Genomic DNA, 72,089 nt, shown 5'->3' with positions numbered 1-72,089 from the left:
TATGCAGAGAGATTTATTTTAACAGTGTTGAAGAAGTCCCTTTGTGGTCACAGTGGGTCTAAAGTTGACTTACCTAGCACTTGATTTGGGCTAGCTTCATGGATTTAAGTCTGTCTGACCTTAAGCACCTACATAAGCTTCCCAAATTAGGAGTCCACGTACTCTGTGAAGGCAGTGGAAAGAAGTAATGTTGGTCAGTAGCTGCCCTGGGTTGAACTGTCTCTTAGGGATGTTAGTTTCTCTAAGTTAGCTCTGTAGGGAGCCCTGGGTGATAGGCTTCTAACTTAGGCTCCAGACACTTCAGAAATTATGAATGTGACTCTGTAAGTTGTGGCACGACTGCAGGGCAAAACCCGATGTGAAGTGTAGTCAGAGAGCAGGATGTGCTGGCCACAGGAGAAAGTGGTAAATTCAGCCTCTGTGTATTTTCATGCTGGATTTTCTAGCTGAAAAATAAGCATCTTTTATTTTACAGCAAATATTTCAAGCAAATGACATCAGTCCCCATCTGAGACTGCCCTGGGGCATAAAAATAACATAAGGGAAATGTTTGGCCAGCATCTTTCATACTGAAATAAACAGTATCTAAACAAGAATTTCTGTATTGTTTCTAAAGGCAGACTCTGCTAGACAAATACTGTTATTAGAATGTTAGAATAGGAGTCAGGCATTCTGCTGCCCTTGTTCTAGGCAGCAGATGAATTCAGTGTAGGAGCTGTTCCTCTTTTCTCCCAGGAGTGTTTACAGTCCAGACAGGCAGGGCTTGTTCACCCTGGCATAAACCTTTTTGGCAATGGGATCATTGAAAATACCTGGCTGACCTGCTGGTCTGGTTCTGAGTAGTTCAACCTTGTGTCCAAAAAAAATCACAACTTTTGTATTTTACTGCAGGCATTTTTAGGAAGGTTGGCCATGAAAATATATTCTGTATTTTCACAATGAATAGGATGTTTACCTTTTAAAAATGTTTTCTGTGAACAGCTTAAATAACTTTTGCAATTTAGAGGAAAAGTGAACTATTTATTTAAGTACTTAATCCGTTGTGCATCAAGGCACTTTAATGATTCAGACAAGAAACAGACCTGAAACGTGACAAATGTGGTGAGAATAATACGTGAGGAAAAACTTGATCTCATTTACTTTTATTTGTGAGGTGGAAGGAAAAAGTGGTTGAAATCTTCTAGGTTAATGGAATTCTGAATGTTATCTTATGTGACCATGGTATCTTGAAGAACAGATTAGCAGTTGGCTGGATCAGTTTGCTGGCAAAGCAGCAGAATTCTTGAACTTTGGATATCTTTGGTTGCATACCCGAAGGAGACATGTTCCAACTGCAAATTGGAAGTCAACTGCCCCGAGCGGCTGTCCTTTCACCACTCGGACAGGCCAACTTCATTAGCAAAAACTGATGATTGAAAAAAAATGTTTTAAGGAGCAATATCAATCATCAGCTTCAGTAAACATTGTTTGGTTTAGCGGAGAGAAATGCTTTTGTCTGCACTTTTGCAATTTTATCCACTTTTGCTCCTCAGAGCTTATTCTGAAGCCATGCAATTTCTAGCATTTTTTCTGAAGAGAGTTTGCACTAGAGGCCTTGTCTGCTTGGTCACCCCTCAAGGAGAAAGAATGCTTCTCCATATGTCTTAAGCAGAAGGCAGCCCAGGCTGACAGATAGGAATGAGATGATGTATTCCAAGAAATGCTCAATCCATGGCAATATAATGAGTTTTGGGGGGAGGGAAGAGGGGGAGCTAAACAAAACTTGAGGCAAATATGAGTGCCAATGAAAGACACAACCTTTGCCTGTCCCCAGAGATGGGCATCTAAAGGTCAGGCTGTGTACACATCAAGAGGATTTAAAAAAAAAAATAAATCGAGGAACAAGAAATTAAACAACTTAAAGAAGGAAGTCGTAGATAGTTCAGAAGTGGGAGAACTGACAGTGGTTTTAATGTCTCCTTGTAAAACAGCTCAGAAACATTCAGGAACTGGTAGCTACAGTGGAAGAAGAAATAAATGGAATTTAATGAGTTGGAGGGGGTTAAACAGGATTTGAGATCTAGATCTAATGAAATATCTGGTTTTGATATACATGTGCAAAGTCAAGTGTCTGTGTGAATGTTAATGTATTGGCCTGTTTTGTACATAGTAAAAATACTTTGGTTAATGAAACTGTCTCTATGGTACCAGACTGTTACAGAGTAGGGATTTGCAAATAACTGATCAGGTATCAGCCTATGTGGAAAATAAACTTTGTCATTACAACTGTACATCGACCCATAGCTGCTGCACCTTCAACATGATAGCTGCCATGCTGTGATTAGCACTTCTGACAAGAACATCGGGTGAGAACCCAGGTCTTTTGGCAGTGAACAAGAGAGAAGACCTCCTCAGTTCTCAGTCTCCAGCACATTGTAGAATATGTTTTAGCCGTAAGGCTGCAATCTGTCCCACACACGTGCAGCTGATGCTGTGTTTCTGGCCCTCTCTGTCAGCACCATATCAACATGGAAAAACAAATAGGAACTCTGATCTTTATGTAACTTAAAGGGGTTAGACTAAAGGTAGTCTGCTTCAGGCATCCTCATTCTTGAGTTGGTCAGATTTTGTTTTCTTCTCTTCCCTACTTTGCACTGATAAAACAGTATTTCCCATTCTTCTGTTTTCTTTCGTTGTTTTCAGCCTCATCCATGCTTACATCCCACTTTGTACATTGTCAAAAGACTAGTCAGCTAGTTTCTGGAAAATTAAAATTAGTTGAAAATGATGTGTAATTCATTTGCAAGAATGAACACCAGTGTTTGGGTTCAGTCTGGCTGAGAGATGCTTTAGTAGTGCATTTTCACCACCCTGTCTATAGGCATTTCTCCCGTAGTGTCCTCGGGTGAACCAGTTCACCTCAAATGCTTCCTCTCCCACACCGGGACAGTTTCCGAAGAAATAGTCTTTTGCTGGGTTAATGAATGCAAGTAGGTCAATGAAGAGTGCTGTGAGCAAGAGTGCTGATGTGGGGCAAAGGGCTTAACTGAGATGTTGGGAAGGCCGCGATGCCATGAGGGATGGAGGAGACAGACCTTCCCTTTTGGTGCCATGGACTGTTACAGCCATCTAGCTGAATGGCTGATCTTTGCCCTTATCAGCAGTGTATTAATTTTGCATGTAGTTGAAGTGGAGAAATTCATTACTCAATTACTTTGCAACAGCAAATGGCATTTACCAGGTATTTTTAAATATCAGGATTCACTGTGACTTGGTACGTGCCTGTAATTTCTTGGTTTTAGATCTCTCTAATCTAGTTAATATAAGGAGACAGTTCGTACTACAAATACACTGTGGGCTACAAAATAAATGTTTTACTTCATTTGGAAGGTTAAAAAAAAACCAGGACATGAGAATAATGTTAAGATCCCACAAAAACTTAGGTCCTCAGGCATTGGACCGGGAAGTGATGTGCTGCTTTGGACCAATCTATAGTCTGTCAACCAGGAGTTTTTCTGTTCTTCACTTTTTTTCCTGGTTTGGTCAGTTGTGAGGGAATGTAACTTGCAGAAGGGAAGAGACAGAGTCTAGCTTCACAGAAGCAGTAGCCTCTTTGATTATCCATGCGTCTCTATCTCTCCATTGTTGTTTCTAGGTTTTTTGAGGGCTATTCTTACTGAAAGAATAAGAAAAAGGTACTTTTGCAGTTTCAAACCACTTGATCATCCTTCAGTCTCCCTAATTAACTATATTAAATTCTACTAGACTTTGCAAAAAGCAAGTGTTGGGGAATAAAAACTTTCTGTAGGCTAAACCAGATGTCTTCCTGAAATCAGTGGGAGTATCACTGTGAAAAAGGTATTGAATGTGGCAAGGTCTTGACTTCCTGAGAAGTATTTTCCCAAAAAGTCTTTTCCCATGAGTTCCACCATTATTAGGAGTTCCTCGTATGTTTCTCTGTAGCAGCACTAGCACTAGCTAGTTGTGTTTTTATTCTGTCCCATCTCTGATTACATTCAGCCCTCAGGCAAATCTTTATACACAGTAAGTCTTCTGTCATATTGTAGAAATCTTTGTAGTAATAGATTGTAATGAAGATTAAATTGATGGGTTCATGAGTGATTTCTTATAAATTACTGTACAGTATATTATTTTTTTTTTTTCCTCAAGAATACTCCCTGTATAGTGGAAGAACTATGCAAGTATGGTCTCAGAGCAAACCTTTGGGGGAAGCAAGGAGGATAGAATAAGTCAACAATGCCCTCTGCTCCTTGATACCTTTTAAGCAGGCTTGCTTGGAGATGGTGGGGTTATCTGCTTTGAATTCTGGAGAAGTACATTACAGTAGGACTCCCGCACGGGATGATACAGACCTATATAGAAACTGTACTTAAGTGGAAGAATACAAATCAGCTTCAAGATGAAGGCTCTTAAATCTGTTCTGTGCTTCTCATGCTGATTATCATGGCCCCAAGGCATAGTTATAGAAGAAAGATGCACTCCAGAGGGTTACTTCAGAATTTCCACAAATCATTACTGATTATGTATGTGTATTTTTAAGTGTTTATAGATGGATGATTGATACACTAATGATGTACCTTTCAGAATTGCATAAAGAGGAACAAGACTTGACTTGCACATGGATTTTTATTATTTTACCTTTTACAGTCCATGTGGCTCCTGTTTTATAAACGCTTGCCTTGGTAATGCATTTAGGAAGATTTTAATATCCATATATACATATATATGCATATTTTTGTCAGATAGGCACCTTAAAACTTTCCAGTCATTATTATGAAATGCAATATACCCTCTAAAGCTCATTCTGAAAGGATATATATAATCAGTTATCCGATTCTCTAGAGCAGCCTTAATATGTTGTTTTAATTAATGCCACGTTCGAAAGCAGAGCAAGCTGCTGCAGAACTGCTGCAGCAGTTACTGGGTGTTTTGCACTGCTGTTTTGCAGACAGTGTCTACCAGTGTACTACGGTTTTCACTCTCATGATATAATTTATTTTCATGTAATGAAAGATTTACCTTTTTGGAAGTTAAGAATCCATTTTTCTGAGTTACTTATTTTTACTGTTTCTGACTATATAGAAACATTTCATTTAGAAACACTGAAACTCTTCTGATCATTTGGAGACATCAGAGTGTTAGGGAAGATGAAAATGAGTCGTACTTGCATATGGTTTAACTCAGAAGGCATTCACTGGTTTTTAAGGGCAGTGATCTATTCTCCATAACAATGTATTTGAATTTTCTAAATCTCTCCTTGCCTTTGGAGAATGATATCCATCAGTTTCAGCAGCAAATCTTGGCAATAAATCTATTCTGAAAATGAGATCAGAAAACTAGCTATTTAGGATGTGTATTTTCATTAGTAATGTGGCGTTTTAATTGCACTTACAGGTGAATGTTTACTGAATCGATTTTTCTTTCTTTTCCTGTAGTGTAACTTGATTTGGGGGAGGAGGAGGGTATGTTTGATTGGTGTTGGTTTGGGGGTTTTTGTTCCGGGTGATGGTGGTTTTGCGTTGGTTGGGGGTTTTTTTTATTATTTTTAAAATATCTTTCTGCTGTTTGGTGTAGAGAACACAGAAGAAAAGCCTGGGAAAATGACTGTGTGAACTGAATGGCACTGTTCTTATTCTTTGTGTGCTAGTAGAGCAAAATTTGCCACACTAACTGCAGGGGTGCATCTGTCCACACCAAACTTTAATTTTACTGGGCTTTGTAAAATGATCAGAATTCTTCTGTGGTTGCAACTTGGTTGCATCGTCAAAGAAATTTTTTTGGGGAAAATTGAATGTTGAAATACTAAACTGCAAAGCAATTCAAATGAATTAATTTACTTTACAAGCAGATTGAAAGCCCATAAGAGGTGATGGTAAGACTATTCCTGGTTTTAATCAGCTTGGATCAGGCTTTTACATTCTTCTGTAGTTTAAAAACAGACTTGCCTGAAAACATTGCAGTATAGTCGTCTGTGACTGGAAGTGCATGGTATGGCTGCAGGCCATGGTGGTGCTGGGCACGGCATGTGTCTTCCCCTTGGCACGTGTGCCGTGTTGGTACGGATCAGGATCCTGGCTGCGGATGAAGACCTGTGCTGTGCTTCAGCCAGCCCAGGGCAACTGGCCAGTCTGCGCCCCACCGAGCTGCGATACGTGACAGCTGTACTTCTCCCTGTCAGTCATCTGAAACCATTCCCTGCTGTCACCCCCGTGCCTTTTGAGAAATAACTTGCAGCAAGGCTTTTAGCGGTAACTGGTTGTCCCTCCTGCTGCTGCTAATTCAGATGAGTTTGCCAGGCGTGTTGGTTTTGGGGCTGCTGGTGTCTGTACGCTGGGTGGGCGCAGTCGCTGGTTTAGACCAACTGACCGGCCTGTGGAAGGCAGCGACTGGACCTCTTGTCGGTGTGGGGCTGACATGGAAGTTGACCCAACAAGCGGTCTGAACAGCCTGAGTATATCATGAGAGTGATTAAATTCCTGCTGTGTATAATAATTGCTATATATCACAGAATGATGCAGTAAGTGGATTTGTGCTTAATCTGCTGTATGAACCTGGGGGGAAAAAAAAGAAAGTACTTTGGGAATGAGAGTATTTTTGTATTTATATTTAATTTGATATCACTCTTAGTAAATGGGTCAGTGATCTGAGGTATTGTATTTTTACTATTAAAAGAAGTGCTGTATGCTCCAAAATGCATTAGCTTTTCTTCCTGTGAAAATCATTCCACTTTGTTTTCCCTGGCCTCAAGATGATGAAATTAGTTTGTGGCTTGCTTTTTTTTTTTTTTTTTTTGAGATGGGCAAAATTTTGGTTTGGCACAGGGAGGAAAGTAAGTGAAGTAACATCCAAGCTGCCCTTTGAAAATACACAAATAAATTGGAGAATAATAATATGCTATTCAAATGGTTTGATCTCAGTGGGGCTATTATACATCCAGCAGAGCCTGGGCTGTGCTAACATGAATTTTCCAGCATCCTGTTCTGCTTCAGTTGAAGACATTGGTCACTTTAAAATGTATTCTGTGGGAGCTGAATTGGAGAACACCACTGATAGATTTTGGTGGGATGAGAGAAAGTTTGTTTAATGCTTCATGCACAATTATGTAGACCAAGGAGTTCAGGCATCTCAAAAATAATTTCAAGATCAGTACCAACAAATACCAGCTTTGCTGAAATATCTAAATGCCTTGGAGATTTATTCTACCCTGAAATGAAACAGAGCCAGATAATTTTGAGCTAGACGCAATGAAAATTCCTTGCAGGCTATTAAAATTAACATGTTTTGTCAAAACAAAGATGCTGAGATTAAATGATGTGGTTTCGTCCTCATTTGGGACTTCAAAATTCTTTGGAATAAATGATATTTCAAAATAAGAAATAGCATTTAAATTAGTATAGGGCAGGCATGAAGATCCAAAGCTAAAGAAAACAAGCTTAAGCCAAAAACTGGTACGCTTCAGGCGAACAGTTACATGGGCAGCAGGAGGACAAAGCCCGGGGAACTCCGTGGGGCCGGGCCGCGTGGTGGAGCGGGGAGCGCTGAGCGCAGAGCGGGCGGCAGCGCGGGGGAGCACACCCGACAGCTTTGGCTGCGCGGCCTTCAGAGCCGCTGCTCCTTCACTGCCCTCCAGCCCACCCTGTCTGTTCGTTTCACCAGGAAGATACATAAATGTATGCCAGCTGAGAAGTGCTGCCTTGGTTTTTAGAGGCTACTTTAACTGCCTGACGCCAGCATTTGCACGGACAAAAGATTCATGCCTTAAGTAGGGGCTGCTAGTGTACTAATTACATAGTGATGGCAGTCTTGGTATAATAGCAATTTTCACTCAATTACTCAGTGCACAGTGTCAGTATTATAACCCAATTAATTTTAAATAACATTCTAATTTAAAAGAAGGCAATATGTTGCATTTCCGGAAGTTATCCATGGTGTTACAATTGTTAATTTAGCTAACTCTCTTTAGAGCTACATTATACAGTGAGGCAAACAAACCAGTGAAAAATAGCATGACAAAAAAAAAGACTGTGTCTTTCTGGTGCCGAAAGCTTCTGAGGTTGTGCGTTGTACGGCTTTTTCAGGATTTGCCTTGATAAGATGCGAGACTGTAGAGAATGTTTTAAACCACTCCTTAATTGGAGGGTGGTATTCTACTATACCTATAGTTTAAGGTATACATAAAAGAAAACTGCCAGCTAAGGTTAGTAGACCGTTAAATGAAAATTCAATGTTCAATTTCCATTGGTGATTTAGGATTACGTTTCACTCATAATGAACAGGGTTTTAACTAAAGGTCTTTCCTGGAGAGAAGAACACGGTCATGGTGAGCATTAACAGTAGGCTGCCGATTTACAGCTTCGTTTCGTCTATGGGAATTTTAAGTTTATGGTGTAACATGTAAGTAAACAAAAAATATAGGTTAAAACAGTGGACTAGATGCTTCTAAATGGAGGACAAAAGAAGGGTTGTATCACTGATACAAGCTTACCTATTTTATTTATCAAACAGAATGTGATTTTGGCCTGAGTGTGGGGCACTTGTTAAGACAGCAGTGGCTGAGCAGGCTCCCTGCTGTTGCCTGGCACTTAGTCCAGCTGGTGACGTGCGCACCTGGTAAGCCCAGATACAACCGTGAGCATGTGTCTGTAACAGCTGGAGAAAAAGGGAGAATAAGTATTGGTCTGGGAGGAAAGCTGTTCCTTCAGCCTTTGGTGAAAGCAGAGGATTGCCAGCCCTGGCAGCTCAGGTGTGTCTGACTCTGACGGGTGGCTTTGGGGTGAACGCAGAGTTATTGCCATGAGAGCAAGTGTCTTCCCTTAGGAGGGAGCAAAGACCACCCGACAGCCTGTGGCTATGAAGAAATTAATTGGGAAGTGAGCAAACTGCTAACCTCATGTCTGGCCTTGATGTAAGCAGCAATGACAAGCTCTTTATTCCCAGATTTTCCTGTTGCTTGGTGATGAGGCTTCCATCTGGGCTCCATGAGACTTTTTTTAGATTTAAACTGACTGGCTGGAAGAATTTGGTGGAATAACTCCATTTGCAGCATTCCAAATTGCACAGGGCTGTTACCTGGTAAACTATTTAAGAAATGCTTATACATGTGGGTTATTTGTCATTGTTTGACTAGAAAAAAACACCTTGCCTGTTTTCCACCCACAGGATTTGCTTTCCGTTATTACTTTTGAAGTTATTTCCATCCCAAGGTTGCACGATTTTTTTGTTAGGATATGTTGGTGCTGTTACCAAACTTCCCTTCCGTTGGGAAGTACAAACCCAAGGAATTTTATAGCTGCTATATGAAGATCCGTGTCTGAACTCCCTGATCTCTCCTATAAGGTTCTTCTGTAGCACCCATCACTGCAGTATGTCAGTGTTTAACTGGCACTGTGCTGATTTAGTCATTTTAAGAAAGAGGTAGAAGTAAACATGTTTAAAGTATACCCAATGGACAGGGAGTCAGATACTCATTAACAATATCTTCAAACCATAATCAGTTAGCCTCAGAGAACATGTTTTATCTTGCTCTCAGCCAACCTTTCTGCCCGCAAGTGATTTGCACTCTTATTGAACAAAGCTGCTAGCAGAATGGATAATAACAAGTCTGAAAATGCTTTGTGGTCTTGAAAGTAAAAAAATCTCTGGACTCCGGGACAGCAAACCTGGAGTTCAGAGCCGAAAGTGAAGAGCATTAAATGGTCACGGCTACTGAAAGTTACAGCATTAAGATTATGTCATTGGATAATAAATCTTTATTGTAAGAGAAAAGGTAGGAAAATATACCTGAGGCCCTTCCATTTGCTTTTGCTAATGCAGAAATCTCTTTCCACTGCTTACCATTTCTTAATGGTAAAAGATAGCACACCTCAGTTATTACTGTGGGGAGACACTGATTAGAGGAAAATATAATAGACAATGTGAATGTCTGTAGCTGTTATAATCATAGCATCACTACTACCTGACTGTAGTACTTCTGACTTTGATAATGCTGTAAGATATTTGCAGAAAGAAGGTATAGGAATAAGCCGAGATTGACAGTGTGAGCAGTTACTGACCTTGTGAAGTAGACGTATGGCTAGTGGCTGCTTCTGCTCTGTAAACCCCCTCTTGGCTTGCCCTCCTGCACTCTTGTGCTTCTCAGGACAGAATTCAATTTTGATGTGTTTCAAGATTATTTATTTTTATAATTATCGTTTATAGGTCCAGCATCAAAATGGCTCATTAAAGTGGAGAGTTCTCTCTAAATTGTGTGCTCTGAGTGCACTGATACACGGGACTGTTGTGTGGATATGCAGCTAGTGGGCTGGGTGCCGGGGCTGTATCTTTGCAGCTTGCTAGGCAAAAGAGAGGCTGGCACGTTGTGCGCAGTAGATGACCACTTGTTACATTTTCCAGACGGTATATATCAGGCAGAATTGTTCTTCAGTCTCATTACAAAGTTGCAGACCTAATAAAAAAAGAACCACCTTGATCTCCTTTTCTCCTTTGTTCTGCTCAGTGTACAGTTGGTGTTTGTTTAGTTGTATTTACTCATTTATAGGTTTTAATAACATGCTAACCATCTAATTTGTATCTGAATTTATTAGATGTGATAGGATTTACATGGAAGATTTTGTACAGCCACCACTAGATATTTCTCTTTCTTTAGCTTTATATTGTTACATTTCCATGAGAAGCCTAATGATAGCACAACACGCTTTTAACAAAAAATTCATTGGTTTTGCTATTTAAAATTTATATTTTCAGGGTTCTATTTTCCTGCTTTAAATAGTGAACAGTAAATGAGTGCATATACATCTTTCTCCTGTGATGCTTAATTGGCATGGTTATCAAGTGATCTTTAAAGATTGTTTGTGACAGAGCGTGAATTAGTCAGGCTTAGTAAGCAAGTAAACTTAGTATGTGTTGGGATTAAAAGGAGGGCAGGGACAGGTGACATTATAGTGGGGGTCTGCTACAGCCCACCTGACCTGGAAGACTGAGTGAGGCTCAGTCTCAGTCACACGCCCTGGTCCTCATGGGTTACTTCAGCCACCCCAATATCTGTTGGAAGAACAACACAGCAGGGCATAAGCAATCCAGGAGGGTCCTGGAATGTGTGGATGACAACTTGCTCCTCCAAGTGATAGAGGAGCCAATGAGGAGGGATGCTATGCTGGACCTTGTTCTCACCAACAAGGAGGGGTTGGTGGGGAATGTGAAGCTCAAGGGCAGCCTTGGTTGCAGTGCCCATGAGATGGTGGAGTTCAAGATCCTTAGGGCAGTGAGGAGGGCGCACAGCAAGCTCACTACCCTGGACTTCAGGAGAGCAAAGTTTGGTCTCCTGGTTACCTGGGGTGTGGAGAAGGCTGAGGTACTCAATGACTTTTTTGCCTCAGTCTTCACCAGCAAGTGCTCTAGCCACGCTGCCCAAGTCATAGAAGGCAAAAGCAGGGACAGAGACAGAGAATGAAGAACTGTCCACTGTAGAAGATGATCAGGTTCAAGACCACCTAAGGAACCTGAAGGTGCACAAGTCCATGGGACCTGATGAGATGCCTCCAGAGGTCCTGCAGGAACTGGTGGATGAAGTTTGTAAGCCACTGTCCATTGTATTTGAGAAGTTGTGGCAGTTTGGTGAAGTTCCTGCTGACTGGAAAAAGGGAAACAACTCCCATTTTAAAAAAAGGAAACAAGGAAGACCTGGGGAACTACAAGCCAGTCAGTCTCACTTCTGTGCCTGCGAGATCATAGAGCAGATCCTCCAAAAAGGAAAGCCAGCCACATCCTGGGCTGCATCAAAAGAACCTGACCAGCAGGTCGAGGGAGGGGATTCTGCCCCTCCACTCTGCTCTGGTGAGACCTTACCTGGCGTACTGCATCCAGCTCTGGAGCCCCCAGCATAAGAAGGATGTGGACCAGTTAGAGTGGGGCCAGAGGAGGGCCATGAAGATGATTAAGAGGGCTGGAGCACCTTTCCCATGAGGACAGGCTGAGAGAGCTGGGGCTGTTCAGCCTGGAGAAGAGCAGGCTCTGGGGACACCTTATAACGGCCTTTCAGTACCTAAAGGGATCCACAAGAAAGCTGGAGAGAGAGTCTTTTAACAAGGGCATGTAGTGATAGGACAAGGGGTAATGGCTTTAAACTGGGAGGCTCCGGGGAGACCTGATAGCGGTCTTCCAGTACCTCAAGGGGGCCTACAAGAAAGATGGGGAAAGGCTGTTTAGTAGGGCCTGTTGCGATAGGACGAGGGGTAATGGTTTTAAAATAAGGGGGGTAGATTTAGATTAGAAATTAGGAAAAAATTTTTTACGATGCGAGTTATAGAACACTGGAACAGGTTGCCCAGAAAGGTGGTGGAGGCCCCATCCCTGGAAACGTTCAAGGCCAGGCTGGATGAGGCTCTGAGCAACCTGACCTAGTCAGGGATGTCCCTGCTCCTTGCAGGGGGGTTGGACTAGATGACCTTTGAAGGTCCCTTCCAACCCTAACCATTCCATGACTCTATGATTCTATGACATTCTTTATTGTGTAGGTGGTAGGCACAGGTTGCCCAGAGAGGTGGTAGATGCCCCCTCCCTGGAAATATTCAAGGCCAGGTTTGGGGCCCCCGAGCAACCTGATCTAGTGAAAGGTATCTCTGCTCATGGCAGGGGGCTTGAAACTAGATAATCTTAAAGGTCCCTTTCAACCCAAACAATTCTATGAAGTAGGAGGTGGATTTGTTCTGATAAACTGTTATTGAGGGAGAAAAACTGTCCAGAGTGGAATTGCACTATCCATGAGTGAAATCTACAGGGGTTTTGAAGGATATACCTGGATTTCACCAAAGGAAGATTGTCTCGATGCAACTTAAAGATGTAAACATACTGTGCCTCTAAAGCATGTACTCAGGATTCCTTCCTGCATTGCTTCAGGAGACATAGGGCGGCGTGCTCGTGTGTGGTGGGTTTTGTTTTGTTTTGGGGTTTTTTTTACCTTTAGTCTAAATCTGGCAGCTCAGAGCTAACCCTACTGCTGCAGAAGAGGAGAACTTGTGTGGAAAGGGCTACATAGGGCCAAGCTATAACCCATGGTTGACTTCAGCAGTGGTTAACTGGAAATTGGAGGCAGTTTTGCTTACTTCTTGGCTATATTGTTTAAGTGGAGTTTAACAGTACTTGGTTAACCTGTAGCAGTACTATACTTGACCTAAGATTTTTTTTTTTTTAAGATTATTGAAACCTACTTTAGAATTTGATGCAAGCATCTTTAAAAATACTGAGTTGATACTACCCTTTTTCACTTGTTTTGTTGAAATGTCAGCTTTGATTGACATGTCTAGTTTTGTCCTGTGTCTGAATTTGAACTGAAACATGACTGTTACTGACTTTAATATGCCTTAGCTCTCTCTTCAATCCCAAGCTTTAGGTATTCATGTTAATGAAAATGCATAGTAATGTCAAACTGGTGAATAGTTACAATGTAAAATGTCAATTATGCTATTTTTGAATGCATTTGAAATAATAAATGAATTAATCAAGCCACGAGTCTCCAATTAAACAGATGTCTGTGATGTAAAAGGATAGGAAGCATTAGTGCTATAATTCCTACAAACATTTGTTGGGTCTCTGAAGATCTTTATACCTTAGCTGTTAAGTCTGTTATGGCTTAAGACTTGTCCACAGGAACAGCAGGTTTGGCTGTTTCTCTGCATGCCAGCGTTGCTCTGCGAGATGTCAGCAGGCTGTTGGTCTTCGGTGCAGTGCTAAAGGAGAAGCTGCTTTAGTACTTCAAGCTGCTCCTAGGGTACAGAAAGGCACAGAAACCAGCTGGTAGTTGTAAGTTCAGGCCCCCATGTAGTAATGAGATATTTGAGGTTTATGGGGTTTTTTTCTTGTTTTTTTTTTTTTTCTTTAAACTATTGTTCTATCTAAAGTACTAGGTAGTGCTAATGATGGTTTCATTTTTCACAGTTAAAAGAACTGAAGTGTTTTTAATATGGCAAAGATAAAAATGAGTAACTGCAGGAGTGACTTCTGAAGTGAGGAAGTTCTCTCTTTTGGTTAGTCCCTGCCAGCAGTGGGTAGGAAACGCTCACCCTTTGAGCAAATTGGGATGCACTTACAGGCATTTGATCTCTGCTGAACTGGTGTAACCATATGAAACCTCTTCCATTATTAACTCTGTCTGCTTCAAATAATTCAAGACCAGCGATGTCAAGCCACTTTGTGATACAGCTTGCCTGCAATATTAAATTTTCAGCAGCTGCATTTTAATCGGATGACAGTTCAAAAGCATGGTGTTGGCTTGTGTTTAAGGAACCCAGATTTGACTGCTTTAGAACAACCTTGTGTTTGGAAGCACACCAACACATCCAGTCTGTGATCAGATAGTCTAGGTGTGTTGTCTTGCCCAGCTAATAACACTCTGTAGTTTCGGCAGCTAAGGGTGGGCTGCTTGTCTAATGTACAAGAAACAAGGCAAGCATATGCTTGTATATACATGATTAATATATTAAAATGCTGTGGTATTAATACAAGAATTTTGTGAGATTTAGGGATGTGTGAATTGATGTCAGAAGCAACTTTCAGCTAGAAATAATAGTGAGTGGAAATGGGTATTTCCACATTGATTTCTTTTTAGCAGGTTTCTATTTCCAAATTGATGAATGTTTTCAGATGTTTAAATGGTTGGCTTTCTTTTTCTTCAGACTTGGAGACATACTTATATCCATTAAGGGTTTGGAAAATGTTTAGGAATACAAGGCATAACAAAAGACTATGTCTTTATGAAAACAGGCAGGCAGAATTTTGCTTAATGTCTTTATGTACAGACCATGTTGTAATCATGTGTAGAACTCGTTAAAAGCACTCTGCTAGGTTTGTAAAGCTCTGTCTGGTACAGTGAAGGGAAAGCACTGCAGGTGAAGTAAAGAGAATACAGTGCATCTCATACTGAAGAGCAATGGGACAGTACAGAAGGAAGTAGCATTTTTTTTTATGTTCTCTTCTGACCCCACATCTGATATATGCAGACCTGGTATCAAATCATAAGTTAGAGGGAAATGCGTAGGTGTGCGCACACGCATAGTAACTCCTCAGGCTAAAGTTAGGACTCATTAACATATGCACTCTTTTGTCCTAAAAGATCGGAAAACATTGTGTGAACAGTGTACCCACGTACAACATTCCTGTGTATCAGTGCACTCAGAGTACAAAATTCAGAGAGAACTCTCCACTTTAATGAGCCATTTTGATGCTGGACCTACAAACTAAGTATTTTTTAATCTCTTCCCAGAATATACCACAAGGAGTATCCCAGTTTAGTAGTTGCACTGGCATAAAATTAATATACTGTTTTATTTTAATCTCTGTTGCACTTCCAATTTAAATTGGGAAGAAGACTATTCAGAACTTGAGGTAACAACTCTATCACACTCTACCCTTTGGACAAACTGGACTAGTCATTCAACATCCAGTTGAATGTCCAGCAAAAATTATTTAAAGACAGCATGTTTTGGTCAGCATGTTTTGACAGCAGTTCATACTTTAGTTACCTCTTCTTAGAGTCTAAAGGAAGAAACTTAATTTTCCTTGAAATATGGTTAACTACTTCGTTGTAATAAATCAACTCATCTCTTCTATGTGTCAAGAAATACAAATGTTAAATTTGAGTAGCGTTGTTTATTTTTACATAAGAAATATAGATAAGAATGTAAGTAAGAAAATGTTTGGGTTTTTTTTGTGCTTGGGGCAATCCCAAGCACAAATACAGGCTGGGCAGAGAATCGATTGAGACCAGCCGTGAGGAGAAGGACTTGGGAGTGCGTGGTTTGTAATGGACATCCTCTGCAAAGTGTCATTGATGTGCTTTAAAACATCTAAAGCAAATTATCAGCTCTGCCATTCATTACAGGTTACTGCCTCTGTGCAGGGTGGTATTTAGGGACCTTCCCTTGTGCCTCAGCTTCCTCTGTTTTCATGGTATTTTATTAAGTTGGGCTCCAGATGACAAGAAAGATACAGGGGTGCCTACAATTAGTAATGTCTTCAGCCTCTTCAGCTTGAGAATGCCTGTCAAAGCTGTCAGATATTTTGCTCCTAGCTGAATTTTGCCAGTATGTTTGTGCCACCCAGAATCTGTCTTAAACAACTATGTTTTAATTTTGCATCTGGTGATGTAGACCTGTATTTGTTTACTCTTCATTTATAATGCTTCCAGTCAGTAATCTTCGCTTCTGTTCTTTTATTCAATGCGGGATGTTTTCTCCCAGTCTCTAATCACTTTCTTTCTTAATTTGGAAGTTGAATTCCAGATGTCAGCATGCAAAGGGAGGAAAGGCATCGTTATACTTAGTGATTATAAAGATAATGTATATGGGAGAAATTTTAGTAGAAAGGTGAAAACAAGTAAGCTAGTATCTAGTGAAGTTTCTGTGGTTTATTTCAGGATTATCAAGTTCTGTCCTCACTGATGCCTATAATATAACCTGCATTGACTTCATTGTAGCTATAATTTCACTGTGGCTTGGGCAGGAAGTCTCTAAGGCAGATATAAAGCTGTATGGTCAGCTTAGAATTTTCAAATTGCAGTATTTGAGAGGGTAGGCACAAGCACACAAGGGCTGTGCTTTATGAAGAGCATCTTGAGTCGTGATGGCTACAGCTAATTCCCTTGTGGAATTTTGCTCAAATTGTGAAGCAGCTGTGAAATTTGGGCCTTAATGTGTGCTACCTGAAAAATGTCTGTCTGAAAATACGGTACATGGTTATCCAAAACTGGTTCTAGGAATCATAAAATCCTTTTGCTATGTCCTGACAAAAATAGTAACATTTTCAGATGCATTAGTGATGTCTAAATTGAGATCTTAATCTAGGAACATTATGAAGATTATTTTTAAAAAAGAAAAGATTTAGGAACAGATAAATTTCCTTGGATTTATCTCTTATTTAATATTGTAGCAGCCAAGACTTTTATGTCAGAGGATACTAAAACTAAGTTATTGTCAGAATTAATCACAAAAGAAGTTGTCATGCCTACCAAGCACCCAGAACCAATCAGTAGCATTTCAATCTTTTTCAGGTTTAAATCTCATAATGTTCTCAGCCATCCGTGATGAATATCATACAGCCTGTTAGCACTGCTGAGATGCCAACAGCGCCAGGTAGCACTGCTATAGCTGCATGTTACCTGCCTGCCAGGGAAACCGTGTCCTGGACGTGGGAACCCATCACTTGTTTAATGTTGTGTTTTTTTCAGAAATATGTGCCAGATGCTCATCAGCTCTTCTGTCAAACTCTTTAGAAGCTTGTCTATAAATTAAGTGGGTTTGGTTTTCCCTTTGCCTTTTGAGAGCTTGGTTTCTAAGTGGGTCAGTTGTCCCTGGGGAAATTGCAATGCAAGCAAGAAACTGCAGAAGGGGCAGGGGTTGAGCATGGGACGGACCTGGGAGGTCAGCGGCCCGCAGGAGGCGGCAGAGAGAAAGCCGAGGAGGCTGAGGTGGTGCTGGGAGCTGGGGAAATGAAAGGGCAGCAAAAGAAATGAGGTCCAAGGAAACCTGCCAGGGGAGCAGCGGAGAGGGAGGAGGTAGTGCAGTAGCCTCTAACTTTGTGTGTGTGGCTGTTTACCCAGCTGCGAGATGCATGGCAAAAGGAGAAATTAGCTCAGCAGTTGTCTTGTTTTGTATGTTGTTTCATTGCTATTTGCAACAGTCACTACAGAAAACATTTTGAGTAGGTTGATTAGGATGTCAAGTGTGTCCTATCTACCAGAATTCCTTTGTGCAATTTTAAGCTGGACTTTTTATCTGCTGCATTGCTGTGGGCTCACTGGTCCAAAACTCCCAGAAAGAGATGTTAGCACTTATGCGTATTGAATTCCTGTTCTGTGTGGTCTCCCATCCATACAGAGTACTCCTTCCTAAGCATCTGATGATACTACAGATTAATTCTCTGAAGCTCCTTTCAAATCTAGTCCCAAAAGAACTTCTAACTGGATAGATATAACATTCCAGAACCTATCATTCCTTCAGGTTTCTTTGTCAAAACAGGTGGTGTCCTCACTAAAAATAAAAATCTTTGGCAATTTTTACTATAGAATATAATGTGTGGTACAGTATTTCTTGTGTAAGACTTCTTGATAATGGAATTGCCAAAACTCCGCCACGACAAACTTAACCCTCCAACCCACAACCTCCCTCAGAAAAATTCTGTTGATATGTATTTTATGCTTGTGTTGTGGTATTTGATGTGTGCTCTGTCACAAGATTGTTCAGGGATTAACCCTACTAAAAGTAATTTGAAGCTCCATAGAGCTTTTATATTGTGCACATGGTGCAGAGCACCTTCTGTTTTCCAGAGTCTTTGTTCTGTCAGCTTGTTCACTTTCTTTATTTTTCCCAGTTATTTTACCTTCCTTAGGTCCCCTATTTCAGATGCAGATCTAATCAGTGTTTCAGTGAGAAGATAATGAAACCAGCGTTGCAGAGTTTACAGGAGATCACTAGCCTGACACAGTCACTGTAGTGCGAGTATGAGGAGGGGTTCTTACTGGTTTCAAAAGAGATTTCTCATAAGGAGTAGTGTTTCACCTAATTAAGATAACATGTTTGAAAGAGTAAACGTGCTTCAAAGCATCCCACAGAGGAGCCTGCAGAGATGCATGTTGGCCATTCTCTAGCTGGATCAAAGTTGCGCAGAGACGTTAGGCAGGTGTCTCCCTTTTATCTGGTTTTTCGCTATTGGTGCCACAGATCTGACTCTGTTCCAGCGTGAGCAGCCTTTGCTGCAATGGTTGAACAGTGTCCAAAGGTGAGTTGTTAGACAACACAGAGAGAACAATGAATTATCTGCTATGAAATGGCAACAGCTGGCCTGAAAATTAAGAAATAAATGATAAATTAGATAAAATGAGATCCTAATTTTATTATGGGGATAAGAGAATCTTACTGCAGCAAAACTTGCTGAACCCATCAAGTAACAGAGTGAATACCACCCAGAATTCTGATGTGTAAGAGACACCAATACTGTTGCTAACCAGAGACATGGACTTGTGGAAGTGGTTTATGTCTTTCCATAGTGCTTTACAGTTAAAAAGTGTTCTCTTTCCTTATTGCTGCCAGATTTTTGTAGTGGACCTAAGGAGTTGCTGTGGTGTTGTTGCTGTACTTGCAGTACTATCCTCATGTAAATTTTGCGTTTCTCCCTGGAGTTTTGAGTAACAGGTTGAACAACTGAAAACAACAAATTTCAAGACTCTTTTGCCCTCCTTCCAAGTTCTGTTAAATACTTTTATATTTAATCTGCTTTCTTTGAGTTTTGATTTAATGTAATGGCTTTTTGAAATCTAGAGGGTATAGGATCACATACTTTCACTTGGACAGAAATTGAAAATGTAATAATGCTGTGAACTCCTGGATCTTATTGATTTCTGTGTGTGTAAGGGTGGCTCACCTTCTGAATGGTTACGGAGAGCAGCCGTCACATGCAAGTACTGTGTCTGTAGGACTGTAGCTCAATGCAACCTAAAAATTAGGGTTTAACAATTGACACCAGCTGTATGTCTAAATCTAGCTGACTTTTACCATTGTAGTTCAGCTAGTTTTCTGCTGTTCCCCCTTTGCAGAGTTTTAATACACCTTAATTGCTTTAATACAATATTGATAACAGTACAATGTTACACAGTTTGTTTAGTTTGGGATATGCCTTTTTCTGCTAGATTGCTCTTTTTTTTGTGTGTGTGTTTTCTCCTATTATTAACAAATGGTTTTCCAGCTTGATGACGCATCAAGTTTGAGAAGTTCATTTCAAACTGTGATAACATCCCATCTGACCTATGGAAATTATGGCTTCTGACGCACTTCACAGACTTTCTGAAAATACTTTTTGGGATTAATTCTGTGTCTTGTTTTTCTGAAAAGTGGGTTTATATCTAAGCTTTCTCTGAAGGTGTACTTAGCATATACATGATATACTACAAAGTACATAAAGTTTGTCAAGAGAACTTTCCAGGAAACTTCTTATATACAAAAAGAAGATACTGAAATATTCATCAGATGTTACTTGAAATATCTTGTGAATAACGGACAGATGCTGTACCAGCAGGTATTCTTTAAAATAACTTAATAAAGTTGTAATTGATAACATTGTATGATGTTACTTCTGGGAACAGTTGCAAGCAGCAGAAATGTTGATTAGCTGACCCTTTGCCTTTCTAGTATTGAGTTACTAAAATCATAGTGAAACTGTTGCATAAGTATACATAATATCTAAGAATAAAAATGAGAATTTTTTTTTGTCTGAAGAAAATGCAGATCAAACTCTTCACACATTTCACTGAGATTTCAGTTTCGTCTGTTTTATTTATGTCCTCTGTGTGTGTATATTTTGCTGATTTGCAGAACACTGAAAAATACGTATCCAAAATAGGGGAAACTGTCCATCATACATGCATGCATGTGAATGCACATAGGTGAGATATTTATTAAAACAAAAATGTGTGCTGCTAGCAGAAAAGAGCACAAATCTAACTGCATCCTGGAATCTTAGAAAAGCCTGGATATGTATTCTGAGTCTTGTCTCAGTGTTTGCAATAAATCAGAGCTATAAGGAACAAAATTTTGCCTCCTCTTTCTTTTTTTTTTTTTTCTTTAAGAAAGAGCGGTCATCTTAAATTCAAAGGCAAATTCCTGTCCCTTAGCTTTTAAAACTGTATTTTATGATTTTTGTTTTGTTTTGCTTTGTGGACTTGAACAAACCTAGGAATATAGCTGTTACAGATCTTGCCCTACAGGATTAGCTGTAAGAAAAATAGTTTGGGTTGGATTTTTTTGTTGTTATTGTTTAGTTCACTTGGTTTATTTGTGTTTTGGGTTTTTTTTTTTAATCCGCACAACATTACATAGGTCAAAATTGACATGGGAATACTATTTTCAGAAGCAGAAGAGGGTTTTTTGGGCAACAGTCATGACCCACAGCAGAAAATGAACTGTAGCAGGTAAGAAGTGTGTGTGTCCAATTTCAAGATCAATGCCTTCATGGAATGTTGTGTACTGCTCACTGAGCCCTCTGGGGTGGCACCAGTTCAGCATAAATGTGCCGATTGGAATGTTGTAGATTTTCTAGGCTGTAAATGGTCATGTTAAAAATACGGCTCTTGGAGAAATTAGATGTCTGTACCTGAAATCATATACTTAGCTCTGTGTTTATTTTCCTAAATTACATAGTTTCTACTTGAAAGAATGGAATTTTTTTTTTTTTTTACTTTGACAGTTATATTTAATAGTGTTCAAAAGCTTATATTTCTTATCATGAAGAAATTTAGGGAAAACTGAAACTTCTGATTTTATGTTCTGCGAAATCAATTGTGTTTAATGTATTTGTAGTATATCTGGTATATACCATACACTTGTCTAAAATAATTCAAGTGAGATTTTTTTGGGGGTCTTGCAAGATTCATCAGAGGACTTGATTTAGTTATACTTCAGTTTATTATAGGAAAAGTGTTTATGAATATGAATCTGGCATATTTTCATTTGGTGATAAAGATAAAATAATGAAATATATATTTCCTTGGATCCAAGCCTTTGGATTTGCTCTTAAAGAAAGTATAAAATTGCTGATTTGCACCCCCAGAAATATGGAATGCCTATTTTTTGGTGAAAGGTCTTTAGTCTTTTACTGAAATTGAGAAAGTAGTTTCACAAGATGTATGTCCTATAGGACTGATCACAACTCGAAGGCCTAGGTCAGCTTTTATTTTAAAACGGAATTAACCCCAATCCTGAATACTATGTGAACAGGATTATGGGAAAATTTTCAACACTGATTTCCCTTTATGAGTACAATTTTCCAGTTTGAAACTCGGAGTTATTCTGGCACTCACTCATGAACATAAGCTATGTTTTTTTTTTCGTGCCTGTCACATGGTAGGTACAAATCAAGATGCAGATACTCTCAATTGTACCTTTCTGGATACAGAATATTGCCACAAAAATACTTGGACCTTTTCCCAAAACTACTTTGGAAGACAAATCAGAATAACAGTATATTTCTTCTGAGTGTTGGACCTGGAAATAGTAGTCAGGAGTAACATGAATGATTAATATTGGAGAAGTGATCCAGCCTTCGGGAGTGTTGAATGCGCTTTCCTGACTTTTGTGCTTATGAATGTGGGTTAAAAAAAAGGCTGCTAGGAAAACAAAACCGTTTGTTCTGCTATTTTCATAGTACAACCATCTGCTTGAAGCAAGTCAAGAACTGGGAAGAGCTGCATTTCCCTACCTTACATAACAAAGAGAGGGCACAGGCTTTGGGAGTCTGCGTTTATGGCCACTGCCCTTCCTGTAGCAGCCCTGGTTTAACCTAAGCAGAATTTTTTTTTTTTTTTTTTTTTTTTTTTTTTTTTTGGTGTGTGTGTGCCTGAGGGAGTTAGGTGCTCAGTTTCCTCTGCCTTTTGCTTGCTTGGCTTGGCAACTGAAAAGCTACCTGACAAGCAGACTGATTTAGCATGGCAAATTAAAATCCCAGTGGGAGTGCCAATATAAGTCTACGCAAAACAAACAGAGAATACTTTCTGAAATGCTGAGAAAAGGTGTAACAAACTTCAGCCACTCAGTAAAGTAGCAAAGTATGGCCATAGTGCAGTTTTGTTTGGGTTGCACATATCCTAAAATAGTCTCTTATTATCACAATGCCTTCTGTGTCATCACTTCTGTGTAAATAATACAAAAGTAATTTTTTTATGCACACCTGGGGAAATAAGTGTTTTGCTTGTGCACTGCCAACATTGTGTCCTCCGGTACCTTCTCATTTCATGCTACCATGCGTAGAAAGTAAATTACAGCAAGGAAAGGGGGCAGCCTGTATCCTGTGCTGTAATTTGATGATGAGCTTTTGTGTATGTGGAGACAGCTGCTGTTTATTCCTATCATGCATATTGCAATGTTCTCCGTTTTCCTCCCACACAAAGTTGTATTCTTGTATTCAGTTGAAAGGGCACTTAAAAAGCAGTGTGTCACTTCATCCATGGTTGTAGTCAACGTAACAAAGATTGTATATTTTCCAGACCTACAGTATAGCAGCAAATGTATTTTTAACTTAGGTTAGTAAGTATTAAGGCCAGAAGGGTGCAGAAAATCTATTATGACTTCTTATATGACTTAGTCCGTAAGTTATCGCTGTGTTGAGCCCAGCTGGATATTTGGATGTGAGTTTGCATCTCTACCTGGGGGGGGGAGAAATAATATATTGAAGTCTTCTAATCATCTCTCTTGGTAGTTTGCTCCACTGGTTGCTTGCCCTTACTCTTCAAATCTATGCCTTAATTCAGTTTGATTTTTGTTTGGATTCGGTATCCTATGCTTCCTCTTACCTCATTAGAAAGCTTTATTATTGCCCATCGTTTTATTCCTGGAAAAGGAGCCTCTCTACTGTTTACTGTGCAGCACATCTCTCTGCAGACCGATTTGTGAAAGTCCAGGAAACGGTATTGACATGTCAGTGGGATGCTCCTCCTGGTCTAATTAATGTCTTCTGTCCCTCCCTCCTTTTCTTTGTTTAATTAGCTGAGATACAGTGCTGTGCTGGCATGGCTGTGCAGTTTCTTTAGGGAGTCGAGCTGGAGCCAGACTGGGTTGATGGCGCAGTGCTGTGTTGCACAGTGACAACACTGAAGCACATGGAGTCACTCCTTTTTGATGAGCTAAACAGACTGAACTTGTGAAGCACAAATGCAAGGCTCTGTTTTTCCAGGACTCAAATAATACTTTACCATAATGGGTCTGTTTATTCTGGGCTTTCAAAAATGTTCTCAAAGGAGGTTTTAAACATCTGAGGTTTTATACCTCTTAAAACCCTGGGCAGTATGGGCGAAAGTGAAGTGAAGTTAGTAGGCTCAAGTCTCCTACCTTCTGTAGCGTTATTTCCAGAAAAATGCCGTATTACTTAATCTGTATTAATGGTGGCTTGGATGTGACAGAGGAGATTAGCACCATGTAATAGTCTTAACTGACAATTTTACCACTGAACGGAAAATGTTTAGGCAGTGGGTTAATATTATTAGTATTATATATTTTACTGCATGGCACCAGTGACTTTTTAATGCTAGAAATGGTTTATGAAATAATTTTATCTAGATGAACCTTTACAATTTTGTTGCAGTGACTTTCTTACTTTTTCCATTTACTGCATTTCTGAAGTTTTCATAACATGTGGTGTTTTCTCATAGTACAGTTTTTATTTTCCAAACCTTTTATCATCTTAGATGCTTTTCTCTGAACTCTCTCTGATCTGTCCATCTCCTAAGCATGCTGCTCCAAAACACATGCGCTCTGACTGAGATCTAATGGGAGTGGGATAATCGTGCTTATTTTACATACTTAGTGCTGTGACCTAAATAGAATTCACTCTTTATGTGACAGTGTGTTATTGTTAACTTGTAGTCAGTGTATTATCCAGTCTGACATGCAGCTCTGTCTCTGTGATGCTCCTGTACAGAGTCTGTTTATGGGGAGAATCCTAACGGCCTTGTTCAATTTAAAATTGTCGCATCTTCGAGCAAAGTCAGTTGATCTCAGTGGGAGTTGCCAGATTAAGACTGAACAAAGACCTCAGGATTTGGTTCCCTATTGGTATATTTGTTTGTTCTTTTCAGCTGAAACTATTTGTCATTTGTTTCTATTGAATCATAGTACAAATTGATTTAATTATTTTACTCCCTTAAGGTCTTTGACATCTTGCATAGTGTTTAGGTGAGGTGTAATGGCTTGCAGTTATTTTTCCCCTCTATTTCCTCATACTTAATAATAAGCAATAGTAAAGTTGATGTATTTGTATTATAAATGAAAATTTTGATAGGTTGAAGAGTCTACTTTAGTAGTCAAGCTTAGTTTCTTCATCATTAAAACTTGCTGAAGAACCTAGCTTGTTCAGGAAAGTGGGAAAAAACCTTCTGAAGAAAACAAATGGAATCCCTATATCACGCAGATGCATTTCTGTGGAGAAGGAAAAAAAAAACCCACAACCAATTTGTTTTCTTAAAGACACTTAGTTTGTGTGTTTAGATAAAGTGAAAGAGGTAAGAGTTGAAAAAGAATTCCTTTGTGCTTCTATTTTTGAGTAAGATGGTATATAGAATTATGTTATATAGGACCCATTTCCCCTCCATATTTACATGAAATCTACAAATATTTGGAGTTATTGTATTTCACAGCATACAGATGTGCATTGGTGAATCATGTTTTGAGCTGATGATATTGAAATCAATTGCAAAATATTGATATATTGCAAAATCAGTACCTTAAAGATACTGAATCTGTATCTTTAAGAAGTAAAATTAATTGTTGGAGTTGAGTTGATTCCTATGCAATTTTTCTTTCTTTCTTTTTTTTTTTTTTAATAAATTCAGGAGGGGGAAGAGTGAAGACATCTCTTGAGAATTTATAAGTCCAATTTGTAGGTACAATCAGCAACTTGGTCTCTTTCCAATAAAGCTGATCACCTGTTCAGATAGGCTGTGGGAGGAATAACTGTGGGGGGAAGAAAAAAATGAAATGTGTAACTGTATCTTCCATATTGAAATATTCTCTTTGGGCTGTATGTACTCATAGAACAGTTAACCAACAGGTGGTTTATTACCTCCCTAAAAACAGTTTGTTTACTTCTGCGAAGCATATCCCACATCAGTGAGTTTTTGAGAGTGACAGTATATGTTTGCATGCTTAGATATCCTCCCTAAAGATAGGGGCATGATTTATGGCTGGAGGAAAGGGTGAATGACTAAGATGACTTAGAAATGGGACTGATCCTCAGCTGTCCTATCAGCTGTTGGGCCCAGTAACAGCAAGAGCTTTGTGGTGGCATCCTTGAAATGCATCTTTGAATAGTAACATTTTTATTTATCCATTGAGTTTTCATTGGCTTTCTTCTGTGTTCTAAAGTAATTTACATACAGAAAGCATTTATTTAGGATGCCAAAAATAATTTAAAAAAACAAAGCAAACAGAAAAAAAGAAAACCTTTCAAAAGCTGTAGATAGTTTAGCTCAGTTTGTATTGCCTTCTTTAACTCCAAGTGTGTATATATATAATTATGAATATCTGGGAAAGACTGAGATAATTGGTCAAAGAAAGATACCTTGAGCTGTGGGATTAACGAAATAAAGATGTGGAAGACTGACCTATTTGAAGAAGAGCTATGCAGGTCTAGTGCTGTGACTATTGTCCAAGTATCTCCCATTAGAGCAATTCCTGTGGTGGAATATCAGTATATAGAAACATAAAGAATTTTATCAAGTTGTCTGCTGTGGATGCACATGAATAGGAAAAAAAAATGGTGACAATTTGAAGCTTATACTGAAGTGTTCTTTGTTACTGTCCCTTCATTTACTGTCCCTTTTTGTCCTTTGCTTCTATGCATAATTAAAAGCGGGAAAAAAAACGATGAGGAGGAAGAAGGGAAGAAAAAAAAAGAAATCATTCAAAGACCTTTGGCTCTAATTAGATTTTCATTAAGGTTTTATAAAATCTATTACACAAAGCCTCATAAGAAACGGGAGCACAATTCATGGAGATGATTAACAAATTGGCTTAATGAACTTATCTTGAACCTCTCAGACCCACTGCGGAGTTCTCACTACCCTGAAGTGTTAGGAAGAAGCATATCCAGTATGACAGTTCAGAACAGTATAAGAAGTAAAAATGAGATCAGATGGTCTCGGCCTTGTTCGTACTTTTTCGAGAGTGCACATCAACAAGGCATACTGAACTGTCACTAATTTGACAGCTGTAGCAGTGAAAAGCCCCATAAAGCCAGAATAAGACACTGGGATTTGTGCCAGCTGAAGGCAGTTTTACCTTGAAAAGACTGACTTGGGGTTGTGTGATTGAACAAGGAGCCTAACATGGCTAAGCTCTTATCTTTCATTTGCATAGGAGCTAACGAAGAAGCAGCTGCTTCTTCTTGGTCCTGTTTTGCTATTTGTTTGCACTAGTGTAAATACCAGTACTGTAATACTGCACTGATCTGCACAAGGTCTGCCAGCAGGTAACCAAATCAAGAACAGAACCGCCAAAACAGGGGATACTTTGAAAAATCAAAAAATTATGTCAGAGAGGTGCATTAAGAAACTGCTTTAATTTTCACAGCTGTAGGAATTCAGATTAGTTTTTAAAACTTTAAGACTACTGTATGATTAATGCAGCTGATATACATAAGGCAACTCAGAGCAGTTAAAAAAAAATTCTTGATATTAAGTAGATGTAGATGGGAAAGATCACCTAAACTCAGTTTTTGTTCAAGGCAATGTGTTTTGTTTCTGACTTGTGGGATGTTTAGGTTTGAATATCACGGTGTGGAGTCTAAAAGCACAGGTGGAAGCAAACTTTCATCCAGGAATTTGGGCCTGGGTCATTATGACAAACACTCATTAAAGTTCCATTCTTCAAGAAATATTATTGAAATTGAATAATTCCAGACAAGATTACCAAGTCTTTATGAGGTTGTGGTGTAGGAAATTAAATCTTGCCCTGTTCATTGAAGTGAGTCTGCAGAAGTGGTCTGTTCTTTCTGTCTTAACGGTGGAAGTTTCTGCAGCATCCTGCCAGAGGGCCTTCTATCCTCTCCCAGAGGGAAATACTCTGTCGCATCTAGCTGTGCTTTGCCTTGGTGTATGACCAGTAGGTGTGATGCCTGGCAGTGTGACTGGTTAAGATGCATTAAGTTCCCCTGGCTCAGAAGCAAGCAGGGCTAACCACGGGTACAGTTTTAAGCCTGCTGGGTCAAATAACTCCTGATGGAAGTCCTGGCTTCAGCAGCCGTGGCCTTGTTCTCCCTTCTTTCTCATGCTGTCACTTCCTTCCGCTCCTGATCATAATGGAATCTGTATTGTTGTACGTTAAGCCAAATCAGGGAGGTGACTAAATGATAACGTTTTGCTGATGAGTTGTTTTTCTGCCGTATCTGTTCCCTATCCTGGATCTCTGCATGGCTGCGCTGTTTATGCCAGCACAGCTCCAGCACAGCGAGGGAAGCAGGAGTGTGTGGCTGAGGAGAGATTGAGCCCTGGCAGCTATCTGGTAGCACTGCTATTGAATGTTCAATTACACTCAGTTATTTTCAGCCTGAGAATTAAAATTCAGCTATTTTCCCTGGGAGAGAGTAAACACCATAAACCCTCTTCTTGGCTCTGTTTAACTCCTAATGCAGCTTGCTGTATGGGATGTCGGCTGTGTCCTTTTCCCATCCATCTGTGCAAGAGCGGAGGAGCAGCTCCCTCGCCGTTCCCCAAACTGTCATCTGTGGAAGGGAATTCAGCGGAGTAAAGCAGCTCCCTGTGTAACCGTATGTCCCCACACGAGCTCGCAGAACAGGAATCACAGTTTGTCCTTATTGTTGTTGTCTCTTGCCAATCTCAAAGCATCTCCTTTTCAGTCATTGAAGAGGGTTTTGAGTGCTTCTAAGAAACAGAAGTTCTGGAAACAAAACTTTGGAAATTAGGCTTCTGTCTCCTGAATGGCAGCAGCTAGATGGACGGTCTGCTCTTGTAATTGCCAGTCTCTGTGCCGGTGTACTGGATCGGTGTCTGTCACTTGTCCATGTGATATGTTCCTGTTTCTTTTGGGCATTTTGCTCCAGAGCACTCCTCTCCAAATGAATCTGATACTTGGAGCTATGCAAACTGTTCACTTTTCCCAGCACTTACCTGCAGAATACAATAGCATTCAAATAATGTAGCATCTTTAGTTGATGTTGTAGTAGGTAGCTTGAATATAGGTATTTTGCAAACTCTAAATAGATGTTGGGAGAAATCTTTTATCTTCATAATACCAAAAAAACTGCTTTGCAGCCTTACAGGTTTGTTTTTTTTTTTTTTTAAAGTTAGGTGTCAAATGTTAAAAAGTAAAAAAAACTTAGTTTGCCCTTCTAACCTTTAGTTTCTTCCTTGTGTACATACAGTATGATAGCTATTTTAGAATTATTTTAATTGCAGAATAACAATCTTAGATGCAAGTTTTGCGCTTCAGAAAGGTTAAGAAATTGCACCTGAGGGCACACAAGTGCGTCACATTGGGACTTTCTTAAATGTGACGCTGCTGGAAGCAAATATGCCTTCCTATTAAAAGGATAATTTGTTAGTCAAATAAACTGGGACTGTCCTCCTAGTGCCATCCGTGTTTGGTCTTGCAGTAAACTGAAATGTATATGAAGAAATGTCCCTTAAGGTTGTGTTCATTTTACTTTTAATTTCATATTAAAGTTTTCTGAAGTTCATTATTTATTTATTAAGGGGAAGGACGAGGCTTAATTACTGGAATAATGCAGAGCTGCAGTTGCCTATTGTTCTCTGGGTTACTTTTCTGCTGCAGGAGATGCCAGAACACCAGTACGGGTACACAGATGATTTAGCTCACAGCAGGGCTGTGTGGCTCTTAAAACAATGGTACAAAAGTAAGCTTGTTCCCATAAGGAATTCTGCATCTTATTTCTGAGGATCAATCCAAAAAGTTGGCAAAACACATCATGTGGTTTTAATTTGCCTGAAAAATGCAAAGATTTGAATCAACTTTAGTGAACACTGGGGAATGTGGCAATTTCGAATACAGGCTAAATCTTGCTCACTGTGTGTATGCAAGGAGTGTTACTGAAAGTGGAGTAAATAGACTATGGCCTCTTGTCTCCACTGCAGTCAACCTCAGAGTCCTTAATGAATCCAGCAGGACAAGGATTTGGCCAGTATTTTCCCATCTGCAGACAAAGGATATACCAGGACTGGATTGATAATATCCAAATGATATATTTACTGATGAGATCTTAGTTTTGGTAGCAGGGCACAAAAAACTATCATTTAATACTTGAAGCTTTTTGACATTACATCCCTTGACACTGAGTATTATACTTGTAGATTATAATTACGACATATGGGATCAGGTGTTTCTTTGGGGAAAAAAAGATGAAAATTATGACAGCAGATGCAGTCAGGTATATAAATGAATACAAAATATTTCAGGCTTGTTTTTTTGGGGGGACTGCTGCTTTCTTGGGGAGGATGGACATCCTTTGAGATGGTGTGTCTTTGTGTTTTACCTAATCGCAATGGAAAAAGTCTGTGTTTTTAATTTTGTTGTATATTTTGATCTTTTGTCACTGAATTATTCTTTAGCAATAAACAGGTCTTTGAAACTGTTCTCTGAGGAAATATATGTGAAATCATATTGCCTGTTCGGTGCCATTTCCTTGAAAGAACTTACTAATCAAAAACAAAACAAGTTGGGACAACTCTTGTATTGACTATTATGAATTTTGAACAAGCAAGTTGAATGATCTGTCTTGGATCTGTTTTTAAACAACTCTATCTTATTACTCTTACACATCACATTACGATGGGGCACTGGAAACCAACATGCAGCCTAAGCTCTGGGCTGTATTAGATGGCATAGAACTTAAAATGCTCTCAGTCTATGAAACACAGTGCTTCCACTGTACCCACTGCTCACCTCAGCCAGTGGTAGCCACAAGAGAAAGTGTCTGTTTGCTTTGCTTTGTTTTTAAAATCTATGGAATTTGCCTTTACATTCTAATGGCATAAACTATTAATATCTCTTTAGTTTTATAACAGAGAGCAAAAGATACCTTTTCTTGGTTTTCTTACAAAGATTGATTAATCTCTGACGTTCTGGCTGCGGAGTCCTGAGGTTCTTAACTAGTCAAGCAGTAAGCGAATACATCCATTTGCCTTTTCTCCCCTTCCTCAGTTTTGTATTCTCAGCTTATGAAAACCACTTTGATTATTATATCTACAGCTTCCAAGGCCCTTTGTAGAGCCATTACTGGTTCAGCATACTACTTTGGCAGTTCATGTTGACAAGACTTGTGTGACTTGCATGCTAAAAAAAATTAAAAGAAAAAGAGAGGGTCATCTGACTGTGGGTTCTTAAATGTAGATGTCAAAACTCTTATCAACTTCAGTGTTGCAACATCAGTCATCAGAGTTTACATCCAAGAAATTTCTGATACTTAGATATTTCCTTTCAATAGAGAATTGTCACTAGTGCCTTTTGTCTGAAATTCCATTATAGATTGTCCTATTCTCAGTAGAAAAACCAAAAGGAGGATGGTGCTGGTGCCCCCTCAGGGAATTAACATGCCCCCCCCCCGCCGCTGCTCAGTGACAAGTACAAATTGCAGGCAGGGCTGGGACTTCTGCTCTGTCTCTTAGAGACATCTAAACTATGGTTCTTTGTTGTTTTCAAGAAGTGGTTTTATGCAGCTGTCAGATTGTACTTCAAAGGATTTTTCTAAATTTACTTCTGAAAGAACTGAACTGCCCCAGTATGCTGCTTTGCTGGCTGTCGGAAGAACTGAGTTTTTCTGCAAATAGTCCACAGTGCGTATCTGGCACCATCACGTCCTGCTGGGTGGATATGGGCTGCTCCTGGCCAGGGGTGCTAATAATGTATTGTGAGAAGGAAGACATAAGCAAAACAGAAGAGAAAATCACTTCAGCTCCTTAACTTGGAAACATTATTTTACATGCAAATTTTAAAATGGTATTTTCTTTGGGACCCTGCTAACAAAAAAAAATCGTCTATTTTTCTAGAAGCAATTCAAATTACTTCATTTCAAAGTTGCAAAGTAAGAGCATTTTTAGTGGTTTTTCACCCTGCCACCCCCCACCCTCTGGTGATTTTTTTTCAGCTTTTTTGAAGAGTTTCAAATTCAGCATCATCAGATGCCAGCTGAGCCACTTGTGTACTTCAGGTAGTGGTGAAATAAGATCATGTTTTAGAGAGAATGATCTGAGTAAAGGTAAAGTCTTACAATCTAATTGAACTAATGTCCACAAATTTCTTTCTTTCTGGTAATAAATTTGCTTTCTGCAGATTTTAAATGGGGATAGATTAAAATGTGGAATGAGCTCTGCTTGCTAATGTTTATTACCTTAACAGTTAGACTTGGTTGGCTGTATGTGTGCGTGTATGGAGGGCTTTCCAATGTTGCATCTAGCTGAGACTAAAGGCCTTGCTACAGAAAGCAGTATGTCTCCTATAAGCTTGGAAGAAGTGGTCTGTTTCTGTGAAAGCTGACTTCGCTATATTCAGGTATTCTGCAGAGCAGCGAATTACAGAGCAGGGTGGGCTGTTCTTACAGAGCATGGCCCATCCAGGACAGGGTGCCATTCAAGATCAGGTATGCAAGAGAAGCATATATGCAGCAGGATCCCGTGAGTGCGCGTCCATTTTGGCAACTGCAAAATGTAATTTATTATTCCTTTTCACGTCCATCGTATTTCAAGTTCATTTCAGGGAATCAAATGGCAGCTGAAAAGAATCCACTCTCGAGAAGTTTGAGGAGCAATCTGTAAAAGCTCTGAAGAGGCAAGAAGTCATTCTGAAGTGAGAGATGCCCCTATGACTCTTTCAAGTGAGGAACCGTCGCACTCAACTCACTGAAGGTTAGGCTGCATTCAACGCTGTTAGCAAGTGTTTCATTTAGATCTGTCTCTACTCGAAGTAGAGCTGTGCTTCGCTGACCTGCTGCGTATGGCGAACGATAGGTGTAGCTCCAGAGTGATACATCGCTAGCAGCGCAGGGTGAAGGAGTTGTCCTTGCCTGTGGCTGAGGTTACGCTTGTCATGCATCTGTGTGCTCCTGGAGAGGAGGTTAAGGCTGTGGCTTAGCAGTGGATGGGTTTGCGTTCTGGCCCTTCTGCTTGCAGCCAAGTGTGTGGGAGCAGGAGCCTGACTTTTTTGTTTGTCTTACTGCCTGTATTGAGATACCGAAGGCTCCAGGATCCTGGTGCCTGACAAGACTGGCAGTTCAAGTCCTTTCTCTTTAGTTTTAGTCTTACAGGCAGTGCAATGTGTTGTTTGGGGGTGAGGGAGGATATCTTTATGAGGGGTTTTTTTTTTTTTTCTTTTTTGAAAAGTAATTTCATAGACTTAATTCAAACATGTACAAACTTAAATTTGAGAGGTGTGGCAATTGAAATGCCTTTGCTGTGTGGAATCGTGCTCGTAGTTAAACTTCAGTACTGTATTTTGGAGAACTGGAGATAAAGCTAGCTATTTTGTTTTAAAAAAAATATAAAAAATAATGAAAACTAATGGTGTCAGGAGTTTTTTTTGTATCCAGATTCTAGTTGCTGTTAATCTCAAAACCATACCCTCCCCTCATGCATTTCTCTGATCAACTGCAGATGTCCTTTAGAGGACTTCTTAACTATCACTTGTGAAAACACAGCATTATGTGTCTGGTTCTTGTCAGTTATGGTGTTTGCCTGGGTTATGCTGGTAGTTGACCAGCAATGTGACTACCTGCAGTAATCCCCAGGGACTCCACTCTCAAAATAATCCTCAGCAGCCTAAGGAACAGCTGGATCCAATTACTACTGTTTTCTTGGGTAATAGCCAAATTAAGTTTCTCATAAGCTTCTGGGACTTCTAACAATGCTAGCATTTTGAATGTATCTACTGTTTGTTTTGGACTACCATAGGATACTGCTCTTTCAGGGTTAAATCATAGGACTTGCACACTCAGGAGAAGCCTTTGTCTGGAGTTTTCCTGCTTATTTCAGATGGTTTGAGTTAGATTCACTGATTTCAGTTTCATTCCTGACTGTCTCCTTGCAGAAATGAACTAAAATTTTAGAACAAAATATTTAAAAAAAAAATATTTGGCTCCATAGATAAACATTTGGATTTTGTTATGTGCAGATACATTGGGGGTGGTGATTTTTCTGTTGTTGTTCTGTTTGTTTTGTTCTGTTTGTTTTGTACGGCTTTCGTTCTCTGGAAGGCTGGGAGGGAACGCCTCAAAGCCTGAGATGCTGCCTTGTGATATCCCTTGACTATCTCTGACACAGCTCCTGGTATTCTGGTATTCTTCCTCCGTATCTGTTTAATATCAGCTCGATTTGACTTCCTAGCCTTGCTGAAGCAAACCTTTAGTTTGAGGCCAGAGAGCAGCAGCTCTAGTTCTAGTAAACTAGTCTTGTCTTGTCATTGCTCATTTGTATTTGTGAAGCTTCTGAGATAGAGCTGTTGTAATGTTTTTATGTTTGTTTAGAAAGTCTTTTAAAACCAAGTTAATTGTTTGTTTAAGAAACTAAAACGATTCAATGCAGCTGTCCACGTGGGATTTGCTCACTAGTTAGGTCTCAAATGGCATTTGTGCAGTTGCTATATACTTATTTCCTATTTGCAGACTTCCCCTCCTCCCCCATCGTTAGAAGCGTAAAAGATATGGTGAAGGTACCTCCTCTGCAGTCCTGCTTATTCTTTATTTCTATGAAAACAGAGGTAGTGGTTGCCTACTACTTTCATGTGTTAGACTTCTTTTCACAAGAAATATCAGTGTTTATTGATCTGATAAATAACTAGATGTTGCTCATAATATTTAAAAAAATAAGAATGAACTAATTGAAATTAGTAGACTTACATTTGCTGAAACCCACAGTTTTCTAAAGGTGAATCAAGCCTGAGCGATATAACTACCATTAGCCAACTAGCCATGGACTTGATTTCTAAGGTGATGGTAATGATTGTGTCAGCTTAATAACAAAAAAAAAAAAGTCAAACAAGTTTTAACACTTCCTTCAGTTTTCTCTCTTTCTAAAACAGAAAACTAATTATAAGAATATTCTCATGTTTTAATTGTGACTGTGGATGACTGATGGAAAACGTATAATTAACTGATGCTAAAGTTGACATAAGACAGTTGACACCAATTTTTTATACATCATTATATGAAGACATGTAGTGAAGCAATTAGTCCTTCATTAGTTCTAAGTTATTTCAAAGGCTTTGAAATACTTGTGTATTTAATTTTTAATCATCAAGGAAATGTATCTTCTAATGGTGTTAACTTCAGGGGCTTAAATTAAATGCGCTCCCATGAGACTCATTTCAATAAGTTAAACGGCCTCCACAGCTGCTGGGCCACAGAAGCTTTCATGAGCTTTTGGGGCTCAGCAGAGAGGCAGGCTCAAGATTTTACTCATTTTTTTCCAGTTCTTCATGACTGCAGAGTCCTATCTTAGAAATGCTGTGTTGTTGCACGCATTGGAGAGGAGCTGCTATCTACACTTGTCCTCATAGCCATTACACAACTGCCTTCTCTAACACTTTCAACTTCTTAGTCACTGAAGCCAAAAGCTGCAAGCTAGGCTTACATGTTAATGCGTGTTTGACTACTTTTGCTTTGCCATTCGCTGTTAAGATAGTACTGAAATATAACCTAGGTGAAGATAGGCAGCCATTTAGCTATGGGACAGGAGGTTCTGTTCAGATTTCTTTTGTTTTTTTTTTTTTTTGTCTTCAATTTGTTTTCCTATTCACTAAGCTGGCTTTCATGATAAAGCTATTATAAAGTTTAATGTCTTCCCATCTTTTTTGAAGTTGTTGGGTTTTTTTGGTTGTTTTTTTTTTTTTTTTTTTCAAGAAATTCCTGAAAAAATTATCTTTGTCTTTCATTGGCAGTTTGTCACCTTCTTTCTTCTTCCAGGCCTTATAAAATCTCACCCTGGCTAGGCTGGGAGCAATAAAGAAGAGTAGATGTGCATTTCTGTGTATCTTGTAGAGGATGCTGATTCTGTGCAAAGTCTTTGTAAAAAAAAAAAACCTTCATAAACTGTATGTGTGTTGTGAAATTACGAATAGCATATATAGAAGAGCAAAATTATGTGAAACTCTGGGTTGTCGAATACAACCACGCAGTAAAAGGAACCTGTTGTGAAAAAGCTGGAGAACTTTGGGGAAAACCACTTTCCAAATGCAGATGTCCTTTGTTTTGGAATAGTGAGTATATACTCTGTGTTCATAAATTTTAACAGATTTCCGATCAAGTAATGAAAACATGTCCTACACAAAGGCTAGTTTGATCTGAACCTGCCTGGAGTCTGCACATTGACACAGAATAGCTTTTTTGTGTATTACAAAAATCTTTTTCAGTGCACTGCAAGTATTAAGACTGTGTTAGGTCATCAGCTGACATAACTTTGAGTAGTCTGACCTCAGTAGGGAAAGATTACAGAACACCTCGACCTTTGAAACAGACATAATAGCTTCCTATTATTTATTTATTTTAGTAATAATAATAATTACTTTGTAATAAATTTTGACTTTCCTTTTAAATTACGCTGTTGTCAGTGTTATGTTATGTTGCCAGGGGAAGAGTGTTTACTTTCTAGCATGATATGTTTCAAGGTACACCTTTTCCTGCCGTTTTTACTACAATGCCGTTTTTGGTATACTGGGATGAACAGTGTCACATTATATTCTTTCATCTCGGTGGCAATTAGTCCTTGGTGTCACGAAGGTCACTGTACAATAACGATTTTCTAATGCAGCATTCAGGTATTCGGAGGTACACTCTGAGAAGATGCTTTTGCTAGTGATGTTTGTTCAACTTATTTTTTAGACACAAATAACTACGATGTGAAAGTATGTGTGAACAGCATTAGCTAATTACTTTTCCTGATATATTTGCACCTTTAAGACACGTTTTGAGATAAGCAGGGGATAACAGGGGTGGAGGACATTCACGGGTGATTGTAGACTCAAAGGGAGACTGTTATTAGGCTTTTTAGTTTCTAAATGCTTTCCTTCCCCTTTAAACAAGTTTTGGAACAGATTTAGGAGAAGTTATGTGGTATCACGTGGTTAAACAGCTTATTTGATATTGAATGACAAAGTGCAGACAAGTAGAATTCGTATGAAAATGGGTTAGCGAGAAAACAAGCCTTAAGGGACACTATATACTTAAAAAAAACCCAAAAAGCAAACAACAAAACAAAAAAAAACCAAACAACCAAACAAAAAACCAGACTGGCTTCACTTACTTGCAGTTTGAAGTCTCCAGGAGTTCACTGCTCAGAACGAGATCCTATTTGCATGCAGGAGACTAAATGTTCAGTGTGCAGGCTCATGGCTGTCTTACAGGATGAGCTGCTGGATGTGAAACACACTGCTGCAGTAGCCCTCGACAAGCTTTTCCCTCTGCATGAAGGTTAAGTGAGAATCTTTGGGAGGAAAATGATCTTTTTCTTTTAATTTTCTTCTAAGTCTTTCTTTTTTTCTTCTCCTGTTGTCCTGGCCATCTGCATCCTCCAACAAGATGCTCACTTCATGCTGCTTGAGATGAGGTGAGGGAAAATGCACCATAAACCACTTACAGCAGCCTTAAACAGGGATGGCTCTTTTCCAAGGAAAAGTAGGTGAAGATGTTTATTAGTTTCCAAAGGAATCTTACTTACTATGCTATGAAAAAAAAAAATGAGTGATGCCAATCAGTCTTGTGTATTTAATGTGCCATATCTCAGTGTATTCAACTGAGTAGTTGAAGTATAAAGCAGAAAACTCAAATTGAACAATTTGCTGATGACAATTCAAGGAGCAAACACTGGACTGATGGCAGGAGGACTGGTCTGTATGGTCTCTGCTTGTGAGACTGGTTGGTGAAGGTCTAGACTTTGGAGGGTGAAAACGGGCTTTCAGCTTGTCACCTGGTGATATGCTAGTGAAGAACAGGGTTTGTGTGGGAAGAACATGGCATGTGTAAAAGCAGAGCTGCATCATCCAGCAGCAAAAGACATTGGAGTTGATCCAGTTGGTAAAAGGTTTGTTTGCAGTATGCAAATTTCTGAAACTTGTTCCCACACTTGAGCCAGATGACAGAGATGAGAGAAAAAAATTTTAGGCACTGATCATCAGATTTCCAAAATTCTAACTTATCAAATAGGTGGAAAAAAGGAAGAACGCTGCCTGTTTTACCCTTGTGTGACATACAAGGTTACTAATGACACAGGCACTATTTTCCCTTTATGCTGATAACTTCGAAGTTGAAAATGTTGAGGGTTGTATTTCACAAGATATTTTAAGCATTACAGCCTTGATGTTATGGAAATGGAAAAATGTCAGTCATGTTGGTATTTGACCAGGAAACAAGAATGATAAGTAATGTTAGGTGTCAAACTCAGTACTTAACATCAAATACTGAAGGTTGTTCCATTTTTATTGTTTCTCTTATCCTAAGTATTAAATTAAACTTATTCTTTAAAATCAGAAATAAAACAGTGGTAGTTGTCTTTACTGCCCAATCTTTATCACTGTCCTAGGTAAGAGAAGGTGATTGCATACTGATAAATATGAATGATTTGCAGTGTGAATACTATTCAGTAGTATTAATTTTCTGGTTTGATCCTTTATATTAAATTTCTGTGCTGTGTTTTGTGCTGGGAAGGGTCCACTGGATAGCAGTACTTATTGAAGTTTTTTATTTGTAGCACTGACCGACATTTCATCAATACGGAATAGAGTTCAGTTTGCCCATGGTGATACACATCTGGAATAATGTTAAGTTCAACACAGGTGTGCAGGATTATTTGATGGGCTTTTTAAAGGTCTCAGGGGAGTGGCATCCGTAGTCCTGTCCCAGACATTATTTAAGCAGAAATCTCAGTAGTATTACAGGCTGCTGAATGGAGTCTTTAGTTTGACTTTTTAAAAATTATTGGTTTTTAATAGTTTGGGGAAAAAATTGTGTTTTGATTATATATAGCTGGATATTTCCAAAGCGTTTTTTATTCTCTACTCTGTAACTAATTTCATGACTGGCCTTACTCGGGTATGTTGATACTTGTAACAGACTATTTGGTGAATCGTTTTTTTAATAGAAATGGAAAATCCTATCTGCTGGAGAACAGGTATTTTCTTTTTCTTCCTTCTTCAAATACTGTATGATATAATTTGTAGTAGACTTCTGTGCTTTGCTCTTCAAACAGAGTGGTACAGGTGAATTCTTCACTTGCAGTGGCAAGAACACTTACTTTTGCTGGATTGAAGAATTAATTGGGGATTCTGTTAATGGCTGTTTATTAGTAATGATCAATAGACTGCTGCAGAACTGAATATGAAGTCCATTTTATTTAACTCTTCTCTAAGTGCATCCTGTGCTCGTTTTAGCTTGGTATTTATAAAAACATCTGGGAATAAATTAAGTTCTTCCCTGTGATGACTGAAACGCAAATTTACCAGAACTTTAAGGTAGAATTGTAGGATTGTTTTTTTTTTTCCTTGATGATGAGAAACAGAATTTCACAGAATTTCACAGAATTATTATCAAGATTGGAAAAGACCTAAAAGATCATCCAGTCCAACCATCACCAATACTTCTCAGCTAAATCATATCCCTCAACACAACATCCAAATGTTTCTTGAACACCCCCATGGTCGGTGACTCCACCACCTCCCTGGGCAGTGCATTCCAGTGCCTGACTACCCTTTCCGAGAAGTAATATTTCCTAATGTCCAGCCTGAATCTCCCCTGGCGCAGCTTGAAACCATTGCCTCTAGTTCTATCACTGTCTACACGAGAGAAAAGGCCGGCCCCTAGCTCACTACAACTGCCCTTCAGGAAGTTATAGAGAGCTATAAGGTCTCCCCTGAGCCTCCTCTTCTCCAGACTGAACAATCCCAGCTCCCTCAGCCGCTCCTCATAAGGCCTGTGCTCCAGACCCCTCACCAGCTTCGTAGCCCTCCTCTGAATGCGTTCCAGGGCCTCAATGTCTTTCTTGCAGTGAGGGGCCCAAAACTGAACACAGTACTCGAGGTGCGGCCTCACCAGTGCCGAGTACAGGGGGACAATTACCTCCCTGTTCCTGCTAGTAACACTGTTTTTGATGCAAGCCAGGATGCCGTTGGCCTTCTTGGCCACCCGGGCACACTGTCGGCTCATGCTCAGCCGAGCATCAATCAGTACCCCCAGGTCCGTTTCCTCCACACAGTCCTCCAGCCACTCCGCCCCAAGCCTATACAGAAACTACTGAAATGTCTTAGGCTCTAAGCAAGAGAAATGGAAGTAGACCACAGAAAGTTTTCAAAGTAAGACTCATAAGTAAATAGTCCTCCCACCTTTGTGCCCTTTTAGATCCTTTCTTCCAGTCCAGTTATTTTGGCCCGCTCCATCTCTGTAGTTTTCTCTTTTGCCTTTCCTGAGAGGCTTCCATGAGTGGCAGTTTCCACTTCTGCTGCAGGCTCCCCATTTACCGTATCTGTCCCATGTTATCTTTGCCCTGCCCCGTGCTAATCTTTGTCCTCAGAAAGAATGATTGGTCATTCCCTAAAAAAATTCAAGCTAATTGAATATGTGGAAGTTAGGATGTATGTAAAACAAGATGTTTCCCCTTTGACGCACCAATCTCAAGCTTTTAAGATGAGAGAGCATATGTAAGAAGTATACACATCAGTAATGTAGGTGGCACCCATGGTATTTGTGGCATGGATATATAAGATAAATCACTCATTGGTTTGTGCACCATAAAAACTGTGTTCCTTATTTTTTGAGGATTGAAGATTGAATCAGACATTTTTAATGCAGCTCATGTCCTACTGAAATTCAGTCCATGTGCACGGAAAGCATAATACCCTTCTGCTAGGAGAACCCACAATCATCTATTTATCTTGGTTTGTTGCAGTCTTTGATGCCACCTTGATGTAGATATGGTCGGATCTGGGAATGCTCTCATAATTCACTTTCAGATATATGTTAGCAGTAAAAAAATTTGGAGCTTCTTAAAAGCGAAGCAAGTACCGTATAGCAGGCTCAGACATACAGCCTACACGATGTGTATATTAGGAAAATTGTAGAGCCTTGCAAAAGGCCCAGTGAGACTACTTAAAAATTGATTGCAACTTGGAAGGCAGACACACCAGCTCATGCTGGAGTGATGTTTGTATTTACCTAATCATAACTTCATTTTTCTATTGTTAATGCTAAACCAGTTTCCTAATATCATCAAGTTCCTAGTAGTTTTAAGAAGATTCCAAGAGAGTAAGTAATAGCAGCAGTCATAGAAAAACATAACTGTACTTAACCATGAAGGTCAGACTTGCAAACAGAGTTGTCACATGCAAGATTTTGATAGTTTATTTTTTTTTTAAAAAGCTGCTTCGTCTTTTAACAGAATCTCAAAAGTTCTGAAAAAAATGATTGTTACCAAATCTGTTTTCTAATTTTCATTTACCTGGTTCAGAGATTTCCTTGAAGCTTATTTGGCTACTGAAGTGCAGAGATACAGCTCATGTTTGTGTTTCTGTGCATCTGACTTCTTGTTTCCATAAATGGAAATATTTCACTAATGAAGTTTCTATCTTCTGGTCAGATGTAGTGTGTCCCAAGGAGAATTGCAAAGGGATGAGTCTAAAGAGGCAAACACTATTCCATAAATAGAAGAGCAATGAAAGACTGTAGTTGATTCTGTTCTGTCTTAAATAAATAAATAAAGGAGAGGAAGACAAGAAGAGATATACTCATTACTGAATGTTCAGGTTTTCCCTTCTGGTTTGAAAAATCTAAGACTAATTTACTGCACTTGTTATAATTTCAGCTCTGTGCTGAAATGAAGATTTTAAATTCTGACATGAAGTATATGTCTTTATCCAAAGATATTTGATGAAGAATAGTGAAGGGCCCAGAAAAGAAGAAATCTCCAAATTAGCAGTTCTTAGCAAAATACGTTCCTCAATATTAATTCTCTAATACTGAGAAGTAGGATTTGTATCTGCTGTTACCTCAGGCTTGCCAGTTACCCAGCTTTCAGCTTAGATTCACAAATACTCAGTGTTCAGAGCTTTTCCACGTGTACCTTTTGGCCTTTTAAGTGTAGAATTGAAAGCACGTGAGTAGTAATATAACAAATATTTTAAATTGTTAGCCATATTAATCATACAAGAAGGCTTTTTACTTGTAAGTCTGTGAATCATGTTGCATCAATTGAGAAGACATATGCTACTTGCATGATGTTTGGATATGTCACAAGTATTTCTGTTCTGCACTGATTTGTTTCCATGGATTAGTGCCTAACTTTGAAATTCAAGTTCAGTATTTACAAACAGCATTGGAAGGTTTTTCGTCATTTATGTTTCCAGTGGCAATAGTAACTTGGAAGAAATGGGTGATGGTTTTAATTTGTTTCGTGGCTTTATTAAAAGAGGACCTAGGTTGCTTTATTCAAGACTTGTGCACAGGTACGCCTGCTAAGCATATAGATAATACACTTAGTCATAAAGTTATGTTAATAATTTGTGGTGGTGGAGTAAGCAGAATGCATTGGTTCAGCATTAGTGCTTTTGACCTAATTTCTCTATTTAAATATTTGTTGTGCCATAACATAAATAATTGTGTATTTCACTTTGGACTGAGTGAATTGTTTAATTTCCAGCTCCAGTTTGGCAGACCTGTTCTCATCCACTCATACAAGTGGGAGTCTATTCAAGCAGGAGTATTGGAGCTCAGCATACAAGATGTCTCATGTCAGTATTCATACTCTTTTTTTTTTTTTTTTTTTTTTTTTTTTTTAAATTAGAAAGGGCTGCTCAGAATTATGGCTTGAATTATGTACAATTCCAGGTGTCTAAGAAGAAGAAAGCACCTTCTCTCCAGTTGGGAATCAAGGAAATTAGAGCTTAATCCTTTCAATTCAACATGTGATTGACGAAAGGAGGGATGGAAAGGGATGACGTGCTAGATGGCAGAAGCTGTGTCTTCAATATGCTGGAGAAGTGAGGTGTAAAGGATTTTAACTTGTGAAGAGCCAGCAATTGATCTCTGTTCCTCTGAGGCCAGCAAAAGGCATTGTGTCAAATGTCTCAGCTTTATATCAGAGGCTGAAGGCATGATGTGTCACTTCGGGTATCCTACTCATGGCGCAGGTTGTACAATACATCTTGCTGGACCTAAGTTCATAATGACTGAAAGCTCCATATTGTATTTTGATATTAATATGAAAAAAAAAAAAAAAACAGGAAGGAAGCACAGCGCAGTGCAGCCAGGGGGTTCCTGAAGCAGGGAAGCTCAGGGGGGAGCGGAGCAAGGCACCAGGAGCCCACAGCTCGTGCAAGAGTGGCTGACGAGACGTGGCGGATTCTATCAAGAACCATTGTTTGAATGTGTTAAAGCATTCTAGTGATGATGTCAGAGGTTTGCATCATGCTAATATAGATGGAAAATATGCTTTAGAATCTGTTTGTAGAGTAATGCAGAAACAATGTGACTTAATCACAATAACAACATTAGATCCAGAGCAGAAAATTTTACTGCAGTATTATTAGTGCTGGGGAAGGAAAGCATGTCGTACAAAAGAAGTGAAGGAACAAAGGGACAGTGAGAAACAAGTGCTTAAACCTAGATTATTTTCTCAGTTATAGCTCATTTATCTTGAATAATCTGTTATCTCTAAATGTCTTGAATAATGCCGTTACATGGGAATTCCTCGTGGAAATGAAAATTGTCCATTACAAAGGACCTTAGTGGTTTGAGTGCGTTGGTTTTCTGTGTTTTTTTTTCTTGGCATGTTAAATAGCTGAATGATAAACTGGGTAGAAGATGCTCTTTCATACTGCTTAGTGATAAAATATCTGAAGTAGAAAACTTGTCTAAATATGAGGTTTTTAGGGGTTCATTTAAATGGCTTTAGTTGTTTTGATCTGAATGGTGTTTCTTAGTTATTGCCATTATTTGAATTCTCTTATTTAATGGTGCGGTGTATTACTGTTTTTTACAATGACTGAAAAAATTACAGCTAGATTAGGCAGTATTTAGTTTTTAGTAATTAAATTATGAATTGATTTAACAACAAAAGATTAAGATGCTTAGATGTCTTTTAGAATAGATTGATAATGACTGACTGTGAACACCTAACACTAAGAACACATTGCTTTTTTTTTCCTTTGAAAGATGAGAAAAAAGTATAGATGACTATGAAAAGGGATTTAAATAAGTATATTCTTCTCACACAGAAACAATTTCAAGAATAGTATAATGACTAGAAGGATTAAACATACTTAAATTCATATGTAGAAGTATGGCAAATGAATATGATTCCATGTATTCTATAGATTTAGTTGTGCTAAGTGAACAAAAGCCTTTTTGAGCTAAATTGCATTGAGATTAAAAAAGATCTCTGTTGAAAAACAATATAGCATGAGTTGAAAAACAAGCTAATTTATGCTTTGTAAAGTTACACGACAGTATTTCGTTTCCTGAGTAGGCTGCTTCTATGTATATGTTAAGATTTCATTGTTCTCCTTTGCTTCCACAGTCTCCAGTACCCCTTCATCTCTCATGAAGAGTTTTTCTTTAAGAAAAATAGTTTAAGTACATTTTGTCTTAACCTGGCCAAGCATACCTGCCTCAAATCAAGCAATTGATTTCTTATTATAGTCTCTCTCTGATTAGAAAATAAACCATAGCAGGACTCTGAAAACCAAGACCAGGTTCTTTTAACACTTACATTAGTATATATCTGAGTAAAATCCACTGGAGCAAAGGACAATCTAATCTGGCCTGCTCTTGTGAAGAATGGCTAGTAGGGGTGAAGAAAGCCAGGGGAGAGTTTCTAGACAAAAGTTAAGAAGTGAGAACTAGAGGGAGTGACAAGAAAGATTTCTCTGTGTGGCAGGACCATGAGGAAAAGAGAGAGTTATTTTTCCAGGCATGTCTCAGACAGATTGGGTCAAAATACTCATTGGTGTAAGGCCATTAGACTACAGAAGAGTTACCCTGGGTTAAACTTGTCCTCAGTGTGTCTCAGACAAGGGAAGAATTCTAGCTTTGAAGAAAGCGAGCTAGAAATATATTCTCTTTTAAGCATCTCCTCCTACACTGTTGTACCATTTTCGCTGTGTTAAAACTTTTTACCAGGAAGATGCTGGTTTTGACAATGATCTGTCAGCCCTCCAAGATAAAAGAACAGAATTGCTGAAGACTTTGCTGAAGAGCGTTGTATAAAGCCTGAAAAAAATTGTCCACTTTTAAGCTGACCTACATTTAATTATATGGTTAGAGCTTTTAAGTGAGCGCTGGGATTTGAGATTGGATGAAGCCTGCAATTTCTGTAATAGCTTTGAGAATGTGAGCTTTGTGACCTCCTGTTTGTTTAGAATTGATGTTGCATGTCTGACGCTGTCTAACTGTATATAGTCTTGCGCAGTAGAATTCACAATGACACAAAAAGCAGAAGTTGACAGTTTTAGATAAGTTTTAAGTCCTTTGCAAATGTGTTAAGTATAATATATGGGCTAATATAAGAGTGTCTAGAGCTTTTATTTTATACTCTGGTTGTTGCTGCAGCAGAGCTGGGTGAAGATTGTTGAAATGCCATGATCTTTGGACATTGGTTAGCTGTTTCTGGAGAAATACCCGAAGTGGTTCAGAAGCTGACTTAATGACTTGGCATTTCTCAATCCAAAGAGACCTAAAATGAGGATTTTTTTCTAGATTGGTATTAGGATAGGTAAGGCAGTGTGATCATGGTGCAGTTTACTAAAATGATTTTATTGTTAGGAAGTAGCCAGTTGGTTGAATTATTTGCATTAGAACAACTTCATTTGCTGAATCTGTTCACCAGTTTTACTGTGACAGGTGACCACTGCCTTTAGAGGTTGAACTAATTTGATACTGGAACGCAGTGAAGGAGTAAGCTTCTGGATGCTAAGGAGGCATTCTAGCTTGAGTTTTTGCCACGGAGCTAAATTGTTATGGGAGATTACTTTTGGTCTCTGACTGCGTATCCTGCTCTATATAGCAAGGGTGTTCTGTGCAAGTCGGGCCTTTTCCTCCCATCTGGAGTGGGAGAAGGACCTCCTGTGAGCTAGACAGTTAGCAGGAGATACGCATGTCTATGAAATTTTTTGACACGTAAAAATTTCCCTTTCCATGCTGATCATGTACCTGAATCCCAGATTGAATATTACCTGGCAGGTACAGAAAGCACTGACAAGAAGATCTTTTAGCTATTAATAGTTCACTTGTGCATTTAATTCTTTTTTCTTCTATTATCACCAAAACACACAGGGTTGTCAGGCAAAAACAAATACCTATTTCAAGAACAGAAGTAGTTTTCCAGACATTTGTGAATGCTCTCAATATTGTTTACTTCACTTAACTGGAGAATGAAAATTGCAATGTGAGAGAAAATATGACTGAAATTGGGAACTGGATACAGGATGTCACCTTTCTCGTTGCCTAATAACAAGTCGAGTGCTTCATATCAACTTCTTATTGGTGAAGGAAGTGTGAATTTATATTTAAGGATACGGCCAGCTTAAAATGTTAAAATTGAAGTTATATGACAGTGAACAACCTTTCTTTGAGCAAACCTGTGCGCAGAAGAGTTCTCTTAGCCCGCTGGTTGAAAATATCTAGTTAGAAAGAAGTAGTTCAATAATTAAACAGTCAACATTGTTTTGGATATAGAAGTGTTAATTACAATAGCATCTTCTCTTGACTGGGCCACTTGCCAATGAGACTGACGTAAAAATTGATGAGTAAGCAGCAAGCTTAACACTGCAGCTTTCACTGCTTTGCTGGGAGCAGCACTGCTACCACTGGAAAACAGATGAGAAAGTTATCCTCTTGCAATATATTTATAAAGAGAACAAGTTCAAAATTAGACCTCTTATTTTGATGATCTGATCTGCCATTGTCAGGAATAAATTCTTCACTTTTTAAGACAAATGCATAGCTGAGTTAATAGTATTGACCATGTGATTTTTATTTTTCTGATTTGGAGTTCCTTGGCTGTAAGAAAATAATTTTTGATTTCTGGCCTTCAAAATAAAAAGGTGAAAAAGTAGTAACCACATTGATATTGCCAAGGTTAGCATCATCCCATCTTTTGACCTCGTTTAAATACCAGTATTGTTATGCATGATCACAGCTGAATGCAGGGGCAACTTCTTTGTCTCCCCTCCCCACCTTTTAAGAACTTTTAAATATGTTCAGAATCAGCTCTGTAAAACAAAATTCTTTCCTAGTTTGCAAGACATGTGCAAAGGTGGTACTAAATCCTCACTTGAGCTGAGCAGAAGGCAGATAATCTTCAGCAGCAGTGAGGATTCCTTTATTTCATCAGTAGGACCTCAGTACCTGTTTGAGGCGGAATTCTTCCCCTTCACCTAGAGGACATGCCCTTATCTAGCAGGCAGCAGCTTTCACAGCTGCTTTAAGTGTGGAGTCAGGACTTCATTCGTTACCTTGAATGATTGTGCAGTGAATCAGCTATGGAAAGATTGTACGATAGACAAAACCATCAGAAGCAGAAGCCTATGGTTTGTTTTGGGTTTTTTTTGGTTTTGTTTTTTTGTTTTGTTTTGTTTTTTAGGGTATAGCATCCTGTAAGCAGCTGAGAGCTGTTTCAGAGTAAGCACTAAAGGATGCTCTCCAGAAAACCCAGGATGATATTTTTGCAGTTGGACCATGTTATGGGCCATTTTGGTCTCTCAAACCAGCAAAGAAAAACATGCTTTCCTACTCTTTGGTCTCCTGCTGTGTGTGGATACCGTTTGAAACACAAGTATTGGCCACTGTTGATGGTGAGATGTATGTAGTATTTATTGTGACATTCATTCTTTTTAGAAGTGTAAAAACTGAAACTGCGTTTGGGTCATATATGTTCTGTATAGAAGATGCAGCGTTCAAATACAGTTCAAGTTGATGTGAAAGCAGAGGGGGCTAGGCTAGGACTGCTAGCCTTTGTGTGTTGGACGCACACAGTTGTCGTCTTTGGAGAGAAATAGATAAGGCTTTCTAGTACTGGGACCAGGAAGCATTGTATGAAGTTACTGCAGATCCATTCAGTTTCAGACATTTATAGTCAGGCTGGAAATAACGTAATAACAGGAGCACTTCTCTGTGCATGGTGTGTGCTGCTCCATTTTAGAGCAGCCTGAGGAAAAATGAGGGGAAAAAATGATCCTGTATTCTGGGAGGCCAGTTGTGGAGGGTATAGGAAAGTTGATCAGGGAAGGAGGGCACAAACAGCAAGTAAAGGCAGCATATTTGCTGCAGAAAGGGGAACATCTGAAGTGAATGTAGAGTATTTCCACATATGCAAGGCATTATGAAGGGTCTGTGTTTGGTAGTCATCTCCTACCAATGCGTTCTTAAACCTTCAAAACTTCACAATCTGTTTCCCTTGAATTAAGTGACTTGTGATACTATTGTGAAACCATGCGCACACAAAATGTATCTAACATTTGTGTCTTACAGTTAAAGGTTATGTACATGCTACTAACATATCCTGCAGCAAATAAAATCCCTTTTTCCTTCTGTTTTGTGCTTCATCTCTCTGCACTGCTTAGCACAGAGTGCTGTCCCAGCTTTTGTCTTCTCGTAATTGTCTGTGCTCTGTCTGTGCCGTACCCACAGGAGTACTCACTCCCTGCTTTCCTCCTGCGCTGCTGTACCTTAGGTGGTAAGCTAAAAGGCAATATCCCCAGAGATTTTCTCACTCTTCCTAGCAAAGCATAAGGCAACTGCAGTATCTAGAGTAGTGCACAGTGGCACTGTATGAAATTGGAAGGTAGTCATGAACTAAGTAATTTATTATTTAATAACTTCATTCTAATGTGAGTTCTTCAAAAGCTGTAGATACAGATTTCATTTATTTATTTATTTACTTATGTCTGTCCTTAATTGGATGTTTAGGAGTTCTAATTTTACAAGACCTGTTCCTTAAACTCCATCAGTGCTGCCTCCTTTCCCCTGCTATGCAACCAGAGCCTAACAAATTTGCTCAGCCCAACAGCTGAGCGATGCTGGACATTGCTGAGGCTTTTTCTTGAGGAAAGTCAGGTATAGTTGGTCGGAAATCAGAATAAATCTCCTTGCAGCTCCATAATTTGTCTGGCTTGAATAAACTCAAAGCATGAGGGAAAATTCATTAGTCTTTTGCCTGTGTGGGGCAGGAAGGGAACATGAGAGGGGCTAAGCAATGGAGTTTCACAGGGACCACTGAGGCTGCGATGAGGTTGCCTGTAAGGACTTTTTCCTACCTACTTACAAGACTGGTCTGCTTTGTTTAACACACAGAATATGGAAGTAAAGGGGAGATCACTGATGAGGAAGAAAAGGAATAATTGCTGTTGTCATATTAAAAGAACTTGATGAGGACTTTCATTAAATCCTCATGGCTTCTAGTTATAGCAGCATCTTCCACAAGTTAAATTTTTAATTTCTGAACTATCTCATTTTGTTTTTTAATGTTGTAGAACACTCCATCTTAAACAAATGCACTGGTTCAGAAATAATAGCAGGGAAAGAACCAAAAAAAGCTGTACATTAGTTACTCAGACTTCTGCAACCCCCCTCCCCTCTCCCTGATTTGATGATTTAAACAAGTAAATGAGGTCTTTATTTGCTATTTATTTACTTTAAATAACTCAACTTATAATTATTGGACACCTGTGATGATACAAAGCTAGAATATAACATAAACCAGGTGTGTAATACTGATTTCTAACAAATATCCATAAGAAAGTGTGGATTAATTTGAATTAGGCCATTTTTGCTGAAATGTAGATGTGGATAAATAATGCATAGAAACAAAGTCTGTTTGATAAAATTCTACAAGAGGTTATTCTTAGAGCTTGCATTTGTATTGTCTTTATCTGTAATATGCAGGCTGAGCCTATGCTCATCTTGTACTATCTTCTCACTGTAGATGCTCTATCAATGATGGCAACACTCACTCTGTCATATCGTTCTGCGTGGAGAATGTCTACATAACATAACGATAGCAGAATTTCAGCCACTGCTGTACTATTTCTTCTGCCATTGTGGCTGTGTTGGCAACGGCACAAAAGCAGTAGTTTCCCCTCAAATCTGCCTTAAATCACATATTGAAGTTCAGTGTAATCACCCTTTCTCCCGTGAGAAAGTTGTAGGGATTGAAAATCCATATCAACAAAAATTAACAACTTAGCTGTTAAGTTCTAAGGCTGTCACATCTTATATATTATTGTAGATATTTTTTGGGTGCCCTATTCAAATAATGGCATGATATTAATATTTTTCTGTTTAAAGGTGTATACCTACATCAGAATAGAGAGGGTATGCAAGAAGGTATGTGGCTGAGTAACATAAAAATGATGTAAAAAAGAAAAAAAAAAAAAAAGATTTTTGCTTTAAAAGCTTTTTATAGTTCATTTACTGGTACTTTAAGTTTGTGTTTCATTTTATCTCTGTAGATTTCAGCTGTATTTAAAATTAATTTATTGTGGTGGGGTTTTTTTTTGTATTTAATGTAATAATTAAAACTGCCCCCTGTTCTTTTATTTGTTTCCTTTGTAACATGTAAGCTCAAGACTTTTAAATAATTACTTCTGACAGAGAAAAACAATACTAGAAAGAAAATGGAGGCTGAAAGTCTGATAGTGCAACCAGTTTATCTTACTCCTGGTCATATTCTTTGACACATCCTTGATAAATGCCTTTAGAGCAGTGCTGATCTCCTGTAGCAAAGAGGATGGTGGTGGCTGTGGATTCATATGCTGCGGAAGTTTTTGCACAATGTATTTTTCCCTGCTTCCTACTTATTTGGCTAGCATTTAGAATGACCATATTTTTTTTTTTTATAGGGACTTTTGCAAATGTTAGTTTTTTGGGGTTTTTTTTTTGGTGGGGTTTTTTTTTTTTTTTTTTTTTTTTTTTAAGCAGAACTATGTCAGTACTCTGCATTGCCAGTTGGATGCTAAAATAATGCTTGTAGAGTTCCAAGGTTATGCTGCATAATTTAGCCTTCCTATTTGGGCTAGCCGTGAATAAGTGATATCGATCGGGGAATTTGTAGCACTAGCTGTAGGGAATGTGGGTGCTAGTGTTGCGTAAAGAAGATATTTATTCAGCCAGAAGAAATGTCCTATGGAAATAGATGTTTTCAGTCATTGCTTACCTGTTAGTCCCACCTGCAATTTCATGTTGAGACTACATGCTCTTTGGGGAAAGAATTGTTCTTATGACATGCTAAACTGCTCTCTGTGGATGTGAGAAGGAGGATATAAGTAAGATTTTCTGATATACATGGTCTACTGCAACAGAAATATTTGTGCACTTCAAATATTCTGGTACATGTTTCTGTGATTTAACAGATAAATCAGTACCTTGTATGTTTGTTCACATCTTCATGGTATTGATGGCACATAGTTTAAACCGAATATTTGCATTTTTTAAAGACTAATTTTAGATAGTGTGCAGAAACAAAAATCCTTATTGAAATTCTATTAAAACATTGAGCTTTTTTGTTTGCTTAATGTATTATTTTACATGATTAAACATGTATTTTTTCTAATCTAACATTTAGGATTAACTGGTTAGAATTTTGTCTGTAATACAAATATTTTAGCCTCTGTCAGGGCAAAGTTCATGTTTACTTGAATATCATCAGTGTAAGGCGGAATTAATTCAATTTGTGTGATGGTTGCACTGATCATTACTCAGGACGTCTAAAAGCAGAATTTATATAAAATTACTTGATAGTAATCTTCAGAAAATGAGATTACTTTTGAACTCAATCCCAATTGTTAAATATCTGTTTCATTATAACATAGTCTGCGACTTTTAATACTGGGAGCCTTAGTCATCACTGCAGTATCAGTGCTTAGTTAATAATAGATTTAAAAAACCAAACACTAGCAATTTAATTTCTGTATACAAATGCTTTTGAAATTGTGACATTGCATTTTGTATTTCTTCCATCAGAAAAGGGTACTGAGAAAGAATAGCTAGATGTATCCTGAGTTAATTTTAAATTTTTCAGAGTAGAATGAAAATTTATTTTGGTCACTTGTTTTGAAGGCTGCTGTGGTTTTACTAACTTTTTTTTTAACGTAAGTGTTTAACTTTTCCTGAACTATCATGGCAAATACCAGGTTTTAGTTTTGTGCTTTATAAAAGCTCTTTGAGTTTGCTAATAAGTCAAATGTCCTATGCAATAGTAGAATATGCGTTTTGATATATGACTGATGTCTGTTCTTTTCAGATTTGCTGTAGGAACATCTGGCTTTTTATTCCACAGGAGAGAGTCCAAAGAGGAGAAAAACAACTAGACAAAATATCCAAGTTATGAATTCTCTTTAATAAATGTGCTTTCTGTGGATGATTCATGGATTTTATGATTACATTCAATTATTTTTCAACAGCTCATGCTTAATTTCATCAAGAATTTCAATCAATGCCAACTGATTAATTATCATTCTACTAGTAGCCTTTTGTCTAATAAACAGTCATAATGAGCATGTTCAGTCTTGGCATATGTAAATGTCAGTGATGTACTAATAAAATACTTCTAGAATTGGGTGCTGGAGGTAGTCAGGCTTTAGATCTGTTTCTGAGGAGACAAAAAAAGCAATCTCCTACCCTTTGTTTCCCCTTCCTATCCAAAATAAAAGTTGTAGTTGAGCAGTAAGACAGGGTCAGATTTCTTCCTTCAATAATTTCATTGTGCCATGGTGAAATACTAAGTCCATTGTCTAGCCCCGAATTTTTACACGACAGTTTGCACAATGTATTCTGGAAATTTTTTGAGTGTGTTTTCCCCACACTGTTTTAAGTATTAATGTGCATTCTCTGCCAAAAACAAGGTCCCCACAAACCAAAGGAAACCTATGACAGATTTGCATCTTTGTGTGACATAAGAGGATGACGTTAGTGCCCTTTTAATGTTTAATTACAAAACAGCAACACACATAACCTTTCCAAACCAAGGATGGATATTGCCTCATCACAAATAGATATTGCAGAAATGAGAGAACTGCCTTATGGCTCAAAACCACTCTGCTCTTATATACCTTTGAACAGATGGTTCCTTTAAGTACTGGCAGTGTAGCTTGACTAATTACTTTAGACCTTCCCTTTTCCTGCTTTATTTGGGTAAGAAGTGGGCAGCCCTGCCTGCACAGATATATGAACATATGAATTGTACATAAAAACAGAATATGGAATGTGAAACAAAGTTTAATTGTATGAAATGGTTTTCTTGAATTATCAGAAAATGTATTAAGGAGATACAATAATAGTTTGGATTTCAACTTGGGAAACTAGTTAAATTTCTAGCCTTGCCCTGTGTGTTATACTGAAGGCTTTGCTGCTCTCTTACAATAGATGCTTCTGGAAGAGTAGGATAGAGATGTAGTGATAATTATCCAGAATATTCTCCCAGACTTAGAGACTTTCTACACTAGATTTACCGTGCATGTGTGTTTGATGGCCTTTGACAGATTTTTCTTTTGCTAATTTAATGAATTTTTGAATATTTTTTTTTTTTTTAGCATGCCTAGAATCTAGGGGCAGAGTGTGCCACTTAACTGTACGTTATGTGAAGAAGTTAAGTATTTTTGTTAATGCTGAAGATACCAAATTTTTTCTGTTGACACTAGTCTTTCATTGGCAGGGACAAGATCTGCTGATCATTGCTTCTTCAGACTAAATACAGTTTCACAGATCTTTGTCATATCCTTCCTCAGTTACTTGTCTTCTAGTCAGAAGGCTGTTTACAGTAATCGTGTGTGTATATGTCAATATATATTGATATACATCCATACCTGCCCATATACATATGGCTGTTCCTCACACTGAAACTGTTCCACACCTTTAGTTAGTTTTCCTGCTCTTCTCTAGATCTTTTTGTTTGTCTATGAAATCTGTAGTCTTTTAGAGATGGGAGAACAAAACTATTAACAGTACTCAGGATATGACTGCATGTGGGTATTTAGTACCTTTTTTTCCTCTTATTTCTAAAGTTTTTATTTATGTCTTTGTCATTGTTGTGGAACATTGAATGCATCTGTTTTAACCCCAAGTGCTCATTTCTTAGTATTTATAGTTAGCTCACATTTTAAGTGTAAAATTAAGGTTTTTCCTCATTTACTTCTACTTTGTAATTCATCTGCCATTTTATCACACAGTCACTAAGTATGGGGAGGGCTTTCTGCAAATTCCATGTGCGTTACCCTTTAACTTCTTAGCAACTTCTCCAGAACTTCGTTACCTAACCAGTCCTTTTGTCTATGGCTGACTAGCCCTGGTTGCTGTAACACTCTTCCTCCCGCTGGGAAAATGCATTGCTTTATTCTTGCCCTGTGAGGACTTTCTTATCCCATGACAATTTGATTTTTTTTTTTTTAAGAGACTTTAGGGATTGTATGGCTCAATGTTTTGGGCAGTGTCAACTTGATCGTCCTTGTCTGCATTTCAGTCTTTCACAAAAGCGTTTGATGACAGTACTTGGCCATGTGATCGTAGGTATGGTCTGTTCTTTCCACTCCAGCTGTACTGGCCATGCTGATGAATCACATGGCTGCAGCAACTGTGATATTACAATTTATTTAAAATTGAATCACCATGTGGAAACCTCTCAAGACAATTTTTTTTTTTTTCCTTTTTATCCTAAGTCAGGCTTATAGCAAAGGTAAGTGCTACTGCCCAGGGAGTTTGCTTGTTGCATTTAGACTGTAGTCGTTATTTTGATTATGGAAAGATATTATTTCTGACCATGAAGTGTGATCATAGACCAGTCTAAAGAGTGCCAATTTGCTATTGTTAGTACACAGTGAAGCATTGCACCTGATCAACTTTGACTTTCCAGTTGATACACTATGATCAAGTTAAAATGGCCTTTTTTATAATTCTGAAGTGAATTCAGTTTCTCTGGTCTCTTTGTTACATTATTTTAATCTCATACTGCTCTATAAAGACCTAAGGTACATAATGCAAACAGGATCTTGTGTATTTACGTAAGAGGCAAGACAAGTGAGAATTACCCTCTTGTGCATCACTCGTGTGCCCTGTGCCTTTTAAGTTATAGATGCGTACTCCTAGATTTACTGTGCAAAGGAGACGGTGAGAGAAATCAGGTGCAAGATAGTCAGGATAATGTGAAAATTATAAATACATCATTTACTGTGAAAATCTGTGTGGAAAAAAATATTTTTTGCTGTAGTTGGTAAGTGTGGGTGTTACTAGCTGAGTGTTTAGTGAATAGATCTATTGACACTGTAAGTGTAATATTTCAATCCCTCACAGCCAATAGTCTTTGAAAGGCGTGGTTTTTATTCAGCATGTTTTTCTAATGTTTAAGTTCTGTGCAAAGCTGGAAGTGCTGTCTTGCTTAAAAGGAAGCTAATGAAATAATATTAGATGAGGCTTCTTTAGATTGTTTGTTGAAAGTCTCCCTCTCTGAATATTGAGTATAAACAAGTTTAAACGTGACTGTTACTGTAGTCCTACTTTCCTTTCTTGGTTAAGCAGTGGCATTTTAGCTAGTCTATCGGTACTGCTGTGCTGAATGGAGTTCAGTATTAGAAAAACATCAGGGTGCCTCTTGCGTGGTATAATATACAGAACAGGAGTTCTTCACATCAGCAGTCTACCCACACCGAGCATAGAAAAGGAAGAACAACTATTTCTGCCTAGAATCTAACAGGGGAAGGAAAGAAGAAAGGAGGAGGAATAAGAGTGAGATAATATCTGAAAGTATTTTCAGGGAGCATTTAGGAGGGTGACTGCTGTGAGGTAGACTATCCAAGATAAACATTTCATTTCAGGGCAAATCACCTTTCACAACAGATAAAAATATTAGGAGCTCTGAAATGGATAGTAATATTGGTTCTCAATTGAATTTCTGCTGTACTCTGTGTTTCTTATCACTTGTATATATTGATAAAAATAGGCTCAGGGTTGGTAACTGTGAAGAATTTAAGTATGATAAATACAGTATATACTGATATAATACTGTATCCAGTAATGATGATATCTAGCAGATCATCTTGCAATATTAAAATATATAACTATAATGTAAAACATGAAGTTACAGTCTTCCATGGCACAATAATAATATGGCTTAATAGTGACAGATACATGATCAGAAATTCCAAAGAAGTGCCTGGTGATAAACATTATTCTTAAGCATGTGTATTTAGTGGCTTTGTCTGAAGACTGTAATAGCAATGTACGCGATTGAAAAGGTGTGGTTTATATCTTCTTCTAAGAGTTGAGATGCTTGTTTGAACTTGTATGAATGGTTTTGGCATCCTAATTACTTAGTTTAATGGAAAACTGAAGATATTCCTTACTACATTTTTAATTCAAGCAAGGTGCTGAAATAAAGTACGTGTTTGTAAAAATAGTAAAAGTAAGAGCTGGAAGAGGAATGCAAAAAGTAATATAATTTTAGTGTAAAATCTTAAGTTGTTATGTGAGTGTTCAAAACTATTGACATTCAGCTAATCTGGTTTAAATAAGCCTAACACACAGCCTGCACTGATAAAAATGCCCTTTACTGGGGCTACACATAATTCCCATGATAAATGTCTGTCTTCATCTGCTTGGGAATGAGCTTTATTTCAAACCATTCTGTAAGACTTCAGATGAATGAAGTATTTGTATGGAGATACATTTTTAGGACCGAGCTAGGAGAATAGATTATTTTATTTTTGAAAAATAAATGCTTATTGGCCTGTTGTTTTCAGCAGAGATTTGAAATTTGCCAGGGTCTAGCCTTGCAACTCTTAGTATTGTCTACTTAAGCTTGAACTTATTTCAAAATGTAGGAAAAAAATTTTCATGTGCAGATTAGATGTTGCAGAATGGCTGGGTAGGCAGTCTGTTGGAAAAGAAGAGGATTTTGATTACTGAAGCATGAGACTCTTCAGATTTGTGTGTATCTTTGAGGTTTTTGGGGGTCGTATCTGGCTTGAGATGTTTTGGGTGTTATTAACAATGTTACTGCATCATCTTTACTGTAACTGAGCTTGGTGTACATGTAGTTCTACTCAATGTGAAGTGTACGTAGCAGTCCTACTTGACATGTATACCAGACTATCCATCTCAGACATTTTTTTTTATTTCAGTCCCTGTGTATTTCTGTATTACCACCGTCCCAACTCAGAGTATTGTTATGAAGATAAGTTATTTGGAAAACTGCAAAGTGTTATAGTGATAAGGACCGTTTACAGAGCAATTCTGAGTATAGTGGAAGAAATAAAACCTGATTAGACAATAAGGAAAAGTATTATAGAATAATTGCTTCTCGAAAGATAGCTAGCCATACTGTGAACCGAAGTAGAAATGCTGAAGAAAAAATAATATATACTGAATAAGGTATTTAAGAATTTCAACATATGTAGAAGAGAACTTAGATTAAGTTTTATTGGCAACTTTAATGCCTCAGAGTAATTCTTCTTGAAAATTCTAAATGGAAACTTAATGCTAAAATGACTCTACAATCATAACTGATATTTTGGGGGGAGCAGATTATATATAAAAAGTTAAAAAATATGCTTTGTTTTCTAATAAGGGTTGCTTAGTGGACTATTTGTCCTTGTGTTTCATATTCTGTGTCATTAGTTGAAATAAATTTCAAGAGGCTTTTTTTGGTTGTTCAATAAGTTTTATGTTTTATAGAAATAAACAGGGACCCAGTATACCTCTTTTCCTTCTCCTTTGTGATCTAAATTATAGTGCATGTATATTATGGAGAAAATAGTACTGCAGGAAAATGAAACAGAAAATTTCAGTGTATTTGAAGTATGCTTGAAACTTCAAAACCCAACTGTACCATGCAGATTATACATTTATAAAGAAATTTTAAATTTGTCCAGCCATCTTAAGATGCTGCTTACAGTTTTGTCATGTAGTGCTCTGAAAGTTTTGTGGATCTTCAAGGGTCCTGTCATGTGGTTCTTGCAGCGTCATAGGTCATGTTTTTATTTCTGAACAATCTTGGTATTGCTGTTGAAGATTATTCCAGTGTCTGTGACAGTTTTGCATGTTATGGACCCAGAATTAAGATATATATATGTAGTATTTACTACTAAAACCAGGCTACTACTTGAATACTTACCCAGTTTAAGCACCTTTAACTGGATATTCCTTCCTGCTTTACAGATATGTAATTTACAGTCTAGAAGATGTTTCCTCTGTTGTAAACGTTGTATTTCCTCTTCTGTAAATGTTGTATTTCCTCATGTGCAACATAGTTTTACCATCTCTCATAGCTATATCATTATCAATAAAGCAGATATGCAGATGAGCCTCAATAGATACGGTAAATGAAGAAAAAAAGTTACCTGATACATTGTGAAATGTTATGGTATTGGCAAATGAACCACAAGTGTATTGTACCATAAACTAACATTGTCTTACTCACTTGTAATGAGCAGATTAGTAATGCGAAATAATTGCAGACAGAATTGATATTACACTCCTGCGAAAAACAGCAAAATCAATATGATTCCAGCCTCTCAGGCTGTAGTCAGATTTTGTTTTTCTTTATGTATTTAAATTGTGAAATTGATTCTCCCTAACTTGTACTTTCTCAGTAGAAGCATTAAATCTTCAAGGTAAAATAGAGGTAAGTGAAACAATTACACTTTGCTTTTTTTATCATCTGGCTTGTGCACTGTATTGTATAAATCTCGGCTCTTTGTAGGGGGTTAAATTCTTTAAGTTACTTCAAGTGTTGTACACATGTAAAAATGATTATTGAAATGTTGCAATTACATACTTTGCAGTATGTAAACCAGAACGATATCCTCCTGATTAAGTTTTTGCCTTCTGCAGGAGGAAGAGAAAAAGTGGGGAGGGGGGATGACTGAGGTTCTTACTTAAGTGGCATCTGCTAGATAGAATCAATTGAAAATTGACTTAAAGCTCCTGTCTCAGATGCATTTTAATGCATGTCTGAGTGCTTTTAAACCCCATTGACCAGCTTATAAATGATTAAAATACTTTCCCTGAGGCATACAGAAAGTCTTTCTATCATTATATCCTTTTGACAGTTCACAGTGGCAGTGACGGTGTGAGGGGCTTTAACCAGTTTGCAAATATCAGATAACCTTCCTGCCAGCTGTGCTGCAGTATAATGAAGAGTAGGATTTTGCTAATGTTGGTCTTTGTACTTGTAGAACAGGAATGGTCAATCACCTCTGGCCAAGCGGTACTTGTGGTGAGATATGTAACTGAACCAGATATGCCACAGACATAGTTTCAGAGATCTTCCAAAAATCATTAATACTGTGAGAAATCATCACCTTTAAGGAATGTATTTACATCCAAATTGATAAAAATCCATATTGGAATAGTGAGGCAAAGGGGGCCAGTACATACAGTGGAGATAAAGAAAGGTCTGTTTTGTAGTTTTTAAAAAAATTTTGCAAGTTTTGAAAGTGGCATTCCAATCAGATGAAACAATTAAATAAAGATTTTGATTTTAAAACTGCTTTTCAAGAGTTAGAATTCTTTGTCCAGACATAAGTGTTTATAAAATAATTTTCATATAGTGTTTTATGCCACCCAGTCATGCTCACTTTACTTAGTTAGCAGTAATATCTTCCTTCTCCAATCAAAATAGGAGTTCTTCTGGTTAGCGATTTTGTTTTCTGTTAACCTGAGGCATAATGGTTTAGCTTAAGTGAATAATGTATTTCATTATTTGAATCCCATTTGAAACAAGAATGTAATTTCAAACTCTCAGTCAAAATGCTGTTTTTAGAAATTTCTTAGGCAATATTACAGAGCGTGTGTACACCAGGAAAAGATAAAAAAGCAAGCAACAAGTCAACAGAGATTTTCAAGTCAATGAATATTAAGAAAGCATAAATTATATGGTCTGAAAGTTTTGGTACTGATATAGATTTGTATATTTCCCCATTGAATTATCCCAGATGTGGATAATTTACCTTAAAGGAATCACTTTGTGAATAAAGATCATTACATTTGCCTCTTCATGTTCCTTTGCAAAACTGAATCCTTCTGTTGCTGACATGATACTGAGAGCAATGGGTAGCATGGATCTCTTTAGGGGTTTGTGTGCTGTCTCCTACCACCTCGCAGGTGCTCTCCACGCTGGGCGGCTGGGATGTGCCCTGGCAGGGAATTTGGCAGGTAATGTTTGTCTGGAAAGAGGTTGTTACAAGACAAGACGGTCCAGATCGCCCTTAAGATGATTGCTTCGCAGGGTGGGTATGCAGTTACCTTTTCTTTACCTCATTCCATTGTTTCTCATTTGCCTTCCCTTTCCCTTCTGTTGCACTTTGCAGGCCAAGTACATTTAATGAAAAATACCATCCTCTATCAGAATGCATGCAAGTCCTAGGAAAAAGTATTTCAGTTTACAAAAAAGGGAATTAGAGAACAATTCCATAAACAGCAACTGTAACACTATCACTACCACAGACTGTTAAGAGCTCCATTTATGAGTGCAATTAAGCATATGGATAGCTCAGGTTTCGTCATCAGCCCAGGATGGGACAACGTTACTGAGGCAGATTCAATCTAAATCTATAACAGTAAAATTGGTCTAAGATGTAACCCTTTAATAGGCTTGGAAATGAGAAGTTGTCGGAGTGCTGCTATGTTTGGCAACATTTGCTAATGAAAGGATGCAATTTAGTGCAGCAGGGAGAATGATCACTGACAAATACACCTGCTTGACGCAGGGTGATAAATGCCTTAAATTTATGAAAAGTAACTGAGGGGAAGTGGGGCAGAGGGGGCAGTGCTCTGCTTTTAGTTAAATTACTCTGAGGGGCAAAGCAGCAAAGGAAGAGAATAATTTTGTTTACAGGATAAGACCAGATGGTTCAGAAACATTATATACAGAAATAATGAATGAAGGAATTGCTCCAAAAATTGTTCTGTATTCTGTACATTATCAGACATTTTTTGTTATAGATATTAAGCTTTGGGTTTCAACAGGAATGAATAATTCTGTCCCCATTTACACCTATGCAACTATTTGACAGCTAGATAATTACAAACATTTTACCTTTGCTTAAAACAGAAAAAATCCCAACTGCTATTTGAGAAAGACACAAAGCGATATCATTCGTGTGCTATCTTCAAATATAACTAAATAAACAAACTTTCAACTCATTAACTTAATTTACTAGTTTCTGTTTCTCTGTAGAGTTTGCAGGTTTTGAATGACAGTGCCTCGTATTGACGTTATTGTTGGGGCAGAAGAGGAATCTCTAGGATTAGCATATTTGGTCATAGTATTTCTGTTTTCTCCTTGCTTCTCAGGCAATAATCATATTTAGCAACTTCTGTAACTATAGACCAGATTGTATCAGGGAGCAAACATCTACGGAGGTGGATCTCAAAATTTTTCTGCTTGCTGAAGTAGAAAATGAGTATAATCAACAACAGGACTGTCAAACAGCGGCGTACCCATAGAGCCATGGGTTCAGGGGGTATGTTACCATCTCTCTCCTGCCCTATCGATATAAGTCATAGTGCTTTGCAGAAGCGGTATTTTCTGATCAGTACCACTGAAATATTGCATGCAAACAGACAATTTTTGTGTTTAACTTGTGCTGTAGCCTTAGACTTTTTGATCTCTACAGGCCAAAGTTCTATGTAATAAATTCCCTGATTAGTAGCTGAATCTGTGCAATTATCTCATTTCTGCTCTGGTTAATTTTTTTCTGTTGTTTGTCTGTTTTCAATTCAGAGAGAAAAATCATTCTCCTCCAGTTCAGAATTCTGCCAGATACGTAGTTGAAAGCAGCAATGGACACGTTTTACATATTGGTTGGACCCATAGATGAAGTGGATTTAAAGAAAGCATGCTAGCAGCTTCATAGTGAACCACTAAGTTTGTAATAGGAATTTTGTATATAAAATCAGAATAGAATAGTGATGTTTTCAACTGTTTTGTTTCAGTATTTCTCCTGTGCTTTTCAGAGTATTATTGGTGAAGTCTGTAGGTAATGAAATGGCCCTTATTCCAGTGTGACTACTGATGCTTTGAATGCGATTTGAAGTCAACAGAGCTACAGATGCTTAGATGTTGGTGAACCAGTTGAAGTAGTTCACCACATTGGTCAGTTGCCAGTCACAGCGCACAGAAACACACAAGTACCAGTATGCGGGGCTATTTTGAAGTAGTTATAGGACAGATTTTTGCTCTTACATATCAGAATTACCTTGCTTTCTTATTTTGCACAAGTGAAATGCATCTGGATTTGTGTGGTGAGAGTGATACGTGCTTGGTTTTTTCATACTTAGGCCTATTGCTTGTATTTTGGAACTTTTTCCCCCAAATTCCAAATTTTTGTACTTTTTAGTTTTCAAGTGTTTACAGAATTGAAGTGCAGCGTTGTCAAGGCAATGAAGAAAGTTGATTCACGGCAATAATATGTTGATTTTTGTTTGCATCAATTAAATAATCACTTAGAATAGAAATGCACTAACATGAAAAATAAGTGAAGGACATAATGCCCATCAGTGAATTTGAAAATAATTATACTTGTTGAAGTGTTTCCTTCATGAACCTTGGAAGAGCTTGTCTACACAGGACTTATTTTAGAATAGCTAATTAAGCGAGGGAGTAGTCAAAGAAAGACATGCCAACTGTGGAACTATTCTAGAGCAGCTTTTAGACTATGACTCTACATCCAGCTTCAATCAGAAGGAATTTTAAGCTGCAGAGAAGACAAAATTTAAAGCTAAGTGGATTTTTTCTTCTTGATTCATGTTGTCTGGAAGTCAGTTATTTACTTAGTAATTTTTAATTTAACTCGATTAAGAAACTCATTTACCCTCTGCATTGGCCAAGAGCTGTTGTAACAGTGTTGCACAGTCTAGTCCTTTTCCAACTTCTGACAAAGCTACTTTCTTCATTTTTAAGGATCTTTTAATAGATTTGTGATCACGCAGAGCTACACTGATACGCTTCCTCTCTTTGAATAGCCCTGCTCTGCAAGTGGCTGCATTAGCTTTACTGGAACGACTTGAAGGAAAAAAAAATGCTCCTCAGTTTGCGTAGACTGCAGGGTCTGGTCTTTAGACAGGACTAAAGTAAATGAGAAAAATAAAATAGTAGCTTTTCCCTTTTCATGTTTCTTATCTAGCTGAGCTGAATAGAAATGAGGATTTTCAGTTGTACATGATGCTGATGAAAAGTGAAATCTCACCATTTTATGTGTGAACACTTTTGCACACCTTCACTGTAGGGATTTTCCCTAATGCCTTTTGCATTAACAGCTGTGACAGGAGCTCTGCTTTCTGCAACTTCAAGTGGTTAAATCAATAATAGAAATAGTTTAAAAGTACGAATCCACTGCTGCTATGTGAACATTCCATGCCCAGCCTGCTGACTGTGTATGCAAACAGATAATGGTGGGCATCAATAATTTTTAATGTTGAATTTCTCCATATCTAAAACTTCAGTAAATAGCTCTTCAGATAATTTTTCAGAGGGCAAAAGTATAGTCAGAAACATGGTGTGTAACCATATGTTAACAGAAGTGATTCATTATCATCGATGAAAGGAATTCAACCAGTTTGAATTGGCAGTTGATAATTTGACATATGCAGCTAGGCACTGAATAGGCGCAGCATTTCTTGTGTGTGAATTCTTTTCATTGTACCAGAGAAATACAGGCAGCTGAAATTAAGTAGGTGTGGTACTACTATCAGGGAATGTAGATTGAGCATAACAATTTCCTCATCTCTAGTAATTAGAAATTTGTATTAGGGTATGATAATTGACTTCTGAAATAGAGTTAGGTTGAGAGTGAATTGGGGAGCATATAAAGAAGATCTGATAATTACGGCAGCAGCACCAAACCTGTATCTGGTAGAAATAGTGTGGCTCTACTACAGGTAGTGGAGACGTTATCAGTTTGCGCTTGACTGAGAGTTGATTTGATGTAGAAACATCTTAATGTTCAGCTTGGATGATAGGTACTCGGGGTAACAAACGCCATGGGTTTAGTGCCTTCAGATCAGTTGAACCTCAGTTACACTAGGGACACCTGCATGGTCTAGTAGAGCATGCTGGAGAGATTTCCAAGCCAACAAGCTGCTTGAGTAGAAAGTGTCTGAGCTCTTAGTGTAAATGTATTGAGTCCCACTGATGCTCTGTGGCAATGTGTGTGCTGGGCGACAGGGGAGGTATATAATGGTTATTGTACTGCAGTAACCTGGATTTTCTTAGTGATTCTGGGAATGGAATACTGTAGGAAGATTTTAATGAGCATTAACGTATCTTTGCCGGTGTATTTCTTCATTGAAAGGTGAGCAAGCAGACTGTTAGCCTACATAAAAGTGCATGTAATTTCTAAGCTAAGGTATTGAGTCTTGTTTAGAAACTTTCTGGGAGCTGGCAAAGAAAAAAGTCTGACTACGCCCCTACCCATCTCCAGGTGTCTCCACTCCCCCTCTAAAGCTGACTTGTTACTTGTGGGCTTAATCAGGTGGTCTTTACACCTCAGTGATGGCTCTTGTTAACAAGGAGTAATATACATAAAGTATCATACTCTTCAAGTGAAAGTGCTATGTAACCTCCTCCTGCTGCATGTTATTTATGATTTCAGCTTTGAAAATCATTTATCCTGTAATTTGACTTGGAGTGTATTCAGTCCACACTTTGATCTAAAAGATTAAGATGACTGGGGTTTTAGATGTGGTCCCCAGATGAAGATCACAGGGACTTGATGAGGGCATAGGGAATCAAAAATAATTAGGGAGAATGTCAATGTACAATACAAAAAGGTGAGCTTCTCTGCAGTAAACACCTCCCAGTAGGAAAATGAAAATTAATCTCAGTCCATGTCTTCCCAGTGAATCTCTGCCATATTAAAACCCTGAATGGGAGTTAGAAATATATAATCAGACTTACACTGCAGGGATTTGAGGCATTAGTTTGTCATTCCATCCAAGGCACGGTCCAGGCTTTTTGTCACTGTAAAAAACCTTTGCATTTTCAAATAGGCCAGGAGGCTAAGTCACATTTTGCTATTGCTTGTATCACAAAAATATATTTTCATATTTATAGAAACCAGCAATCAGATTCCATCAAAAGGAACTCCGTATATCATCTGCCTTTTATATCTGTTTATATCTGTTATGTAGTCATGCATGGCTTTCTTCTGTTCAAGGAATTAGTCAAGCATATAATAAGTAGATTATTGACAGTTTAAAACTATTTTTCTGAAATAGTGCATTGTCAGTTGACTGGAGATGACTTATTCTGGGGATTTCTTCCTTCTCTAAGTATGTTTAAAAGGGGTCATTGAATTTCAAGTCCACAATTGTATTTCATTTTTTGAAACAAAATCAAAGCTAAATAATTCATAGAAGAACGTGATGTATGCATGTGATGCTCTTTACTGCAATATTTTATATTTTCCTTGAAACATCATTGCTGGGAAGAAATTGCAGGTTAACTCCACACTTGAAATGTAACCTTAACTCCAGATATTTTTATGTGCTTGGGGAGGTGGTGGTGGTGTTCTGCCAAACAGTGTTTCAGTTATGGGGACACCTGAGAGAGGCAGGGTATGGGGTGCAGAAGAGGCAGGTAGCCAGGCCGGACAAAGCAGTGCTAGGCTGTGGTAGAGGTGCTTTGGAAAGCTCTGATTTCCCAGCTGCTTACATGTGGGCAGAGGCAGCTGAGCAGTGACTGTGCACGTGTCACTGTCAGCCTGGGCTAATTGCCATAGTGCCTGTTATGCCTGAGCTGCTTAGATGGTTGTGTAGAAGGCCTGAACTACTGAGAGCCACAGAGCTGCCTTGTAGCTAATGCTGTCGGGTAAAATATCGAGTCATTGCGCTGGCATGTACGTGCATCTTTAAGCATGTTTCAGCAGACCTGCTCATCCCTGCCTTTTCGTTATGTGTTTTGACAGTGCCTAGGATCAGAGAGCTCTAATACTTTGAAACTTTATGCTACTTGCAGAATTCAAACCATTTCTCTGTTACATTTTCAGAGCCATGGGATCAAGTTTGATAACAGGGAGCAAACCAAGGCTTGCTCCTGGAGTGGCTGCAAAACCAGAAGGTCTGGGAAGATATTTGTTCTGAATTTTTGTGACTCACCTTGGATCGGGATTTTGTGTTATTCTGCCACAATGCTTGAGCTAACAAGCTTTGCTGAGAGTTAGAAATGTATCTTGAATGTGTTCCTACTTAAACATCACTGTACTGTTAGCAATTCCTCATAGGATGATGCTATGATGCTGTTATCTGTGGACTTATTGTAAGTCATGGCTATGCTAGATGGAAGTTCAGCAACTTGTGCTGTTTTAGAGTATCTTGATCAAGAAAAATTGTGTTCATCTGGCATAATTAAACAGTTACTAGTGTTAAATTTCTACTTCTTACAGCGACAGTAAAATAAAACGTGTCCATGAGGCGTTGATTTTGCTTGTCAGCTTCTGACTAAAAGTAATTTTTGGTTGGTGATTTGAAAATCATTAGAAAGAACAGAGCTATATGGATTTACTCAAGCTGAGGAAGTCGCCTGCAGTTTCTAGGGCAGGTGCATATGATAGAAAACAAGTAAAATTAGAAAGTATTTTGACGGGGTGTATCTCTAATTGTTCTGAAGTTTCTTACTATTTTATCTCTAAAATAACCTTAAGGAAAAATTGTGAGATACCTGTTCTTTTAGATTGATTCTATAGTGTTATAGTATCTGGGTCAAGCTACAAAGCAAATGCTGTACTTTTTATAGCAGTGTCATATGTCACAAACTAGAACAATATCCCTGGTGCTTATCTTTAATGTTTTTATACTAATAAGGTTTCTTAACCAAATATGCAATATACAGAGATTAGCTCTCTATTACAGAAAATGCCATTCACACTTCTTGGCTGTGTCACAGCTGGTATGCATTAATAGGCTGTTGATGCATGCTTTGTATTGTGAGCTAAACAATAAATTAATGGTGCTGGTCACTACCTGCAAAAGTCTGTGTAGCCTTTTAAATAACTGGGTGCTTGAGGCCATTGAGAATTTGCCTTCATAGCAAGAGCTTGCATCTCGTCATACCTTCTTCATTCACAAAGCTTACTTCTCCCTAGAGAGACGTCTCTTCTAGGAGTTAAACTTCAAGTTAGGCTTTTTGGTTCCAAATTTCTTTATTGTTTAATAAAATTATGTCAGGAGTATTCAGTTTCAGTGCAGCATCATTTAAAACTTGTGAGAAAAAACTTTGTCTTGTATTCTTTTTGTCTCTTCTTCAGGAACTCCTGCCTGCTTACTTCCCTGTTTTTCCTTCTTCCTTTAGAAAGCTACAGGAAGCGTAGCAGTGGCTCCTAGCTAGTGTACATCTTAAATCTCTAATGAACATCTTACATATGTATAAAAGCACAGAGAATACTTGAATCTTGGGTGGAGCTGGGTAATTTGCCCTAATAAGGCGTGCTGCCCTGTTTTATATTCTATGTGCAGTTTCCATGTGTTCAGCCTGAAATACTCAACCTTACCTGACATCCTCTAGAGATGTTTTCTGGTTATGTCTGGTTTGGGAGTTCCCATCCTACCCAGTCAGTGTGTCGCCCTTTTCATGTATCAATTAGTCTCATTCCCTTTAGCTGGCCAACTAAATCTAAGTGAATCTGAATTACAGTTCTCAAGTGCACACTAAATTATGACATAAATACAAGTGTATAATTAATGACAACCACTTGAAGAGTATTGCATAAGCAATTTCAGTAAAAGAATGTATAAATCCAATAAAGCCTGAAATGTGAACTTCAGATGTTGAATACAGCACTTAGAGGTTTTCAGAAGGCTGTATTTTCATACATATATATACAAAAGCTGGGTTTAATGGTGGAAAAGATCCTGCATCTATGTACGTGTGTGTACATCAAAATGTACACACTGTGTATGTAGAAACATATACACATGCAGAAGAGGCTGCAAATTACTGAAAATGACATTATGGAAAGATGTCCAAGTGGAGAGCAATGAGGAGTGCGGTTCCTCAGGGGTCGGTGTTGGGACCATCCCTGTTTAACATCTTTGTCGGTGACTTGGACAGTGGGATAGAGTGCACCCTCAGCAAGTTCGCTGGCAACATCAAGCTATGTGGTGTGGTTGACACACTGGAGGGAAGGGATGCCATCTAGAGTGACCTTGGAAGGCTGGAGAGGTGGGCCAATGTAAACCTCATGAAGTTCAACCAGGCTAAGTGCAAGGTCCTGTGCATGGGTTGGGGCAATTCCAAGCACAAATACAGGCTGGGCAGAGAATGGATTGAGAGCAGCCATGAGGAGAAGGACTTGGGAGTGCTGGTGGACGAGAAACTCAACATGAGCCTTTAGTGTGCACTTGCAGCCCAGAAAGCTCACCGCGTCCTGGGCTGCGTCAAGAGGAGCAGGTCGAGGGAGGTGATTCTCCCCCTCCACTGTGCTCTCATGAGACCTCACTGGAGTACTGAGTCCAGTTCTGGAGCCCCCAGAATAAGAAGGACATGGATCTATTGGAGCAAGTCCAGAGGAGGCCTGGAGCACCTTTCCGATGAAGACAGACTGAGAGAGTTGGGGCTGTTCAGCCTGGAGAAGAGCAGGCTCTGGGGAGACTTTATAGGGGACTTATAGGAAAGATGGGGAGAAACTGTTTAGCAGACTCTGTTGTGATAGGACAAGGGGTAATGGTTTTAAAATAGAAGGAAGGAGATTCAGACTGGACATAAGGAAGAAATTTTTTACAGTGAGGATAGTAAACACTGGCAAAGGTTGCTCAAAGAGGTGCTGGATGCCCCATCCCTGGAAACATTCAAGGTCAGGTTGGACGGGGCTCTGAGCAACCTGATCTGGTTGGAGATGTCCCTGCTTCTTGCAGGGGGTTGGACTAGATGGCGTTTAAAGGTTCCTTCCAACCCTAACCATTCTATGTTTCTATATTTAAAATAGTGCTGTTATCAGAGCTGTGTCCCCCAAAACATGCTGTTATAACAAATAAACTTATTAAAAACTGTATTATAACTGCTTTAATAGTATCTCGTTAAACTGGACACCAACTAGTAATAATATGAGTGTTTAAATTCACATTTTAATTAAATTCACATTTTAATTCAAGTTTGGTGCCCTACTTTATGGTTTGGTTTTTTTTTAATACACTGTTTTTTTGGAACTGAAAACTGGCTAGCTCTTCTTAGCACTCTGATTTTATTTGAGCTGAATAATATTCATCCATCACTTTTGTTTTTTAAAGCATTAATATCTTGCAGCAAGGTTTCAAAATGGATTAACTTCCTAATCTTTCACTCCAGGAGACTTAGGTTTGAATCTGTCATAGATGAGAATGATAGTCAATATGTTATTTCAAGAGCCTAGGTGGTAAGGATGGGTAAATAAGGTGGTGCTGTAATCCAAGTGCTTATTTTCAGTAGTTCTGTTACATGGAAAATATGTAATAGTTTAAAGAAAACCAACCAAACAAAAAAAAACCCAACTTTTTTTTTACTATCAAAATAAGAGCACAAGTGAATATCCTAGGACACTGTGAGGGGAAAGAGGTTCAGACACCTGAACTCAAATCTGAGTTTTGATTTTGTTCATATTTAGGAGATTTCGTATCCTGTATGGCTGGCTTTTAAGTGCAGTGATCAACAGATATGAGTAAGCCCCCAAGTGTAGAACATACCTAGAAAGCAGAAACCAACAGCTTTAATAGCATATTGTGATACAATGTTGTTGGCCATCAGGCTGAAATTCAGGTGGGTTGGTTTTTTTGTTACCAACGTATTCATTGGTACCCATTAAGAGAGTTGTTTACAGTGCAAGTTGTTAATGGAATTTATGAGTGGGTCAGTATAGCTGAAAGATGAAAAAGATGTGTGTGTGCATTCAAGTGTACGATACTGCTGTAGAAGTCAGAGGCTATTTTGTTTCTCAGGTCATTTAGTCTAGAAGACTCCAAAAATATGTGGAGATGCTTCACAGCAGAATCCTGGAAGGATTGAATTGAGACAGGGAATGCTGTGAATATGTTGGGACTGAAGAGCAGATGCATCTCAGCAGAACTTGGCATTGGTTTTGTCTACTGAATTAAGAGCTTCTAACCATGTATCTCTTGCAATCTTAATGGGATTGGGAGGCATTAACTGATTCATTTTTATCTCATCTTTTTTTTGTATTACTGCTTCATACCTCCATGCTTTCAGAAAAAAAAAAAAAAGCATGGAGCACCATATGTGTTGTTTTACATTGACTAAGCAGACAAATATAGTTCTTTAAGTTCATTAAATGTGTTTCCATCCTTCAAAGCATATAGGTATGTGTTTCTGCATATACTTAGTTCCTCAGATTACACAAATGTCATAATAATGGCTTTCTTGCAAATAGAATTAAGAAAATATGAGGGATTTTGAAGTCAACAGAGATATTTAGACAATAAATGCTTTATTAATTTAATTTTATTATAGGTTAATTATTAGATTTAATGGGAAATTGGTGTGTAGATTTCTTATATGGCCTTGTAAAGGTCAGTGCAGTTTTCTTGCCCAAAATTCACTAGGAATTCAATGGACTGTGAGCTTTAGGACAAAAATTAACATACTTTACCAGGGATGCTGGAAACCCTTTTGACCAACAAAATTTATTTCAACAGTTAATTTTCAAGAAGGACTTTTTAAAAGTGAAATTATGATAATGATTAAAACCTCATATGCCAGCTCCACACGTTCAGTTAGTGCCGACGATTGTTGGTGAAATGCTGTGCTGTGTGGGGAAGGATCTGAGGTGTGCCCGTATTCTCCAAACCTGTTTTCGCTGCACAATGGAGAGTGACCAAGATTTAACAGAAACATCAAGGCAACCTTGGGGTTTGGGGAGGGTTTTGCAGTAAGGCTTATTTTCACAATCAAACCATCCCAAAAGCTAAATGTTTTCAGACAGATTTCCAATTAGTAAATAAAGCAGAAAGAGGTAAAAACTGCGAAGGAGGAAAATCAGATGGTAGCGTGGATGTGTTTCTATGGGACAAAAGAGATTTGGTTATAGAGGAGGACTCTGTATATAATGTAATATTTCTGACTTGCATTAGTCTAAATCTACACCTAGGTAAGTCATGTTGGTGTGTAAGCGTGCTCTCAAGGGCAGGCCTGCCTCTCTGCTTCGCTGACAAGAGATGCAGCCAAAAGGCCCTCAGTGTGTTTCTTGACCAAAGCACCGTATTTGCCGTTAGTCTTTGTGGAAGTTCGGCCTTGGATCCCAGCACAAACGGGGTGATGAGTCAGGCCCAAGGTCACTCAGGGAGCTTGGCCAGGCACTGGCACTGCTGTGCTGCAGCCCCGGCTGGGGCCACGGCCTGGCCTGTGCCCCCGCGGGGCTGAGGGCTCTGTGGGGCAGGGGAGGGCTCAGGCTGCCCTCAGGGCCGTGGTGGCCTCTGCCAGATGCCCTGCGCAGCGTAAGGAAGGTGCAGCCTTTTCTGCACACATGTGGCTGTTCTTTGCATTGTTAGTGGGCCAGTTGCTGAAATGTCAGAATTTCTCATCCTGAAGAAGCTGTAGTGGTAAGAGAAGCATTTTGAAATATTTCATCTTGCATTATAATCGAGTCTTCACCAAGTTTGCTTTGCCATGGAAGCCTATGCAAAGGTTACTCATCTGTGTGGTTTCCACAAAGGAAGACGCAGCTTTGATGTGCTGGTGTCGCTTACCTCAGAGAAGTTATATGTGCTGGAGAAGACATCAAGTTAGTGACAAAACCAGTACCCTTTGCCTGCGCTGCCAACAACAAGAAGTTCAAATCAGCTCCCTCGGCTGCCGGTGCTAATGTTCACAGTACTTTTTCTCTTCCTTTTGTACGGGATGGTTTTAAGAATGTGACAGTAAGTTAGGTAACCCTATCATAGGAGTATAAATGTAAAACAAATTGAGTGTACTTCATAGAGCTTAATTGTTTGTTTGGTATGCTTGCAGGCTTCTTGACCATCCTGGCATTTGTTGAGGGAAAGAAGAATGTTCTCTAAGGTTCTTGCTCATTAAAAAAAAAAAACAACAAAACCAAAACAACAAAAAAACCCCACACAAACATTTTTCCAGGACTTTAATTTATTAACTTAGCATGGGGAGCCCCATATACTGATTCACCTTTGTTCAGCTCAAACTTCTGTCGCCATCACGGGAAGAAAATACTGTTGAGATGTGGTAAACGAGAATGACCTAACTCAGCATAGGTGAAGTGGCAAAGAAGATTGGAAAAAGGAAAAGTGGGGAATAGGGAAATGAACAGCTCTACCTTAAATTACCACTGAACTGGTCAGTGAGGTCTTGCTACAACATTGACGAACATTTTTTTTTTTTTTTTTTTTTTTTTCCCAAAATGCACAGTTTAAGCTGAGAGCCTTAATGAGCCAGTTTTATCTTGAAGATCAGTGGCCAGTCCACTTTCCAAGATGCTGTATTTCTTCCACCTTTTCATTTGCTTCTCTCATGGAAAAATTGTAGCTTGTCATTGACCAAATATATATTTTTCTGAGCAGAGTGCATTAATATGCTGTAACGGTCTACTTAAAACGACAAAGTGTACCTTGTATGCCTGTGCTAGTTAATCCAAAAC

This window comes from Chlamydotis macqueenii, chromosome 13, assembly GCF_036417535.1.
Source record: "Chlamydotis macqueenii isolate bChlMac1 chromosome 13, bChlMac1.mat, whole genome shotgun sequence".
NCBI lineage: Eukaryota > Metazoa > Chordata > Aves > Otidiformes > Otididae > Chlamydotis > Chlamydotis macqueenii.
Note: the sequence above shows the minus strand (reverse complement) of the source record.